General features: G+C 34.5%; 3 protein-coding genes across 3 annotated transcripts; 1 reads left to right on the top strand and 2 right to left on the bottom strand.

Moving 5' to 3' along the window:
- The first annotated feature begins 13,882 nt into the window (after positions 1 to 13,882).
- Positions 13,883 to 28,863, top strand: lms (lateral muscles scarcer). The gene is made up of 4 exons (XM_076401678.1): positions 13,883 to 14,197; positions 27,121 to 27,290; positions 28,328 to 28,464; positions 28,522 to 28,863. Exons 1-4 carry the CDS (start codon positions 13,888 to 13,890, stop codon positions 28,748 to 28,750), a joined length of 846 nt encoding a protein of 281 aa, XP_076257793.1. The 5' UTR covers positions 13,883 to 13,887; the 3' UTR covers positions 28,751 to 28,863.
- On the bottom strand, positions 28,836 to 30,166 carry CycH (Cyclin H). Its single transcript, XM_076401677.1, has 6 exons — positions 30,019 to 30,166; positions 29,760 to 29,956; positions 29,506 to 29,707; positions 29,223 to 29,454; positions 29,058 to 29,172; positions 28,836 to 29,004 (listed from the first exon to the last, which is right to left on the bottom strand). Exons 1-6 carry the CDS (start codon positions 30,133 to 30,135, stop codon positions 28,875 to 28,877), a joined length of 993 nt encoding a protein of 330 aa, XP_076257792.1. The 5' UTR covers positions 30,136 to 30,166; the 3' UTR covers positions 28,836 to 28,874.
- A 360-nt stretch (positions 30,167 to 30,526) lies between these two features.
- Positions 30,527 to 36,729, bottom strand: LOC143194898 (L-xylulose reductase). The gene is made up of 5 exons (XM_076401679.1): positions 36,494 to 36,729; positions 32,103 to 32,183; positions 31,876 to 32,047; positions 30,871 to 31,188; positions 30,527 to 30,817 (listed from the first exon to the last, which is right to left on the bottom strand). Exons 1-5 carry the CDS (start codon positions 36,543 to 36,545, stop codon positions 30,706 to 30,708), a joined length of 735 nt encoding a protein of 244 aa, XP_076257794.1. The 5' UTR covers positions 36,546 to 36,729; the 3' UTR covers positions 30,527 to 30,705.
- Between the last annotated feature and the right edge of the window lie 35,360 nt (positions 36,730 to 72,089).

Below are 72,089 nucleotides of genomic sequence, written 5' to 3'. Positions count from 1 at the left end.
GTAAACAGATTTTTTTAATATCGTTTTTAGAAGTTCTGTTTTAAATAAATCTCGATCCTTGTTTCGTCAGCAGGATATTGAATCATGCCCTTAGATGAAATTTATTAATTTTAATAGTTATTTATTTTACTACATTACTACTTTGACTGAGACTTAAACTATAGCCAAATCATTCATCATCATGTAACTTTTAATAAACCATACAATTCAGATTAGAATGACGTTTTTAAATATATGATGCAAAAGATAAGATCGATCTTGTCGCATGTAAGTAATACTTCCAGTTAAATGTAAATTAAAAATAGAAATATCTCAGTACCCCCGTATCTCAGTCACACGTTGCTTCTCCATTGATTAGAATTTAATGTTTACCCGTGATACTGTCATATTATTATACTATGTTTTAAAAAAATCGTAAGATCTGGAAATTCTAATATTGTTTGTTATGAATTTCTTCCTCTAAGTCAAACTAACGTAGTTCTAGCCCAATAACTCTTTTTAATTCGTTTTCTCACTCAGCATTAATTATTTGAAAGTTTTGCATCAAGAATTTATCGTAAATTCCTGGTTACTCCTTAAATTCTAAGAACCACTATCAGGACATTCTTTTGAATACATTCAAGAAGACTTTATAAACCATTCCACTAACCCAATTCAACAGATATTGATGACCGAAAGGAATTTGACCAAATGCATTGTATCTAAAGGGATATACTTTGAAGAATTTGATATAATAACCTATTAATGATTATTAATGATATGTATTTAAGAAAGTGAGAAGTTTTTGGAATCTGACGAAGAACAGATGTCATATATCATACAGCTATGACATGGCACCACTTGATTAATGAAGAATCATGAAGCTGTTAAATCCTTTCATAAAAAAGAGACGGTATTTTTTGAATTAAAGTGTGCTTTTTATTCTGTAGCCACCTTGGGGCATGTCGAATATTACATCGTGGAATAACGGTCTACAAAATACCCAGAAATATAATCCCAGATGTTGAACACGGGCAGGGTGCCAGCAGCGCCAACTAGATCCCGATCCAGCTATTCGTTAGCTGGCGGCAACCCCGATACGTTTATTTGGGATCTTATTGAAGGGTATTTCGATTTTCAGTGGTCAACCATCGTTTGGTTTAGACGTGCCACCATCGGCTGCCCAAGCCTCATCAACAGGTAACTCCGCTGCCATCCGTTTTATCATTTGTATTTTTCACATTTTTATATAGCCAATAAATAACGATCACATAATGTAAACACCACTGTTTGATTTCGCTTTACCTCCATTCACCGAGCCACATGATTTACCCTAAAATTCCTAAGAATACCGTGATGATCTGGTACCATTTGACTAATGAAAAATTGTAAAGCCGTTAAATATCTTTAAAAAGTTGTTTTTTCTTATACATAAAAAAAGTTTTACTCAATTTCAAACAAAAGACAATTTGTTGGGTATTTGCAGGCTTTCAGTGTTTTGTATTTTGTCCAATTAAAAGTAATAACGAAATAAGAACATTAGTGTATTAGCAAATATTATTATATGACTACAAATGTTTAGATTTCGATGAGCGTGTTATTGGTATAGATTAAGATTGATACATTAGAAGGATTACTTACATATTTTTCGGAACAACTGTATTATTTAATTTCTTGATTTGTCTGATTACTAATTCTATTAAATATTTTTTTGTCGATATCGTTTCTGGATCTGTGGCATACTCTTCTGGCTTTTTATCTTTCTTTTATAAATTCCCTACTTACAAGGGTGTAATTTACCTCATATTCTGATTTCTCTGTTTTGCAGCAGACCGATTTTGTTCAGTTATATTTCGGGTTTTTTGCTTAGGATCGTCTATACTCTTGAGTGTCACGTTAAAATTCCCTTCAATCACTACATAGTATAAAACAAAGTCGCCTTTTCTGTCCCTATATCCCTATGTGCGCTTAAATCTTTAAAACTACGCAACGGATTTTGATGCGGTTTTTTTCAATAGATAGAGTGATTCAAGAGGAAGGTTTATATGTATAATACATGCATAATATACTAAGGCAACATTGGTAATTTTAGAGGTTTCTAACGTGATGTCGTAAATTAACCTATTTTTTTAGGCTTATTTAGCAATTAGCAAAAACGCTGCCTAACCCTACGAGTTAGATCAAATTAATGTACTACAGTATTGTACACCATAAAAAGGTCTACAAAAAAGTCCGCGATGGTATATGTTTATCTTTTAGGGATAACCCACATTAACCATTTTTATTGTTTACTTTTTACGTGAGAAAATGGCTTATTTACGAAGCTATTTTAAGCAATACGGCATTAATCCTTATCGAATTAAGTACCTTAAATACAGTGTGCAATTAATATAGATCAATATGGTTCCTTACAGCATGTAAATTAAACAAATATTTTCGGAGATATTACAAATTTTAAATTTGCGTTTAAAAATGTGTAATGTAATAAAAATTGTATGAATTTAGATATTCCAAAGATAGCAGGAAATCTTCATAGTAAGTATAGGGGAAGAGGAATTGTTTTACTCCAAATTTAATGCGTGCAGGCCAAGGGCGGTAATGAATGAACCAAAAATACTGGATCGATTTTAATCATGTTTTCATTGAGTGACATAGGCATATATATTTTATGCCCGTGCAAAGTCGGAGCGGGCCGCTATGTTTTTATATACAACGTTCATATTTTTTCTGTAGTGTATTTAATTTAGTATCAACATTGCACCCGTGCGAAGCCGGGGCGGGTCACTAGTAATAAATAAAGCATTTACTTATCCACACTTACTATTCCATTCCTTTTTACAAATCCACAGAACATTCAAATATAAAAGTAATTCTATTTCGTTTAAAATGAAATAATTAGTTGCCTGTTAATAGAATTCAGGAAATTTTTTTCATTTGCTTTTTTAAACCTAGTACGTGCAGGAATATGTACTCCATTTCGTTTATACTACCGTTAGAAAATGCTCCAAGGGATTATCTCCGTTCTTTCCTTTCTCATAATTTATACAGGAAAGGGTTCGTACATTTTCGTCTGACATCGTGAATTGAAAAAAACAGTCGATCCGTGCATTTGACTGAAAATAGTAATTACGATTTTAGTCGCTAGTTTTTTGACTATCGACTATTTTGCGACTATCAACTGTTTCGACTGTTTTCAGTCGATAGTTCCTAACGCTAGTTTAAACGTGTCCCAGTTAGTAAATTTGTTAGTAAAGTTAGGGTCCTTTGATTTTTTTTTCACGATTGTCGCGTTTAGTGTTAATAATACTGGAGTGTGATCATATGATAGTTCGCACAAGCTTTCGATATGTATTTGATTTGGTGCTTTTCCAAATGTATAATCCAGTAGGTCTGGCCCTTTATTACTGTTGGAGGGCCAGTAAGTTGGTTCGCGCCCTGAATGATAATTACAATTTTTTATTTTGTAATTTTAATTTTGAGGAATTCGTTTCCTTTTTCATGTATGATTAATTATGAACCCCAAGTTGTGTGTTGAATATTAAAGCCTCTTTCAATAATAAGTCTTGTAGCGTGTATTTAGGTGTGGAAATTGAAAGTATTGGAAGCCGGAGGATGAATATGAACGCCGATTTGGATTAAACATAAATTGGTACTTCGCTATAATTAGCAAATTCTTTAACAGGTCAACCCAAACTTGCGAAACGTTGTTCATCATTGCATCAATTGAAGCAGTTGGTGGATGTTTTGGTACCAAACTATTGGAAACTATTCAGACACTCTATGAGTCAGTACAAACGGTGTTTTTTGATTATATTTATATTTACAGTTCCATTTCGAATCTTGACGAGAAGGCAATACTCTAAGCTCTCAACTCTTTCACCAAGGAGAACAACATCATTCTGACGAACAATTCGACTTTCGCGCTCATCTGACCGGCCGCACACAGCCATCTCTCGACCAACGTAAACAGCTTGGAGGATCCTTCTAGACCTAATCAAAGCTTTTGACAAGGTCTGGCACGACGGTTTGATCGCAAAATACCTGCGGTTCGGCCTACCAGAATACCTAACCGCTCTCATCCAATCCTACATATCGGACAATCTTTCCAGGCCAAGATCAGGAAAACACTTTCCAATCAAAAACAAATCGACGCTGGTATAACTCAAGGTTCCCCGCTGGCACCAGCCTTATTTAACCTTTTATTTCAGATCTGCCGAGAAAAGAGCCCATTGATGTCGTCGCGTTTTACGCTGACGACACTGCTTTCTTCACGGCCGCCAGGTTCGAAGATACAATTCATGAACGTTTACAGAAACAGCTCGATCATGCAGTCAAGTGGTTCAAATTCTGGAGGTTGCAAATCAACCACCTGAAAACCCATGCCATCATTTTTACTAAGAAGGGTTACGCACTGCGCGTCTCGCAACTTAAGATCGACACTGCAATAATTCCATGGCTGGATAACGTCACGTACCTAGGTCTCCACTTCGATCGACGGTTCAGTTGGCATTCCTAAATCCAGAAAGCAAACCTGAAAGGTTCGGGAACAGCAAACCTGCTATCTTCTCTGATCTACCCATCTCCATCAAATGCTTATTTTACAATATGTTAATTCGGCCCTTACTCCTCTACGGATCTAATGTTTACTTCAAGTTTGTTATACCTAACCAGGTAAAACGGTTTCAAGTTTTCCAAAATAAGCTTCTCAGAAGAATCTTAAACGCTCCATGGTTTGTCAGAGATAATCAAATTCATAGGGAAACTGACACTCCAGAAATCAAGCACTTCATATCTCAATCCTTCCGCAAACAACAACTCAGCTCAAGTTCTTCTGAAAACGCGCTTGTTCGAGAGCTGGTCGACATGATGGGAGCTTAGCACCGCGTCACCGCTAACGACCTCATCCGTCACTGCAGTCGTAACTTTTGCCCTCATACGACAGCATCCAGTCGTGTGCTAACTCAAGTTCACGAATCTATAGTTAGTTTCACTGTCTGTTTTTTCGCCGGGTCCTTGTATACAATAACGGCTACCCTGTTGGCAGGTTCCATATCCCCACATTTAATGCAGGAGCAGTAGCGACAGAGGCAGTCCCACATAACCCGGTTCAACGTGTCACTCCAGGGCAAGTCTCCGCAACCCGGTATGCGTCACGCACCGCCTGGTTTTAGACCAGAACAAAAAAAATTGTATATACAAACTTTTTTGAAGAAACTGGGAGTATTTATTACATTCTACAAACATTTAGTAGCGATATCAATTAGAAAAAACCGTTCACTAAACACCGACAGGGAACATCTCCATCCCGCGTCCAAAAATACCCGGCCGACGCCAGTAAATCAAGCCGAACGGCATCGATATAACATTCTGGATAATATCTCCCATCGAAAAACATATATTAGAGATTTCAAAGGCCTCCACATGTGTCGTAACTGGAATCTCCGCCTTTCCAGTTTCCTAATTACCGCGGCCATCTACGATAATTGTATCCGAAACGGCTCTGCTCGACGACAGCACGGATTTAAATTTAACCTCTCTCTTCTCCGCGATCTCTACCCGGTTTTTTTTCTCGGTTTATCGTTTTCGGGACATTCATTTATTTCTTTTGCCCGCTTCCAGTTACACCGACCAGTGATGGGTCTACTAATTAGTCACCGAGGAGAAATGATTGTAGTATTAACGGGGCAGTTATTAGGATACGTTTCTTAGAAGAATGTTGAAATGAAAAAGTTTTGAAATATCTATTAATATTATAGTACATATCACTACATAGTATAAAACAAAGTCGCCTTTTCTGTCCCTATATCCCTATGTGCGCTTAAATCTTTAAAACTACGCAACGGATTTTGATGCGGTTTTTTTCAATAGATAGAGTGATTCAAGAGGAAGGTTTATATGTATAATACATGCATAATATACTAAGGCAACATTGCTAATTTTAGAGGTTTCTAACGTGATGTCGTAAATTAACCTATTTTTTTAGGCTTATTTAGCAATTAGCAAAAATGCTGCCTAACCCTACGAGTTAGATCAAATTAATGTACTACAGTATTGTACACCATAAAAAGGTCTACAAAAAAGTCCGCGATGGTATATGTTTATCTTTAGGGATAACCCACATTAACCATTTTTATTGTTTACTTTTTACGTGAGAAAATGGCTTATTTACGAAGCTATTTTAAGCAATACGGTATTAATCCTTATCGAATTAAGTACCTTAAATACAGTGTGCAATTAATATAGATCAATATGGTTCCTTACAGCATGTAAATTAAACAAATATTTTCGGAGATATTACAAATTTAAAATTTGCGTTTAAAAATGTGTAATGTAATAAAAATTGTATGAATTTAGATATTCCAAAGATAGCAGGAAATCTTCATAGTAAGTATAGGGGAAGAGGAATTGTTTTACTCCAAATTTAATGCGTGCAGGCCAAGGGCAGTAATGAATGAACCAAAAATACTGGATCGATTTTAATCATGTTTTCATTGAGTGACATAGGCATATATATTTTATGCCCGTGCAAAGTCGGAGCGGGCCGCTATGTTTTTATATACAACGTTCATATTTTTTCTGTAGTGTATTTAATTTAGTATCAGCATTGCACCCGTGCGAAGCCGGGGCGGGTCGCTAGTATTGTATATATTATAGAAGGACTTAAACTACAATTAATTATACAGTTATAATAGTTTGTAGGTTAGAGTTGTGTTTTATTATATTTCCCTTCAGTTGTTTTCAATACCACCTACGAGATAGAGTTCTAGACATATTTTTTTATGTAGTGGTATTCTCGGAAATCGTAATCCGTCTCATTAGCAATTGTATATCCAAGTAATGTATTTTACTTCAGTCAGAGAGCATATTTACCTTTTACATTTAATTATTGTTTCCCCCGGTGTAGCGTTTCCTTGTAAAATTATTTTAATATAACTGTATTTCACCTTAGTTTATTCCATTACTACCTGTATACATCTTTCTTGACAAAACTAGATTTAATCACTGCATTCTCCCTATTGCATTTTACAAAACAGGTATTATTCAATCTTCTCTCCTACAATTCAACCAAATGTTCATGTTTATTCTGATCAATTACACATACGTTGACATTTGACTTTTACAGAGTAAAAATGTGTCCGGAGAGACGGTGAAACGAAACAAAAGTCCAAAAAAGTCTAACAATAACATTTAAAAGACTGGATTTAAAATAAAAAGTGAAGGTGCTATCGAAAAAAAGGTCAGTACAGTAGAAAATAAATGCAAAATACCATTAAACATAGTATGGTAGTATAAAAACAACAGTATTATTTCAACAATACGTAAAAAAATATGGAGAATAACACTGCACAAAAAAAACACATTAAATGGAAATATCGACATCAGGCGTATCTCATATTGCAGTTTTGAATCTAGAGAACACAACTAGAACCCAGAACGAACAGGCACTCTACAATGCCTAGGTGAACGAAAAGTAGCCGCGGGGGAGTCTTGAAATAGCATTAGCCAATATGCAAAACAAATAAATGCCCTCCAACTACCACCAAATTAAACAAAGCTCTGAGGGCAAGGACAAAACAACCATAAACCATCAAGCCAAGAAAAACAGTCCAATTCTAACATATGAAACAGATGAAGAAGAATTTCAGAAAGAAGTAGGCTGCATAACGGTTATAAATAAAAAAAGGAAAGCCAATAATACCTCAGGATCTTCACCACAGCAGTTAAAAATAAATCAAAACAATGAACAAAATAAAGAAATTAGAATGCCCAGGCTACCCCCAATTATCGTAAGTAATGTTACCGACTTTAACTTGCTTTACGAAACAATGAGGTTCCACTATATAGTATTCAAAATAACGGTACTAAACAATAGGCAAAACACCTGAAAATAAAAATAGTTATATATATATAACCCAGAGAATTCGAATTCTGGAGAAATTTAAGAGATGATAAAGAAACTGATTATTCACTCTAGAAAGCCACAAAATATTTAAAGCGCCTATCTCTACACAGTCCACCTATAAGAAACCTATGTGGGAATTGGACACGAGACAATCACCAAAAAGCAGAAGCATTTGCTGAATATCTAGTAAAAACTTTCAAACCAAACGAAACTAATATTGAATATAATTTGCCGGACATAGAAGCTGAACATTCGATGATTGAATTAGTCACTTAGTTATTAAAACTGACATTAACTCCAGGTAATCACCAGGCTACGATTTAATAACAGGATAATTACTGCAAAAACTATCAAGAAAGGGAATTATAAAACTCACCCACAACCATCAATACAGCATTTAGATTAAAACATGTCCCAGGTATTTGGAAGTTTCTTTATCTGTTAAATTTCTGTGATAGTCATTTATGGTATTGTTTTTTATTTCCAGTATTTCCCTTTTCAGTCTTTGGGTTATATTGTTTAAACTAATTTTATTTTCAGAAGTTCTGTTTTGTTGCCATTTTTTTCGTAATTTACGTTTTTCAGCTACCATTTCCTTCACTTCATTTGGATAATTATTTCCTTTAGTTGCGCTCTTAATTTCTGGAGTATTATTCCCAGCAGCTTGTTGAATATCTCTGTCTGAATTTTTCTGCTTCAAGATTTAATTGTTCAGTTGTCTTGAGGGGTACATTTCGTTGAATTGGTTTGTTCAGTTCTTCAGCAAATCCTTCCCAGTCTGTTCTCTTGTTTGTTAACGTTGGGTTTCTTTCTTTTCTTATTATATTTTCGCTCAACGTCAGAATCACTGGCGTATGATCTGACTTTAGCTCAAAATTTTCTTCGACTTTTATATAGTTGGATGTTATGTTTCTTACTATGAAGAAATCTAACAGGTCTGAGGTGTTCTCTTGATCAGTCGACCAATAAGTTGGTTTTCCTGTTGACATGTAACTACATCTTAGTTCAGTAGCTGCTTTATGCAGTTCATTGCCTTTAGTTGTTTTCATTCTGGATCCCCATCTGGTATTTTTTGCATTAAAATCACCTCCACTTATAAATTTTTCTCCCAGGTTGCTTAGGACATTCAAATAATTTTCCTTTTTTTAATTGTATCTTGGAGGACAATAAATTGCGGCTATTGTAACCTTGTATCTGCTTGATTTAATAGTTACTGCTGTTACCTGGTTTTCTGCTGTACTGAGCCCGGGTTCTTGATGGTGGGAAATGTTCTTTTTTATTATTATTGCACTTCCTCCCCTTGCGGTGTTAGCTGGATGTATGGTATGATAGAATGTATGTCCTCTAAATTTTATATAGGATTCTTTTGTTAAATGGGTTTCGGATATTAGGCAAATATCTATTTTTTGCATATCTAGGAATACTTGTAGGGTAGCGTGATGTTACTGGAAATTATAATGATTCCAAAACCTGGGAAGTCACCAAGCGAAATAAAAACCTATAGACCTATATCACTGCTGCCAGTAATATCTAAGGTTTTTGAAAAACTCCTCTCGAAAAGAATAAAACCCATCATAGAACGAAAAAACCTAACACACCAGTTTGGGTTTATTAACAAACATTCAACAATTGATCAGGTCCACAGAATAACAGATGTTATTGAAAAAGCCTACGAAAGTAAAAATGTATGCTCAGTTATAATTCTTAGATGTAGCACAAGCCTTCGATAAGGTTTAGCATGATGGCCTTGTTCATAAACTATAGAAAATGTTACCAAAACAACACACCGAACTATTAAAATCGTACATTACATCCAGAATGTTTAGTGTCAAACAAGAAGAAGCTTACTCTACAATAAAAGAAGCTAAAGCAGGTGGAACACAAGGAAGTGTACTGGGACCAATGCTTTATCTACTCTACACATGTGATATATCACAAATGGAGAATATCACGATGGCTACATTTGCAGTCAACAGACTGTACGAGCACCAATATTGGTGCTAAACTTCGCTTGAAGGGACATATAAAGTAGAAAAGAAAAGAACTGGAATTAAAATATAGGAAAACGTACTGGCTAATTGGAAGAAAATCACAATTATCAGTACATAATAATTAATATACTATGCTATGCTATGTTATACTATGCTATGCTATTATATAAGCAAATACTGAAACCTATATGGACATACGGAGTTCAATTATGGGGATGTTCTGCAAAGAGTAACATAAATAAAATACCATTTTTTCAGGACAAAGTTCTGAGAGGTATTGTGGGCGCACCCAAATACTACAGGACTGATTACCTGTAGGTTGTTGATGTAGATACCCACAATCAGTCAAAAAATCAAGAGAATTGCAAGGGGGCATGAGGAAAGACTCCATTCTCATACTAATATTGAAATATTGCAACTTTTAGATACCACCAGAACAGGACACAGACTTAAAAGAAACAAGCCATCTGATCTTGTGTAGTGTTGTGTAGTGAGTAATAATATAATAAAAAATACAGCAGTGACATGTATAAACATTATTTCACCAGATACTGAGATAGAGCCGATGGGTCCTCCTAGTTATATACCTAGATTTAAGTTTTCATAAAGACAAATTGTAGGTTAGTCGGAAACGACTAGTAACAATGTAATAATTAAATAATAAAAAAATTACACACACATCTATAAACATAAATCTTTCACACTTTAAAATATTATTTCATACAGTTATCATATATTAATTATATATTCATCTTTAGTTGTTTCCACTCTCATTACGCAGTCTTGGAAATTTTCAGCATTTACTTATAATCCCACATTCAGAAAACTTAATTAAAGTAACTAACTAACCTGTTAATTTACAATCTCTCTAACAAAATCATTTACAAAATCTAACACTCATGATTCCACCATTTGCTAATATCTTCTTCAATTTGTTCGATCGAGTTCATCCAAACCGAAGGTTTTATTAACCATTGTGTTTCCAGCATGGAAAACTATATATCTGCAATTAATTATGAATAAATGTTATGACCAATAAAAGCTAATTAATTGTTATCCAACGTTTACCTGTTTCCATCAACTTTTGTTGTCTTAACATAATATTTATTATCATCTTCCATGAGTGATCGTTCGGTATATTTGCTCCATTCTGAAATATCCATATCTCATCCAAATACACAAATTGAGATAATTCTTTTAAAAACAATGTCTAAAAGTTCCATTGCACTTCTTTGTCGGTTATCTTCAAACCATTTGTGACATATATTACCCAATAGGGGTAATATAGTTACTTTCACGACTAACAGTTTCCTCTGAAATGTATTATATTATGTTTATATTGAAAAACTACTCACTATTTTTATGCATTTCATATATTTGATCTCTCATAGAGCTAACATCAAGCTGATCTTGATTTGCCACGCGCTTGATATGAGGACGGTTTCTTTTCGGTGAATCCAATATTATATTTTTCACTTTTTAAGATTTTTTACTGACCAGGCTCATACTAATATTCAGTGCAGCTGCAAGAGGCAAATTAATATTTAACAGTAAAAATGCTTACTTCTCTAACGAATTTTACTGACAAAAGATGACCTCCATTAATTCGTTTCTGTTCGAAGTAATTAATTAGAAACCCAATCTGTTTTGTGTAGTTATTTGGAGTTGGATAAAACAAGCAAAGCGTTAAAACAATGTTCGCCGGTTTATAACCTGTATTTATTATAATTAATAATTCGAGGAATTATGAAGACGTTTGACAACTGGACAGGTTTTGCAAGTCTAATGTATGGTCTGTCGCAATTTGTAAATTCGTTTACAGAACGATATACAAGAGCGAGATACAATGCTGAAAAAGTCGCTCGGTTGTCAAATGTCTACAATATTCTTCAAAAAATTGGCGATAACAAGTTATAAAAAGGCAAACGTTGTGTTGGCGCCTAGCTTGTTTTAATGAATTTTGAACAGATACGAGGTAATGGGGACCCTTCTTTACCAGTAAAATGCGTTGGAGAGGTAACTATTGATACTATTAAATATTAGCTGCTAGGGTTTTTATTGGAAATATTTTTATTGTGTTGCAACTGAACTGGATATTAGTATAATCACTATCAATAGAATCTCCTAAATTAAAGAGAAACGATATAATTTTGGATTCATCTAAAAGAAAGTATCGATCTCTATCTTTAGTTGTTAATTTAATTGTGTTGTGTTACATTGGAAATTAACTGCTTAGGCTTCGCTAATGGCCGTGAAAAAACTTTCTGGATGTGGGATTATGGTTCAATACTAACAATACCAAGACAGAGATATGTGTGCAATTGTACATAATATACATGAGCATTTGGTTGAATTTTACTAGTAGAAAAATGAGTATTAACTGTTTTCTAGATATGGTAAATGCATTAGAGAGAGTGCAGTGATTAAAATTAATTTTATCAAGAAAAATATTCACTGGTAATAACAGAAGAATCTAAGGAGAAATACAGTGGTATCAGAATGACTTGGCAAGAGAACACAACAACGAAGGAAAGAGGAACTAAACATAAAATATGTTCTCTAATGAAAATAAAACACATTACTTGGGTGTATAATTTTAATAAGGTGGATACCACAAATAGAATAAAATAACTCTAACCTACGAACTATTGTGGCTGTTTTATTAACTGTGGTTAAGTTCTTCTGTACTGTAAGTAAAATGCGTAAAATGTCGTCGTTGATTACCACAACATTGCACCTTGAAATTTTTTCAAATTTAAACAACACGAATAATTGTCTTCCCTACTTGTTGTAGCTATTTCGGGGTGAAATATTGATTCCGATTTGATGTCGTTGGAAGTGTGATTTCACAGTTAACATCCTTACTATAAACAAACGTACGTATGTTAAACTACCAAGAATATTAGAACAATTTTATTATCACAGTATACAATTTAAACATCCTAGAGTCGAAAAGAACGTACTATCATTAGAAAAGGAAGAATATATAGTATACTAGCCACCCGCACCGGCTTCGCCCTGGTGCAATGCTGATACTAAATTAAATACACTACAGAAAAAATATGAACGTTGTATATAAAAACATAGCGGCCCGCTCAATCAAAATCAATCCAGTATTTTTGGTTCATTCATTACTGCCCTTGGCCTACACGCATTAAATTTGGAGTAAAACAATTCCTCTTCCCCTATACTTACTATGAAGATTTCCTGCTATCTTTGGAATATCTAAATTCATACAATTTTTATTACATTACACATTTTTAAACGCAAATTTTAAATTTCTAATATCTCCGAAAATATTTGTTTAATTTACATGCTGTAAGGAACCATATTGATCTATATTAATTGCACACTGTATTTAAGGTACTTAATTCGATAAGGATTAATGCCGTATTGCTTAAAATAGCTTCGTAAATAAGCCATTTTCTCACGTAAAAAGTAAACAATAAAAATGGTTAATGTGGGTTATCCCTAAAGATAAACATATACCATCGCGGACTTTTTTGTAGACCTTTTTATGGTGTACAATACTGTAGTACATTAATTTGATCTAACTCGTAGGGTTAGGCAGCATTTTTGCTAATTGCTAAATAAGCCTAAAAAAATAAGTTAATTTACGACATCACGTTAGAAACCTCTAAAATTAGCAATGTTGCCTTAGTATATTATGCATGTATTATACATATAAACCTTCCTCTTGAATCACTCTATCTATTGAAAAAAACCGCATCAAAATCCGTTGCGTAGTTTTAAAGATTTAAGCGCACATAGGGATATAGGGACAGAAAAGGCGACTTTGTTTTATACTATGTAGTGATTCCATGCATATTGTGCGTAGATATCAAAACCATTTTCCTAAATAGCCTATCGTGCATCTATTAATGTTGATTGTCCGGAGGAAAAGAAGGAGAGATATGTGGGTAGTAGGCCACGCCCCGGCTCTGTCCCGATTGGCGGGCGTCCGTTTCGGCAACGGTCGTCGTCTTAAGTCGCCTTAATCTTGTTTACATAAACATGTCTTTAGTGTCGTCGAATGTGCTGCGGATCGTCGATGAAAAAATGGCGGACAGCACCGAGCAGGCTGACGTTTGTGGTGATCTGGCGAAGAAACGCACGAACAATTCCAAGAATTTCCTCATCGATTCGTTGCTGGCCAGCGATTGTTGTAAAGTGGTCGATGATGATGATGATGCGGTGATGGACGGAAAGGATGATGGTGCTGACGTACGGGATATCGGCGCGTTAACGGAGGAGGATCTGGAGAAGAAGGACACGGAAGTTGGATCGACTACCGATGGATTTTTTAACAAAAATGTTTTAGAAGGTAAGTCGAGCTTCGCGAAGATTTCTACAGAAATTTGAGGTCATTTTTATACATTTTGCTTGCATTTTTACAAGTATTCGAGCTCTGTAACATTTGCATTGCAAATATAGCTTCTTTGTGGTCAAATATACTTTGAACTCTGCGGCTACTACTCGCATTAGTCTGGAAGAAACCTAACCTTTGAGGTAAAATCGTTCTGAATCCGTCGGAACAACCAGTAATTAAATAACAGCAATAATCAAAACAACTAAAGTTCTACGACGGATACGGTAATATCCCATCTCAGTGTTTTCAAATAATTCTTACGACATTTATTTTTATATTACAATGTGTTATGTCATCTGTTTAACAATAATATAATCACATTTATTACAAAAACTTTTACGCGTTTGCTACTGACGTTGATGATCAACAATATCAAGTTAACAGGTTAATTTAAAAGTTCCCGGCAGGGAAAATTAGTTTTTTTATTCAACATAATTCCCTTCAAGGGTGACACACTGATTATAGCGACCCTCCAACTTTTCGATACCATTTATATAGTACGATTTGTCCTTTGCTTAAAATAGGCCTCAGTTTTGGTGATCACCTCTTCTTTCGACGAAAATTTCTTCCCAGCGGGCATTCTTTTGTGATCTGAATATGGGAAATAGTCGCTGGTGGCCAGATCTGGAGAATACGGTGGATGAGGAAGCAATTCGAAGCTCAATTCATGGATTTTTGACATCGTTTTCACTGACTTGTAACACGGTGCATTGGCTTGGTGAAGCAGCACTGTCTTTTTCTGCCGCCGTTTTTCGGCGATTTCGTCCTTCAAACGGTCCAATAACGCTATGTAATAGTCGCTGTTAATGCTCCTGCCTTTTTCAAGGTAGTCAATGAAAATTATTCGATGCGCATCCCAAACTGCAGACGCCATAACTTTGCCAGCCGACTATTGCGTTTTCCACGCTTTGGAGAGGGTTTATCGTGTGCAGTCCACTCGGATGACTGTCGATTGGACTTCGGAGTGAAATGATGGAGCAATGTTTAAGCCATTGTCACATATCGACGCAAAAACTCGGGTTTATTACGCTTGATCATCTTCAAACACTGCTCCAAATCATCAACTCGTCGTTGTTTTTGGCCAAAAGAGAGTTCGCGCGGTACCCGCTTTACACAGAGCTTTCTCATACCCAAATATTCGTGAATGATATGATGCACATGTTCAATTGATATCTTTAGAGTGTTTGCTATTTCATTCAATGTCAATTTACGGTCTTTCAAAATCATTTTGTAGATTTTTTAAATATTTTCGTAGATAACAACCTCTTTTGGGCGTCAACTGCGTTCACCGTCTTCGGTGCTCATTTCACCACGTCTAAACTTAGCATACCAATCCTTGATGGTTGATTTTCCTGGGACAGTGTCCGGAAACTCGGCATCAAGTCAAGTTTTTGCAAACTAATGCTCCGACAGCTGTATTATACAAGCATCTTTTGAAGGTTAGGGCTAAGTGTCAGGCCGGAGACTTTTCAATTGACCTGTTATTAGCGAATTGAATATAAAAAGCAATTCTTTCAAAAACTCGAAAATTTCCATTTATAACTAGAGCAACACTAATTATTGAGAATTAGAGGCAAAACTTCTGCCTTTAACTAAAGCTGTATTTGTTTTTTTTTTTCAAGAGCAAATTATTTTATTTAATACACGTTATTTTTAAACACATTTTATTTAATGATGTTTGCAGTACCACACACCTTTGGCTGAATAGACAACATAGCCAGATTGATTGGTCTTAAAGTATTAATGATATTGAATCATTTGTGATCAATTTCTATTTTGAAAAAAATCTCTCACAGTTGGTATTGCTCATGGTAATTGTGAAGAATATTGGGTGTATTATTATTATATTGGTCTTGGAGTATCTTCCAGCTGCTCTTCAGTTTCATAGCCATAATATTAGATAACCAAACTTACCAGTTCAAATTCGTAAATCTATTTAACGAAGAAAACAGTTACCCTCTCAAATAATTTTCAGAAAAGAAGTTAGCATCTCTGATTCTGACATGTTTCTGCTTAGATATCAAGTTCTTTCCCCATATTTCAGATGACTGCTTAGTTAACACAAATGTTATTGTACTCAACAGGAAAGGAAGAAAGGATTTGCATCTATGGTGTCTAGTCTAACCTCTTTGAAATCATTAAAATCTCTATAAATTATACACACAGTCAGAGTCAGCCTGAACGAAGACCGAACTAATTTATATATCCAATATTTAACCCAAGGAATTATGGAATTGTGCTTGAATAAGCAAACCGCAATTCGCCATACGGTTTAACAAATATTTTTCTACCTAAAGATCACAACTCAAAAGAACCATTTTTTGCTATACATTAATATACAGTCTATTCTAAGCTCTTTTAGTAATGCGTCATGGATATTTGTGACGTCAAAGCATTACAATGTTGTCGCATCAACTCTGAGTTTTAGTTCAGTTTGGCTTTGACATACAATAAAATTCTAATCTAAATAAGATAATTGAAACACAAATGTTATCAAATATAATTTATTTTAACATTATAATACATCTAATACATATATTATCAAAGGACTTAAAACTACAATTCAGAACACAGGTATAATAGTTTGTAGGTTATATTTGTTTTGTTTACATTGAACTTTTTTCCACATCACCCATGAGATAGAGTTTCTAGGTGCGTTTTTTTATGTAGTGGTATCCCCCTGGAGGGCTAATCCACCTAATTAACAACTGTATATCTGAGAAACGTATTTTAATTTCATTCTAGAGCATATTTACCTTTTTACGTTTAGTTCTTTTTTCCTTCGATGATGTGTTTACTTGTCAAGTCATCTTGGTATCACTGTATATTTTATTTCTTCTGCTACTATCTGTATACACCATTCTTCATTAAATTAATCACTGAATTCTGTCTAATGCATTTACCACATCTACAAAACAGTTAGTATTCATTCTCTCATCATACGTTCTAACCTAATGCTCATGTTTAATTTTGAACAATTACAATCATATCTGTGCACACAAATCTTTCACGCCCTACAATACTATTTTCTACAGTTACATTCAATTAATTATGTGCATGCCTTTAGTTATTTTCACTCTCATCGCTATGTCTCAGGAACTTCCAGTATAGCACAGCATTATCACATATCCTGAAAGTTTCCTTCAGTCACTTTCACTTTCCGATTCACTGTCCAATTCAATAACTAAACTGTTAATTTCTAATCTATCTAAAACATGTTCATAATTCCGCCATTTATCAATTACTTCCTCTGTATGTCTTATCGAGTTCATCGAAACCGAAGGTATTATGGTTGACAATGCTTCCTTCCACATATCCAAACAATTGTTGATGGAATATTCTTCTTGATCAGCAATATATCTGCAATTAATTATTAATAAAAATATTGGTCAACAAAACCGAATTGAATGCTATTGTAACTTTTACTTTTTCCATCAATTTTTGTTGTCTTTACACTTTTTTTGTTGCCCTCTTGCCAAGAGTGTCACAATGAACCATTTTGAAATATTTATCGAATAGTTTCACTTCCTTGGTCTTATTATTTTATGCCTTTAAAAATTGAATTAATTTTAAGGCAATGTCTGGAAGTTCCATTAAGATTCTCCGAGGGTTATCTTATACCATTTAAACTCTATGCTCTGTAAGAGTGTATGAAAGGATGTGTTACATCCTTCAAAAAGCTGCATGTCCTTAACTCTTTTATGTATACTTTTAAGACAGACAATTTTCTCTAAAATAATTTTATTAAATTACGTTTATATCGATAGAATTGTTTGTGTACTTACTTTTCTTATACATTTCGTATATTAGGTCTCGAATAGAGCTATTATCAATATGGCCAAGATTCGTCACCCACTTTGTATGTAGACGGGTTTTCTTGGGTGAATCTAATGTATTATTCTTCATTTTGTAAGCTATATTATTAACAGTACCTATACTAATATTTAGCGCAGCAGCAACCCACTAAAAACATTTACAATAAAATTGTAGGGAGTTATATTATTTAATATCATCAATAATTACCTCTCTAATGGAAATTATAGGCGAAAGGGGGCCTCCATTATCTCGTTCCTTCTCGAAATAACCTATTAAAACCGCAATCAATTGGTGACCCTGACTATCTATTGTTTTCGGCATTTTCAAACGAAATCACATCATATATTACGGAGCGGACTTTGATGCTGATGAAACGTTAGAAAATATTCATTCAGCAATCATCGAGCAAATAAGTCTCCATAACGTTGGAAGAACTTTTTTTATTACTCTTAGTAACTCCACAATCTGCCCAGAGGGCGATAAATAACAGGTCAAATGAAAAGTCCCCGGCCTACCATAGTAAAGCACATTTTTTTGGCAAAATTAGTTTTTTTTATTCAACATAATTCCTTTAAATGGTGATACACATATTATAGCGACACTACAACTTTTCGATACCATTTTTGGTGTTTTACTCAGTTTCGGCGATGACCTCTTCATTCGACGAAAATTTCTTCCCAGCGAGCATTCTTTTGAGATCTGAGAACAGGAAATAGTCGCTGGGGGCCAGATCGGAAGAATGCGGTGGATGAGGAAGTATTTCGAAGCCCAATTCTTGGGTTTTTGACATCGTTTTCACTGACTTGTGGCACGGTGCATTGTCTTGGTGTGGCAGCACTTTCTTGTTCTTCAAATGTGGCCGTTTTTTCGGCTATTTCGTCCTTCAAACCGTCCAATAACGCTTTGTAATGCTCCTTCCTTTTCCGATGTAGTCAATGAAAATTATTCAATGCGCATCCCAAAACACAGACTATTGCGTTTTTCACTCGGATGACTGTCGATTGGACTTCGTAGTGAAATGATGGAGGCATGTTTCATCCATTGTCACATTACGATGAAAAAACTCTGCTCCGAATCATCAACTCGTCGTTGTTTTTGGTCAAAAGTGAGCTTTGCAGAGAGCTTTCTTATACCCAAATATTCCTGAATGATATGATGTACACGTTCAGTTGATATCTTTAGAGCATGTGCTATTTCATTCAATTTCAATTTACGGTCATTCAAAATCATTTCGTGGATTTTTTAAATGTTTTCTTTGGTATCAAACCAAGCTTTTGCTTCAACTGTGTTTTTTCCCTTCAAAAGCAATCTTTTATCAACAAGTGAAATCATTTAATATTTTTATCGATTTTTTCTCAATAACAAAAGTTGCTTCACTCAAAATGCTATAATTCACAAACTAATGCTCCGACAGCTGTCAAAATTTATACACGCATCTTTTGAGGGTTAGGGCTAACTAAAAAACATAATTATTTAATTCTAGTAGCGCCATCTATGTGTCAAGCTGAAGACATTTCAATTGATCTGTTATTTGTTTATTATATATATTTGTATATTATTATCGCATATTTAGCTGTATTTAGCTGAGTACATTGGGATGCACTGACACTCTTTCGAAGTACTTCACACAAACGCGTTGAATTACACTAGTTATAGGTTCTAGAGGAATATCACTTTATTTGAAATATAGTACGGAGCATCAACACTTTATTTTAGAACCGTTGAATGATGGATATGTTAGATTTGCTGGCGGTATCCGATAGTTGAATTCCATATGACCAAATAGGCTTGAGTATAGACTCTTACAGCAATACCTTGTTGTCTAATAATCACTTGGATTTGCGCCAATATTTGGTAGGGTTTAAGACCAAGTTGTTTCCATTTGGCGAGTATGTGTTTCTTCCAAGTTAGGCGTCGATCTAGGTGCATACCAAGATATTTAGGTCTGCTTGCGGGAGTTGACACTTATTGATATATGTTAGACTGTTATATATGTTAAAAGTTATTACAAAAAAAGTTATGACTTTTAGAAGAGAGAATGAAAAAATAAATTTTCACCAAGTGACCACTTGTACCTCTTTGATCTGCATGCGTTAGAAAATAATTTTGATACCCATAGCTCGAGGGTGTTTACAACATAAAAACAAAATTATTGCAAATATACATCTTTGAGAGTATTTGTAATCGTTTTTCCATATTTGCTGAGCACATAACACCCACAAACTTAGCAAAAATACGTTGAAACGACCTTGCAACGTTGTCAATTGATAGTAGTTATAAGAGCATGGCACGAAACTATAACCAATCTTGACATACGGATAGAAGATCTAAGTTCAGGACATCTAATAACATACAGGACATAAACTTATAGATATATTTTGCATTAAAGGTATACAATTTATATAAGTTCGTATGGTTTGGTTCGCTTCAACCTCCTGACATCCTGCGCGCTATGCGGCAGTTGTATTGCTTCCACGTTAGTATGATTTAATAATCTTATGTCGTGTTTCAGAGCGAAATCTTTGATAACTTCGCAAATAAACTTGATTTCCAGGTCCTAGTGCAATTCTTCGTTGATTACGTAGCGATTGGCATTGGTAATCAATCGAAGAACTTTGTTTTAACAGCGTTTGATGACTAGTAGATTTGAATTTTTAGTGTAGGACCATATTTGCACCCTATAAGTCCAAATTGGCTTTATGATTGTCTGATAAACCAATCTCTTTGATTCTAGATCAAGTTGAAAGTATCTTCCGACTAACCAGTATGGTTGTTTTATTTTGGTTTTAATGTGTTTTGTTTTTTGTCTAACGGTATTTAGCTGATTCTGCTTGAGGAATCGAACATTCATTGAGTGATATAATTAAGTTTTTATTATTTCACCGCAATGCAAAATTAACGTGGACAGATTTGGAGCTATTAAGTTGAATTTTCCAATCTTTCGTTCATTTATGGATTTTGTTGACTTCCACTTGTACTTTTTCTACTGCCCTAGACAGAGATATATTGTTTGCCATAATAATTGTGTCGTTAGCAAAGGTTCCAAGTAGTGTTTCTTTTGTTGTTGGAATGTCAGCAGTGTAGACCAGATATAGAAAAGGTCCTAAGACGCTACCTTGTGGAACACAAGCCGAAATAGTTTTAAATGTCGAGAACGCGATTTCGTGCGATACTCTAAATTTTCTTCTGAAAAGATACGACTCCAGCAGTTGACAATAGTTACGCGGTAACAATTTGCTCATCTTACGGATTAATCCCAAATACCAAACCCGATCAAAAACTTGTCGGATATCCAGGAATATTGCAGGGCAGTATTTCTTTTCCTCGAACGCTTTTTCAATAGCCACAGTTACTCTGTGCACTTGATCGATTGTCGAATGGTGATTTCGAAAACCAAACTGGAAATCTGGTATTATTACAAAATTTTTAACACGTTTAAAAATTAGTTTCTCGAATAGTTTTGATATTGCAGGTAGCAGCGAAATAGGCCTCTAAGATTCGACTTTCTGCAGGTTTGTAAGGTTAATTATATAGTAACTATTATGTTAAAAGAAACGAATTTTCTTTGAACGGCAAGGATTTTTTTAATCCAATTAACTCGTCTCCATAAAATTTGACGCCGATAGTGAGCGGGGAAAAAAAGATTTCTCTCTCGCATATACACACGTTCCCATATGAACAAAAAAGAAAAAAAGACGAGGCGGCGAAATGGATATTTTCGCGAAGTGTCGACGAAGTCTGACGTCGCGCGTCTCCGTCCCCCCGAAACAATTGCAAATCGGTTTTAAATAGCAGCTGCGCGCGGGCAGGGGGGAGCGGCCGGTAATTAGGCAGCGTTTAGTGTCACTTTGTCTCCCCGAACGTTTCCTGTCAATTAGGCGTTGATGTATGGCCGCGCGGTAACATGTGTTGCGTGCCGGAGACGGGCCCGGCCGTTATTTTCGGCGAGGAATTCGCCTGGAAAATTGCCTTTTCCCCAACTCGACCGTGCGCTTTCCAGCGTTGCGCTCATCCCGAGAAAATCTCGGTTCTCGGCCGGGTTTCATGGAAAGGCTCGAATGGGCTTCGCTCCATTTATTCCATGATGACTGGCGCTGCAAGATGACAAAAAATATGAGAAATTGGAAACTTATTAAATTTAGATTGTGCTTGAGCTTACTTTTGACCAAAAACAACGACGAGCTGATGATTCGGTGCAGTGTTTGAAGATGATCAAGCGTAATAAGCCCGAGTTTTTGCGTCGATATATGACAATGGATGAAACATGGCTCCATCACTTCACTCCGAAGTCCAATCTACAGTTATCCGAGTGGACTGCACCCAATGAACCCGCTCCAAAGTGTGGGAAACAGTCGACTGGCAACGTTATGGCGTCTGTATTTTGGGATGCGGAATAATTTTCATTCACTACCTTGAAGAACCTACAACAGCGATTATTATATAGCGCTATTGAACCGTTTGAAGGACGAAATCGCCGAAAAACGGTCGCATTTGAAGAAAAGCACTAAACTGAAGAAGTGCTGCTTCACCAAGACAAAACACAGTGTCATAAGTCAGTCAAAACGATGGCAAAAATCCATGAACCGGGCTTCGAATTGCTTCCTCATCCACCGTATTCTCCAGTACTGGCCATTAGCGACCATTTCCTGTTCTCAGATCTCAAAAGAATGCTCGCTGAGATGAAATTTTCGTCGACTAAAGAGGTGATCGCCGAAAATGAGTCATATTTTGAAACAAAAGACAAATCGTACTACAAAAATGGTATCGAAAAGTTGGAGGGTCGCTATAAGCAGTGTATCGCCCTTGAAGGGAATTATGTCGAAAAAAAAACTAATTTTGGCAAAAAAATGTGTTTTACTATGGTAGGTCTGGGACTTTTTAATTTATCTGTATAAAATAATACCCCCAAATGTTTTATCAAATTTTAATATGTTAGTTGATATTTTTAAATAATATATTATAATATATATAGACAATAAAATAGAACTTAAACAAAACCTAAAAACTAAAGATGTACAATAACCATAAATATTAAATAAAAATTAAACATATATTCTCTTAATCATAAAAAAAAACTAATACATGACAATTAAAATTGATCGCACAATAACTACTAGAACTTTTTGTAGATAAAGTAAATGCTTTATTTATTATTGAACGGCAATATTTTTTAAATCAAAAATCGAGAGAGTAATCGAAATATCACCTAATGTTGATATCACCATAAAAACAGTAAAAAGTATTTTACTATTTTTCATTTACAATTTTAATCTTTTTACCCTACTACATTAACAATCTACAAAAGTATCGTTTCCAAATGCTGCTGTATTAATATACAATATATTGTTATTTGCGAGGAAACTACCAAAAAATTATTAAACTATATATACTACGTATAAATCTATGTAACTATAAATTGGGTACGTTTTTGTCAAGGTCGCGGCTAGGACGACAGAGCCAGAACGTTAAAAATTAGTCTAATGAAATTAGTAGAACAGAAAATAGTAACTAAAAGTACACGACTGAAACAGTTGATAATAAATAGTAACAAACAAAAACTGCAATATATATGTATATATTCACTCCATGTACTCTAACACAAGTACAATGTATTGTTTTGGTTACATAGTCTAAATATGGATATTAGGTTAGGTCACGGATATATGAAAGTGATACGGAAGTGAATATATAGAGAGGGAAGATAGAGAGAGTTAGAGAGAGGCGTCGTCGTGCCAATTTTTTATATCCGGAAACAGCACCTTACCAGTTTTCTAGCGTTGCCAATATTAGAATGTGACATGGATTTATTTGTGAGTCTAAAGCGTTGTAGCGACCGCGAATGTCCTATGCATCCTCTCATCGACCACATGTAGTCTTTAATATCGAAATTAACAAGTTTTATTCAATCAATGTTTTCTGTTCCCGTGCAAATGCCTTCCACAAAAAATAGAAGTGGGTGTACAAACAAACAAACGAGTCAATACACAGATCCTGACAAACGAACATTCCTACAGATCTGCCAACAATGGCGCCATCTATGTGCCAGACTGAAGACTAATCGAATGACGCGTTATTAATAGAAAATTAAGAGCGACAACCTAATGCGCCCCATTAATCGGCATTAATCCGGCGAACGCCAAAAGAACCGCCGAAAAAAATCGATAATTATCGCGACCGTAACCATCTCTCAGCGCTAATTGGCCACCGGATACCGTATATTAAGACGGAGACGCCGTGCGTCGCCGTTAAAGTCTTTATCGTCGCGATCCCGACGCCCAGTTGTTTTTAATTTGCCGTGGCGAAATTTACGAGCACCGAAAGAAAGGCCCCGGCCATACGGGGGGGAGACGCGACAACGGGAAAGAATCCGAACGTACCACGTCGACTCCCACGCGCACGACACACTAAACCTGGAGTTGTCTAATTGGTGTTGATATCCGAGGCCGAAAATTGTTCATAAATTACGCTCTTAATTGGCTGTCGAGACCGAGGAGGAATCACGGACGCGTCTAATAACTGTCACATGTCCGTACTAGACTAATTAAAACCGAATCTCCAGTAATTAATCGACAATGTTTCGGGCTCCAGGAAAGATCGCTTAGTGAACGTGATTTTTACTTCTACACGAACTACATTCTTCCAAAAGCATCGGAAAATAATACATATTGACTTTACAGTGTCAACAAATATTTAATATTAATTATAACAGAATTAGAAATATTAGAAAATGTTTATTTTAATAAGACCAAGAACTCTCAACGCCATCTATTGGTTGTAATTTTAATGTTAATTGATACAATTATAGGTTATAGGAATCTACGCTGTCAAACTCAATCGTTTTGACATTTGGCAATCACGGTACAATTTTCACAACCGTTTATACACACTAAAGAACTAATATAACAGTTTTCAACAAAAACGTTATTGAAATGGGGTGAAACAAACTGTGTGTGTTTACACTACTATTATATTATTGCCTTTACAATACTTTGCCTTTTATTCATAAGAGATATTCATACTCTAAAATCAATCATGAAGAATGTGCATCCTACTGATAGTTAGAATATACTTTAAAGTGTTAAAATATTTAACATTATAAATAATATTTCGAATAAGATAAACATAAATACCTTTTAATTACTTTTACTGCGTTTTTTTGAATATCACAAGATATCACATTAGTCTAAGTTGTCAAATTCGACAGATTTGCAATTTTTCAACATAATTTTCGCAAGAATGGACGTTGAAATGGAATGAAAGAAGCTCTGTCTGAGACATTAATGAAATTGTTTGTAATTTTAAAGGTCATCAGTAACAGTAATTGTTAACCACTTTCATTTCTGATTCAATGGTGACAGGTTCTGTTTGAATTTGTTTATTTTGACAGTAACATGCGAGCCCTGACAATTATTTTCATCGCGTAGGTTATAAAATTATAATCAGTTTGAAAGTTGTGTGAAGGTCCTTTGGGAGTTTGAGCCGGACTTTCGTTCAACAAACCTTAGAATTCAGCATTTTCAAATCCTTAAAATCAAAACTGATAATTGGGATAGGACGGAGCAGCATTACTATAATTTTATTCTTCAGCATGACAACTCTCGTTCCTCAATTGCAAAACTGGTGAAAACATAGTTATGAACATTAAAATGGGAGGTGCTACTCCACCCGTTGTATTCTCCTGGCCTTGCTCCTTCTAATTTCACTTTGCTCCGGTATATGGGTCTTGACCAGCTTGAGTAGGTCCAGCTCAAAAGATACATCTCTCTTTCGTATCATGAAAAACGTAAACTGTCTGAAAAATGAGTAAAAGCATCGGCAATGCTTTGAATAAAATACGTTATACGGATTTTTCGCAATAAAGCTGCAACTTGCTCTAAAATATCATTCACACCCCTAATATATTTATAATAAGATGTCGACATCCCCATATCCTCTCGGTATAATGCCAATCCAATCCCGAATGCCCCCCAATCAACATTCCCCGCAGATTGGGAAATTGTCCACAAGTTGGCAACGCTGGTCGTGTTAAAAAAATAACAGTTGTATCTCCCAAAGTAATTTTAATTCTGAAAAATGCTTTTAAATGAATATTCTCAAAGGATTAAGTTTCAGTCCTAATATATTTACTATGAGATGTCAAAATCTCCACATTTTCACCGCATAATGCCAATTCAATCCCTAATGCCCCCCAATAAACATTCCCCGCAGATTAGGGAATTGTCCACAAGTTGGCAACGCTGACCGTGTTAAAAGAATAACAGCTCTATCTCTGAAAGTAATTTTAATTCTGAAAAATGCTTTTAAATGAATATTCTCAAAGGGTAAAGTTTCAGTCCTAATATATTTTCGATGAAATGTCGAAATTCCCACATTTTTACCGCATAATGCCAATCCAATCCCTAATGCCCCTCAATCAACATTCCCCGCAGATTGGGAAATTGTCCACAAGTTGGCAATGCTGACCGTGTCACCAAAAAAAAAACAGCTTATCTCCGAAAGTAATTTTAATTCTGCAAAATATTTTTAAATAAATGTTCTTAAAAAACATTAAGTTTTCAAAATATGAAAATAAAATCATTGTTTTCAAATTTCTAGGCTGGAAAATGCCCTTAAATACACTACACTTTTATTTTGACACTCCTTCACCTTTTATACTACTGTTTACAGTGTACGCGTCCGTATTCTGTCACACATAATTAAACCGAATTAATTCATATATCTATAAACGCGTAAAACGCCGTTAATGATCCTGGGTGCTCGCGATCTTCGGTTCGACGGCTAGCGACGCCGGCATCAGAGGCGTGCCGACGCCGACCGTTAATCCCGGCCGTAAACGCTTTCCCGACAGCCCGACATAAATCTCGCCCGTTTCAACTCGAACAGATTTACGAGCGCCGCTAAGCTATTTACGGCCCCTTAATTGGGGCCTCCGGAGCGGGAGAGGGCATCCGAACCGCCGCCTCATTTATGTCCTCCTTTTGCCGCGGATAATTCTGGCGTCGTCGCCTTTCCAGCCACCGGGAGATTCTTTGATTTTCTCAAGCGATTGTCATTTGTTGCAGATCTGGCATACGCGGCATGCAAGTCGGACGAGGAGCGGAAGAAACGACCCAGAACGGCGTTCACGGCCTCGCAGATCAAGTCGCTCGAGGCGGAATTCGAAAAGAATAAATACTTGTCGGTGGCGAAGAGGCTGCAGCTGTCTAAGACCTTGAAGTTGACGGAAACGCAGGTAAACTCAGTTCAAAATCATTAATAACCTTTAAGGCACAAAATATTGTTAAAATTAATATTTTTTAATATTAGGACATCTGATGTCAATTGTTTTTACGTTTGCTGACAAACAAGTCAAAAGAAATAGTTATTATCTTTTTTGGAGCTGTCATTGTTGACTGTAATAGTACTGTACTAGTCTTCTTTTATTTCGATATAATATAAATATCAAATATTATAATGAAATAATAACTTAGCTAAATATTATAATCAAAACGCCGATGCTTCTTCTTTTTTAACTGTTGGTTTAGTAGGTTTTACTACAATTATCGTCAATTACAATATGGAATGAGATAAAAACTAATATGCAATAAAAAATTTTTTAATATATTCGGCCAACTCACAATGATTAAAAAAAATCCGTTTTAAAAATATGGGAATTACAAACTAATAAGTTAACAATTAAATCAAATATATAAATATACTTGTCATATTATTTTGACGTTAGGTATCGGTTATATTGACATTAGATTGTAATTTAATAAATGTTTTATTGTATTTTCCTTTATATTCATGAAGAAACTAAGAAGCTTGTTGCGTAGATGCATGAAAGTTTATTTAAAGAAACGTTTTAGAAATTTTAAAGTTAAATGATTTAAACTTTTAAAAAAAACCAGAAGTTAGCTGTCACTTCCAAATACTTGTATAACTTTTGACATTTGAAGTTTATTACATTTAAGCTGAGAGAGCGTAGAAGGAAAATGTATATGTTTTATACAAAACATTTGAAAACTATTTCAGGTAACTTGGATCTAGCAAGAAGTAGCGTCAGCGTGCTATAACCTCTATTCACGTGTAAAATGTTTGTCGCTTGCAACAATTACAACTATACGAATTTTATATGACAGCGTACATATGCAACGTATACTTTACTTATTATTTTAATGCCCTGCTTATGATTTGAACTAGACATAGAATAGAAATAGAAGTGCAATTGCATTGAATAAAAATAAAACATATTTCAATTTACTAAAAAAAGTAATTTGTGTATTTCAGATTAAAATATGGTTCCAAAATCGACGAACAAAATGGAAACGAAAATATACCAACGACATCGAACTCCTAGCTCAACAGTACTATTCCTCAATGGGTATCATGACACCCAGGCCAATATTTCTTGGAGATAGGTTATGGTAATAATATTAATCCCGTTGGCAAAACAAAAATAACACGTTCTTATTAATTTTTAGGTTCTTCAATTATCCAGGCCAGCCAGGATTGTCAAGTGTTCCTCCAGTGATTCCTTCCTCGTTACCGTTACCGCCCAACAATCCCATACCCAGCCAGATCAGAATGGCACCACAAGCACCTTGCACCGAAGATTATATCAAGTATCACCATCATCCACCAGAGATTCCTCCAGAATGCTCCCCCATAGCACAATTACAGAATTTTGGAAGGCATTTCGATAATTCTTAATTATATAGTTGTAATATATAACTTGTATATATTTTTTTATCAATACTTTTTTCTATGTATAATATTAAAAAACAAAAACAAAAAATATTCGCAAATATATATTTTTTAATTAACATGACCAAGTCTAAGGTACCTCTGGAGATGCTGAAACACTCATGTTTAATGTTGAATTGTCCCTAATTTGGTTCTGTTGAGATATTGCATAATACAGATCATCGTCTTCATCCAGCATGGCTTGCATTTTCTTCTTATATCTAGAAATAATCTTTATGTTACCCACAAATCTTAATAGATATTTCAGACTCACATATCACTATCAGGATTGTTTTCAGGATTCCTGCATTTCTCCAACTTTTTATCTAATAGTTTAATTAGATTTTTATCAGTTGCAGCATCAGCCATCTTCTCCATAGATCTTATGGCTAGAAAATTTTTATATTAATCCATACTGGTGTTTCATAAAACTATTTACCTCTGACTGCATCAATTAAGATTTCTAACTTATCTCTGCCACCTTCACCAAATAAAATTTCTGTAACATAAGAATCAAGATTTTCTTGAAGCTTTGAAGCTGCATGTAGGACTGCAGCTAAAGCTACCTGGCTAGGTGAATAAAGTAATATTGCATCTGTTAGGAGCACTCTTTCCAAAAACTGTTCAGTACCTGGTCTTAAACGTTCTGGATCATGTAGGGAACCACGAGTCTAAAAGAGAGTTACTTTTAATACTTTTCTTAATACAATGGAAGATCCTACTTTAATATCAATTAAAAGTCCTTCCACTGGTCTGTAAGGATTATGTATGGCCAAATGGAAATTAAGCTGCTCCATTAATAGCAATTCATTGTTTAAAATTATATCACTAGCTTTTTCTCTATCACCTTTAATATTGGCTACAAATTGTTGTATAGACACATTAAATTCTTCAACTTTGGAAGCTAAATATATACAGGTAACCCTGAAATGAAACATGATGTACACTGGAAATTTGATACAAAATTATTATTTACATTATTTCCTTTGGATGATAATTCATAACAGAATTATAAATATAGAATCGTTTGAAGTAATGAAATGCTGTACCAATAACACATCTAGGCATGGGTGGTTGAAATCTCTTGCAAAAATCTCTCAAATGAAGCTCATATCGCTTAACCATAATCTTTTCTTCTTCCGGTGTAAGGAAGACTTCATATTTCGATGATTCCTACAAAAGAAAAGAGAATGATGTAAATAATAATAAAAAAATTACCCAAATATATTGATTACACTAACGTTTCTACCGTAGAGTTGAATATGTGTAGCGTTGGTAGCGTCTCTGAGATTGTTTAATTCATCTTCGCTGCTAAACATCCAATATTTACACTGTGAACTTGTAGGAAACATTTTCGAAAAGCCACCGATGTTTTTGTTGATAATCAAGGTTAAAAAGTAAGGTTAATATTATACAGATTCCATTACAGTTTTCTGTAGCACCCAAGTGTTGAAAAAGGAATCTGTGAAATAATTTGCTCTAATTTCCAAGTTCCTACGCTCTGTCGACAGATGGCAAAACCAACATTATACCGAAATTTTCTTTATAGAGTGTACCAAATAAAGCTTTTCAAATATTCAGTTATTTATTGGGTGAGTGTAAAATAAAACTAGTATTTCATTATTGGTTATATAATTGAAATATTCTTCAATTATATATAATAGATACTGAGGTAATGTTATAGTCGCGTTTGTGTCAATATGTCACTTGCTCTTATGGGTAATATCTTTTAAAAAATTTAAGTCATTATTGAAATATCTTTATTTCATTATTGCCTTTAAATAAATGAACAAATACATTTCTAAAGATAATTGTGGTTTATTTTAAAGTGGAAAAGAGAAATATATAACGAAATGAAACGTAAAAAATATACAGCATGAAGATTGGTTAGTGTAAGTCCATATCAACATATAAAGGTAGTTTTAAGCGGCCAAATAACCTCCGTCAACTGCTAGACAATGCCCGGTGACCATAGAGGATTTGTCACTCAACAGATACAAAACAACATCGGCTACTTCGTCGACTTCAGCGAATCTGTAACGTCAAAATAAACTATTTTATTCAACAACAAATTCAACTGATCTCACCTTTGTAAAGGAATTCTATCAAGCACAGCCTTCTTTCTAATTGGGTCGCTCCAGGCTCTGATTCCTAGCTCGGTCAGCACCACGGTGGGATTAACACAGTTAATACGAATGTTCTTGGGGCCCAGTTCCGCGGCAACTGATCGTGTGAAGGCATCAACCGCACCTTTCGAGGCACAGTAAAGGCTCTGGTATAACAAACCGCTGGTGGAAGCTTTTGACGAGATGTTCACAATAGAACCGGGTTTGTTCCTTTCAAGCAGATCGTTGACGACCACTTGAGTGATTGCGATCATGCCTTTGATGTTTACGTTGAATATTCTACGATAAAATGGGGTAATTAATTTTCAGTGTAAGTAATTAACAGTGTAATCTTAATTAATTAGTCTTATTCTAAAGTCTACATATATCCAGTAATCAGATCAGGTGGTAATAAACGTTTTAGTCTACGCTTCACTTCACTATGAAGTCGCATATTTAGCTGATTAGCGGGTACATTGGGATGCACTTCTTCCAGGTTAGGCGTCGATCTAAGTACATACCAAGATATTTTACATGCTCTGCTTGGGGGAGTTGATGATGATTGATATTCACTGGTGGACATGTTCTTCTACGCAGGGTAAACGTTACACGCGTGGATTTAGTTTCATTGGCTTTAACGCGCCATGAATTTGACTTTGACATTGACACATACAATAAAAATTAACAATTTGCCACAAAATCGAGTTGGGGTATATAGTAATAGGGTCCTGTTTATGTATTTAAAAATAATTAGAGGTGTACTTTTAAAACAGGCCAATAGATGGCCCGCTCAATATTAGTTCTGATATGTTTTAATAGATGGCGCCATTCGGGATTTAGTGAATACATTTTGAAAATGACACTTCTAATGACTTCCAACTATTTAATATATTATTTTATCAATTTTTGAATTTTATGGTTTGATATATCAAGTTCTGAGACAAAGAATATTTATATGAATTAAAAAATGTTAATGTAATTACGTACGCTTGGAATGCATCTTCTGTGATTTCAGGAACACTAAGGACCTTGTCCAAACCAGCGCAGTTCACCAAAAGATCAACAGGTAGCGCGGCTTTGATACTTTCCTGTGTGTTTTTCCAGTCTCCAATATCAGCGACCACGATTTCTATCGATGGATAGGCTTCTTTGAATTTTTCTATAAGGAATAAATGACTTAGATACCGTTGTTTTGGTAGTACCTTAGGACAAACCTAAATTTTCTTTAGATCTGTCGACAGCAATCACTGTACCACCCGCCTTGATCAAGCGTGTTGCTATACCATTTCCGATTCCTATAATGTGGAAAATATATTCATTTATGAAAAAATACAAATATTTAGGTTTAGTTTATAGATAAAAATAATATAATATTGTTATTTTAACTTGCTAACAATTAATTTTGCCGTGTTTTAAAACAATTCTTTGGCAAAAAACTCTACAGGTTGTATTAATATTTTTGTTCATTTACTAAAAACAACATTGAGAGATTTTCTGCATTCTGAATGTAATCTTTTATATTCATGAGTAATTGATTCTTATCAGCGTCATCTGTTGGTCGTAATTTTAATGTTTCCTGTCAGATCAGATGTTCCTGACATTTGTCTGTCACGACTGTCATTTTATATGTCATTATTAGTGCTTCAATTAATGTTTACATAAGTAAAAACGATATATTATATATTTTCTGATTAATTTGAGAAATTTATTATATACTAATTGTCAAGTTTGGCTTCAATGTTTTAAAAGTGCTGTTTTTAATGTTATAACAAAAAAGGAATTAAAAAACTGCAAGAATTATCAGACAAAAACGTTTATGTTGCCACGAAAAGGTGCCAGAGGACATAAAATTACTATCACACAAATTAAACTGTGTATCATCTCGATTTTTTTCTCAACAGACAAAGTAGAAGACTTCTGAAGAACTTGGAATAAGAAGTGAATCTATTATGACAATATAAAATGACATATATATAAATTCGGTGATCGAACATCTGTTTATATTCCATTATTAATTTATTGCTGTCATATAAGGTCAGCTTATTTATTACTATTATATTTTTAAGAAAAAAATGTTTTATCTTATCATTTTAATAAGAATTAATTAGAATTACGTAATTGTTGTTTTCATTTTTCGTATTTTTGTTATCCACGTTTTGAAAATGTGCTTTGTTATTTATTATACAATATTGGAGAAGATAGGAATTGATCGTAAATAACTCTAATAAATTGTTTCGTTGGAATTGTAAGAAAATGTACATTATTTCTCACCAAGTATCTTCACAATATCGTGTTTATTATAATCTAGTATTCCGGGCTTTATTGACAGTTTGTAAATTATTTTTTGCTTCACAGTTATAAACAAGCGTGTTAAAAATTATTTGACTTTCATCACATTGTTTGTTAATAAAAATTACTTGTTATGTTTTGTATAGCTAGTTTACATATTATCAGGTTTATGTGAAAGCACTTTCGGTTTTGTTTTAATTTGACACAAGCCTACGTTTTTTTTCATCTATGTTGCTCTGATCACTCGCATTTAGATTAGTTTAAAGTCATTTTTAATATAATAAATTCATTGTAATTGAAAATGTTTGTGACGCATAAACACACTTAATAGAATATAGTGTATGATTTAGCAAAGTTATATGATATTGATAAAGTCACATTAAATTAATATATGTGTTAAGGTATGAAAGATATAAAATATGATAATGGTTTTGGAATAAACTTTAAAAATAATCAAATAGTATTTATATATTGCAGGATTTTGGATGCAGGATTCTGACAATTATTTTTGCACAAATGTTGAAATAAAAGGACAATTTGATAAATCAGTGACACCTTGAATAAAATATTTTTTTTATGGCGTTTTATTTCTCAATATAATCTGACTTTTATCTTAATACATTATCATTCCTTCTCATAATTCTTTCTAAATCATAGTTTTTCTCGATGCCATCAAAATAAGCATTTGTTTCAGTGATGACCTTTTCATTCGACTGAAATATTTTATCACACAGCCTTTTTTTAAGGTTTACAAGCAGCAAACAGCCTCTGGGAGCTAAATCTGGAATATACGCTGAATGGGGCAGCAGTTCGTAGTCATGTTGGCCATGTATCTCAAGAAACACTATTGTTGCAACATATGCTGGCGATACAGCGGTTTTATCATCACACGAGGATCCAATATCAGCCACAAGAAACCTCAAACTTTATCTTAAAAAAGTGGTCAAAGCAAATGAGACAAAATCTACCCATGTGATATTCACCCTTTGTAGATTGATATTGTCCCTCAGTAAAATGGAATAATTATGAACTTACGCAAGCAGAAAACGTTAAATAACTGGGAATGCAATTCGATAGACGTTTGACATTGAAAAAACATATAGTGACAAAACGCAAAAAGCTTAGGGTTAAACTAAACCAAATAAATTAGCTGATAGGGCGTAAATCTAAATTATCATTAGATAACAAGGTTTTCCTGTATAAGTCAATACTTAGGCCCATTTGGACCTATAGTATTGAACTGTGGGATACAACTAGCAATTCTAACATAAATATCCTCCAGAGGTTCCAGAATAAAGTGTTGCGAGTCATTGTCGATGCTCCATATTACGTGTCCAACAAACTGATTCAGTGCGATATCTCCATAGAACCCATAACGAGTGTGATTCGGAGTGTTAGTGCCGAAGTACTCTGAAAGACTATTAGTGCATCCCAATGCACTCGCCAAACAGTTAAATGTGCGCGAACACAGTGTAGTGCGTAGGCTCAAACGCAAACTACCATAAGAACTGATTAATAGACACATAGAGTGAGATTTAATAACCTCTAGAATAAGCTAGAATAGTTTTTAGGATAAGTTATTATATACTTTAAAATTAGCTAGAATGGTATCTGGAATAAGATGTAGATTATAAGTTGTACTGTAGATTACTTACTGGAGTGATCTGCTACATGTCAGGATAGTTATATTATATAACTGAAATCATATTATAATACTTATTCCCACGGGCAGATTCTTGACGCTCTACGAGATTATTTTAAAAAATGTTGACTATATACGAGTACATCTGTGTATTGTCTTGATGGAAAAACACATTTTTATGCACCAAAAACTACTTCGTAACCGTTGAAATTGATGATGCAGAGTCTCTATAGTATTTATCAAGTCCTTTCTTGTTTTCGGTGATATTTTTTTCGTAAAAAATAGTCCTAAATTAGCACACGAAAATAACTTTTATCTATTAAATTTTCAGTCATGTGTTTATTTCGTATTGATTTTCTAAAATATTAAAATAATATTCCACACAAAGTGAAAGTCTTTTAAGCACTCACTTGCATATATATTATTTGACTAGCGACCCGCCCCGGCTTCGCACGGGTGCAATGCTGATACTAAATTAAATACACTACAGAAAAAATATGAACGTTGTATATAAAAACATAGCGGCCCGCTCCGACTTTGCACGGGCATAAAATATATATGCCTATGTCACTCAATGAAAACATGATTAAAATCGATCCAGTATTTTTGGTTCATTCATTACTGCCCTTGGCCTGCACGCATTAAATTTGGAGTAAAACAATTCCTCTTCCCCTATACTTACTATGAAGATTTCCTGCTATCTTTGGAATATCTAAATTCATACAATTTTTATTACGTTACACATTTTTAAACGCAAATTTTAAATTTGTAATATCTCCGATAATATTTGTTTAAATTACATGCTGTAAGGAACCATATTGATCTATATTAATTGCACACTGTATTTAAGGTACTTAATTCGATAAGGATTAATGCCGTATTGCTTAAAATAGCTTCGTAATTAAACCATTTTCTCACGCAAAAAGTAAACAATAAAAATGGTTAATGTGGGTTATCCCTAAAAGATAAACATATACCATCGCGGACTTTTTTGTAGACCTTTTTATGGTGTACAATACTGTAGTACATTAATTTGATCTAACTCGTAGGGTTAGGCAGCGTTTTTGCTAATTGCTAAATAAGCCTAAAAAATAGGTTAATTTACGACATCACGTTAGAAACCTCTAAAATTAGCAATGTTGCCTTAGTATATTATGCATGTATTATACATATAAACCTTCCTCTTGAATCACTCTATCTATTGAAAAAAACCGCATCAAAATCCGTTGCGTAGTTTTAAAGATTTAAGCGCACATAGGGATATAGGGACAGAAAAGGCGACTTTGTTTTATACTATGTAGTGATGATTAGCTTAACTCTGAGTTATGTCAAGTTGTATGGTGAATAAAGTCATTTGAATATCTCAAAATAAATTTTAATATTTCAAAACTTATCTAAATAAATGTGGGCTAATTTATAAAGGGTTATAAAACTGTATGGGAATGATTATTTATTAGTTGAGTTAAACACCCAGAGTCATTGATAGATGTTGTTTGGTTAGAAACAGCAAGAGATTTTGAAAATGGTGATGGAATATTAATCGATTTCAACAATCTGAGTAATAGGAAGTGATATGGTGAAGCTGACGGACCATCATCATCAGCTAAATACCAAAGAAATTATTTTTTCATTTAAAAAATGATCGCGGAAATCAATTAACAAAATATAACTTACCAGAACCGGCTCCGGTGACCAAGATTCTCTTGTTTTCGAAACTGATGTTCATTTTCTCGACGATCGCCAATCGACGAACTCTGCTCGACTGTATGTATCGTCCCGAAACCGTTGTCTTTGATAATATTACATCAGATATCCCGATATATTATTTTTTGTTCCGTAAATATCGTCGGAATGGGGTATTAATAGCTTTTCCGCATAAACAACTCGCGATCAAAATATTTTTAACGCTTGGCACTGGCCGAAAACGCTAATATGTTTTAAAACTAGAACAACGATGATAAATACTGGTGGCGCTACACTGTACGATGTGTCGGTTGAATATTCATTGTTTGGATAAAAGTCCTCATATTTATATATAAACATGGATGATTTTCATCCAAACAATGAATATTGTATATATATATATATATATATATATATATATATATATATATATATATATAGTCAATTCAAAATAGCAATGACACGGGAGAACTGTCAAAATGTCGCAAGGTTGCTGCAGCAACTTTGTTCAGTTTGGCCTTGACATATAACAAACGATGAACATTATATGAATAAAATAATTGAACAAATATTTTATTAATAATAACAATAACACACATGCTCATAAAGCTTTCACACTCTATAATACAATTCCCTACAACTAAAGTACATTAATTGTATACTGACCTTTAGTGGTTTCCTCTTTCATCAGCCTGTCTTGGTAATCGTCAGCATTGAATCATAAACCAACATTCATAAGATTTTATTCAATCACTTGCACTTTCAGAAACACTAATCAAGTGAATAACTAAACTGTTTATTTCCAATATATCAAAAATTTGCTCAAGTTTCTACCATTTGTCAATTTCTTCTTGAATGTGTCTGATTGAGCTCACACAAACCGAAGGTGCTATTTTCAACAATGCCTCTTCCCATAAATCCAGAGAGTTCTGGTTTGAATATCCTCCTCGACCTGAATATCTTGCAATAATTCTTTGCAATACCCCATATCAACTCAGTTGGATTAAAAATGCAGTGATAGGGACGAAGACGTAATACTCTGTGGCCATAACATTCAGTAATCTGATCTACTATGTATCTTTTCTCAGGCTTATTTCTAAAAAAATAAATTACATAAAATGCAATTAAATATTTCATTACCAAGTACCAATTTGAAATAGTTCAAATAGTTCTTTAACATGATTCCCTCGAAACTTATTTTATGTACTTTAAGCCATTCCTTAATTGCAGCCTTTGTTGATGCACTTCTTGGGATTTTTTCCACCAGTGTACTATATATATGCTAGATATGGTGCATTGTACATAACAATAACTGATGGTTCCTCCAAGTTCTTAAAAAGCTGATTTTCAAACTACTGCAAAGACAATTTATGGTTCATTTCTTCATGGTAGTCACCCTTGGACTTAGAGAAACACTAATTCTGCACCAGGAATAAAACAATTCCTGTTTCTAGCATGAAGAACTATATGTTTGCAATGAATAAATGTTATGACTAACAAAACCTAATCGATAGTTATTCCAAGATTTACCATCTTCCATCAACTTTTGTTGATCAATCCCATGTACCATTTTGAAATATTCATGTATTATTCAAATATATAAATTAATATACTTCTTCCTTGATTTTGTTATATGTTTTTAAAAATTGTGTTCTTTTAAAAGCAATCTCTAGAAGTTCCATTAAACCCCTTCGAGGGTTGTCTTTACACCACTTAAATCCAACAATGTATGAACGGATGTTCTACATCTCTCAAATAGCTGTATATCTTTTGTATTTTTATGGATACTTTCCAGACTAACAATTTTCGCTGAAAAATTGTATTAAATTGTGTTTCGATTGAAAAAACTAATTACTGTTTTATACATTTCGTATATTTGATCTCTGAAACACCAAGATTGATCTTGATTCGTTTCTTTTTGGCGAATTTAAGGTTAGATTGTTTTATATCTTTTGAAATATGTTAGAGACTGTGTCCGTAGCTGCAAGGGCAAAAAATATTTTTAATAAGAACTGGAGCGATTTCAAATTTATTAAAACAAAGTTTGCTGGATTATAACTGGTAATTATAGTATTTTGAAGAATTTTCAGACGTTTGGCTCATTCCGTTACATGTTCGAACTTCTCTAACAGCATTCTATCTCTTTTTAAATAGAATAAAATGACAAGGATAATATTGTCTGACTATAAAACGAATTTACAACTTTAGACAGACATATATTGACACTCGTGTCACTGCTATTTTGAATTGACTATATATTCAAAAGTCTCTACAAAATACCAGTGAATTCACGTCATCAATATGTATAATGTATTGCCTATTGCAGAAACTAAAGGAAACAAGAACTAAACATAAAAAGGTAATAATATTCTCTAATAAACATAAAACACATTACTTAGGTGTACAATTATTTATTAGGTGGATTAAGGTGGCCTCTAGGGTCTACCATAGGTGGTTTAGAGAATGAACGAATGTGAATATAATAAAATGACTTTAACCTACAAACTATTGTGGCTGTTTAATTAACTATAGTTTAAGTACTTCAATGAATATGAATTAGATGTACTGTAAAGTTAAAATAAATTATATTTTATAACGTTATTTTTGCTTCATTATTTTATTTACATTAGAATTAGCGTTCTGAACTATTGACTGAAAACAGTCGAAACAGTCAGACTGAAAATATTATATGAGAAAGCTTTTTCTGTGCAAAGTGCGTGCAGTGTTTGAAGATATTCAAGCGTAATAAAACTGAGCTTTTGCGTCTATAGGTGACAATGGATGAAACATGGTTACATTATTTCACTCCGAAGTCCAATCGATAGTCATCCGAGTGGACAGCACACGATGAATCCGCTCCAAAGCGTGGAAAAACGCAACAGTCGGCTGGCAAGGTTATGGCGTCTGTATTTTGGGATGCGCATGGAATAATTTTTCAACAGTGACTATTACATAGCGTTTTTGGACCGTTTGAAGGACAAAATCGTCAAGAAACGGCCGCATTTGAAGAAAAAGAAAGTGCTGCTTCACGAGGACAATGAACACTAGAACAAGTCAGTGAATATGATGGCAAAAATCCACGAATTGGGCTTCAAATTGCTTCCTCATCGACCGTATTCTCCAGATCTAGCTCTCAGCGACTATTTCCTGTTCTCACATCTCAAAAGAATGAATGGGCTGGGAAGAAATATTCGTCGATCGCCGAAAATGATACCTATTTTGAAGCAAAGGGCAAATCGTACTAGAAAAATGGTATCGAAAAGTTGGAGGGTCGCTGTAAGCAGTGTATCACCCTTGAAGGGTATTATGTTGATTAAAAAAAACTAATTTTGCCAAAAAAATGTGTTTTACTATGGATCAGGATAATAGTTTTAAACTAAGGTATATATTCGCCCGTATTAAAACAACGGATATATCATTTACGTGTAGTACAATCCTTATTTTACTACACTCAGGATATGACACTAGTTCACCGACTCTCCCCTCAAATTGATTAGGACAACGTTGCCAGCTCTCGTCCGATATAAGAAGTTTTCCCGCACAACTAAAACAATTTCCCCGCACTGAATAATTCTTTTTCTTTTTTCTTGGTTTTAAAATATTAATACCCGTCTTGGGAAAAAAGTATGGCTTAATAGTTTAATTCGGTGTCATTACGACAGTACAAAATGGCGGTTATGTGGACGGTAATAGCGTGTCTTTACCGCAGCATTATCAATAATAAAACGATCCGTAAAATAGTACGGCACTTGTTTCTGGCCCCCGTGGTGTTAAATTACATCTACCGTTCTAGATACAATATATATTTTAGTCTCGTTTTATTAGTAAAACATTATGGTATTGAATAATTCGTAAATCCCGATTAACTTTATGGTTCTACGGACTGTCATTTCGTTTTTTTTTATCCCAGGAACGTATTAAAATTTTACGATAATATTTGACATACTAAGGAAATATAATATTTAAGGATGTTAAAATATTATATTAGGTACATAAAGAAGTAATCTAACTTTATTAAATTGTATTTTAATAAATTAACTAGCGACCCGCCCCGGTTTCGCATGGGTGCAATGCTGATACTAAATTAAATACACTACAGAAAAAATATGAACGTTGTATATAAAAACATAGCGGCCCGCTCCGACTTTGCACAGGCATAAAATATATATGCCTATGTCACTCAATGAAAACATGATTAAAATCGATCCAGTATTTTTGGTTCATTCATTACTGCCCTTGGCCTGCCCGCATTAAATTTGGAGTAAAACAATTCCTCTTCCCCTATACTTACTATGAAGATTTCCTGCTATCTTTGGAATATCTAAATTCATACAATTTTTATTACATTACACATTTTTAAACGCAAATTTTAAATTTGTAATATCTCCGAAAATATTTGTTTAATTTATATGCTGTAAGGAACTATATTGATCTATATTAATTGCACACTGTATTTAAGGTACGTAATTCGATAAGGATTAATGCCGTATTGCTTAAAATAGCTTCGTAAATAAGCCATTTTCTCACGTAAAAAGTAAACAATAAAAATGGTTAATGTGGGTTATCCCTAAAAGATAAACATATACCATCGCGGACTTTTTTGTAGACCTTTTTATGGTGTGCAATACTGCAGTACATTAATTTGATCTAACTCGTAGGGTTAGGCAGCGTTTTTGCTAATTGCTAAATAAGCCTAAAAAAATAGGTTAATTTACGACATCACGTTAGAAACCTCTAAAATTAGCAATGTTGCCTAGTATATTATGCATGTATTATACATATAAACCTTCCTCTTGAATCACTCTATCTATTGAAAAAAACCGCATCAAAATCCGTTGCGTAGTTTTAAAGATTTAAGCGCACATAGGGATATAGGGACAGAAAAGGCGACTTTGTTTTATACTATGTAGTGATTTTTCTTTTTACCCAATATTTTTCTTAAATTTTAAATAAGATGACATATATAATGACTATAATATATTTATAATAAGTAGGAATATAGATATATCGAAAAGGAAGAGATAAGAAAGAAAATGAAATAGGCCTGGAATAGGTTATTTAGTGACTGATAACAATTTGTTTAAAATTAATTACATCTTACATTTGACATGCTTTGTACAATCTTAATTTATAAAATGAATTTATTACTACTGTTCTGTTGTACTTGCATTAATATATAGTCAATTCAAAGTTTTTTTGTACATACGTCATCAAGATGTTTAATGTGTTGTCTATCGCAATTTGTAAATTTGTTTTAGAATCATACAGTGTTTTCTTTTTCATTTTATTCCAGTTAAAAAGAGATACAATGCTGTCTGATTAGTTCGAACACATAAGCTAATGCGCCTGTTAAAGTCATCCAGTTGTCAGACGTACGCAAAATTCGTGAAGGCAATAGTGATAAGAGGTTATAACCCTAACCTATAAACTATTGTGGCTGTATAGTTAACTGTAGTTTTTAGATGTGCTATGATGTTAAAATAAATTATATTTGATAAAATATTTATTCAATTTTTTTATTTAGATTAGAATTTGGTCGCAAGTCGAAGCCAAACCGAACTAAAACTCAGAGTTGATGTGGCAATATTGCGGATGTTTTGAGGTCACAAATTTAGATGACGTATATCACTACATAGTATAAAACAAAGTCGCCTTTTCTGTCCCTATATCCCTATGTGCGCTTAAATCTTTAAAACTACGCAACGGATTTTGATGCGGTTTTTTTCAATAGATAGAGTGATTCAAGAGGAAGGTTTATATGTATAATACATGCATAATATACTAAAGCAACATTGCTAATTTTAGAGGTTTCTAACGTGATGTCGTAAATTAACCTATTTTTTTAGGCTTATTTAGCAATTAGCAAAAACGCTGCCTAACCCTACGAGTTAGATCAAATTAATGTACTACAGTATTGTACACCATAAAAAGGTCTACAAAAAAGTCCGCGATGGTATATGTTTATCTTTTAGGGATAACCCACATTAACCATTTTTATTGTTTACTTTTTACGTGAGAAAATGGCATATTTACGAAGCTATTTTAAGCAATACGGCATTAATCCTTATCGAATTAAGTACCTTAAATACAGTGTGCAATTAATATAGATCAATATGGTTCCTTACAGCATGTAAATTAAACAAATATTTTCGGAGATATTACAAATTTAAAATTTGCGTTTAAAAATGTGTAATGTAATAAAAATTGTATGAATTTAGATATTCCAAAGATAGCAGGAAATCTTCATAGTAAGTATAGGGGAAGAGGAATTGTTTTACTCCAAATTTAATGCGTGCAGGCCAAGGGCAGTAATGAATGAACCAAAAATACTGGATCGATTTTAATCATGTTTTCATTGAGTGACATAGGCATATATATTTTATGCCCGTGCAAAGTCGGAGCGGGCCGCTATGTTTTTATATACAACGTTCATATTTTTTCTGTAGTGTATTTAATTTAGTATCAGCATTGCACCCGTGCGAAGCCGGGGCGGGTCGCTAGTACACAATAACTTTGAACAGACTATACAAGCAAGGCAAGTACGGAATTAATATATTAGCATGTATTTTAAATTAAAATAAAACAATCTACTTAAGCTAAAGTTGAAAATACACTTAAACACTAAACAAGTTCTATTTTCTATTCGATTTATAGAACTTGTTGACCACTACTTGTACATTTTCTGTAGCCTTAGACAACGAGACATCTTTTGCCATTATAATTATGTCGTCGGCATATGTTTGAAGTAGTTTTTTTTTGTTGTTGGAATATTAGCGGTATGGAGCAGATATAGAAGTGATCTCAAGAACCTATCCTGTGGAACTCCAGCCGAAATAAGATTAAGTGTTGAGAATGCCACTTCATGCTGGACTCATGCATCAAGCATATTTAATGTAGGTTGTAATTAAAACGCATGAAGGGCATAACTTAATCAGTCATCTGTTGGTGTCTTCTTTTGTTGAAAGGAAGATAATTCTTTATTCATCTAATTGTCTTTTCTTCAGTTATAACAGGTCGATTGAAAAGTCAATTTGACGAAACAATTCGAAGCCCAATTTATGTATTTTTGCCATCATTTTCACTAACTTGTGACACGGTGCATTGTCTTGGTAAAGCAGCACTTTCTTTCTCTTCAAATGCGGCCGTTTTTCGATGATTTCGTCCTTCAAATGGTCAAATGACGCTATGTAATAGTCGCTGTTGAGGGTCATTCCTTTTTCAAGGTAGTCAATGAAAATTATTCCATGCGCATCTCAAAATACAGACGCCATAACCTTGCCAGCCGACAGTTGCGTTTTCCCACGTTTTGGAGCGGGTTCATCATGTTTAGTCCACTTAGATAACTATCGATTGGACTTCGGAGTGAAATGATGGACCCATGTTTCATCCATTGTCACATATCGACGCAAAAACTCGGTTTTATTACGCTTGAACATCTTCAAACACTGTTCCGAATCATCAACTCGTCGTTGTGTTTGGTCAAAAGTGAGCTCGCGCGGCACCCACTTTGCACAGAGCTTTCTCATACCCTAATATTCGTGAATGATGCGATGTACACGTTTAGTTGACATCTTTAGAGTGTCTACTATTTCATTTAATTTCAATTTACGGTCATTCAAAATCATTTTGAGACTTTTATTAACGTTTTCGTCGGTAACAACCTCTTTTGGGCGTCGACTGCGTTCACCGTCATCGGTGCTAATTTCACCACGTCTAAACTTAGCATACCAATCCTTGATGGTTGATTTCTCTGCGGCAGTGTCCGCAAACTCGGCATTTTTTTACAATAACGAAAGTTGTTTCACTCATAATGCTATAATTCACAAACTAATGATCCGACAGCTGTCAAATTTATATGACCCTTAAAAGATGGTCGGGGCTAACTAAAAAACATATGGATTTAATTCTAATAGTGCCATCTATGTGTCAAGCCGGGGATTTTTCAGTTGATCTGTTATTTATGGGATATATCAGTTTGGGGATAATGTTTTCTGTCTTAAATATAGATAAACCCGTCGAAGATCTTGTACCGGATAAAATCCACTATAAGTCATTCATAAACCTCTTCGCTGTGGCTTCGCCTCACCGTCGTCGTCTTATTGCCCCCGTCTCCATCTTAATCATAATGTTTCGCGACGTATAATTAAAAGATCGAAGAATTATTTTTTGCATTATAGATGCTACTGTACCGTCCATGTATATATTAAAATAAATTAAGATTTTCATCAGAGGAGAGGTGGGCTACGCGGTCGAGATTCTACCCCGGAGCAGCCGGGCTCATTTTTATTCTTCTTCTTCTTCTTCTTCTTGTTGTTGGTGTTGTTGGTCGGACGCGCGGGTATCTTCGATTCGCCAAAGAGGATCCGCCGCCACAGCCGCGGTCGCGGTGGCCCGAGGAAACTGTTTTCCATATTGTGGAATATTCAATGGTCTACTAGTGTTCCACGGTGTATAATTAACGAGTCTGATGCCGGAGTGGTACGGATTTTGTATATTTAATATGAAAATTATGTGGGTTAGGTCGCGTTACACGTTTATTATGGTTTCTTGTTCGTTTTAATGACGGATTCTCTGAATCGGATCGTGATTGTTCTCTTTTTCCATTTCGACGGGTTCGGCGGTCGGGAATTTCGTCGAATATCTTTCGGGTGACGTCTTTTGATCTAACGTTATACCTATATCTACGAATAGAGCCAATCTAATAAAACAATGAATTCACGTCATCTAAATATATTCTTAGAGAGAAAAAACCTAATACCAACACACCAGTTTGGGTTTATTAACAAGCATACTTGTATAGTTTCACGAACATATTTATTATTAAAATTATCCTTGGAAATCAGACTGACAACTAGTAACATCAGACAAAAGAATCACTCATAATATTGCGAAAAGTAAGAAAAGGCATATCGTTCAGATGATTCTAAATAAAGACTTCCACAATACAATACAATCATCACTTTTTTTCAGGGGAAGAACTTTTTGTACGTTTCCTAACATTCGTCCCTTTAATCTAAGCAGGTGCCTGGATCTGGAGTTTGTTACGGTGAATTTCTTTTAAAACAGTCTTCTTTACCTCTCAACTTTCTGTCCTTTTCTATTTTGATTTCTCTGTGTTCTACTTGTGTATTACCACGCCTCCAACTCACGTTTAAAAGGTGAAGAAGTTCTTGTGAAGAAGGCAAATAACTATTTTACTACTCTTTTTAGTTAACATTGTTATTGTTTTTTTTTTGGAGAGGTGACAACTATTTCGGACTGATCAAAATAAACTTCGATGTATCTTGAGCTGGATCCAGGAAAATCCAGTAAGATATTTCTTGTTAATCCGCCTGTCTGTGCCCTCATGACTGTATTTGTAGAAGAAGCTGCCAGAATAACATCAATGTGGTCACTGCCAGGACATTCGTGTTTCATCGCAGTGAAAACTTCGGGGGAAGGGAGTCAAATTGTGCTCGTCATAAATGTTCCTCAAAAAAAAAATAATTTAAACTTTTCAACGATTACGCTGTTCAAACATGCAGCCAAAAACGTTGTGATCCAATATCGGAAAGCTACATATTTATCAGAGTTGATAGGGTTAGGTTTATAATTCTTATGGCCAACTGGTAAGCCGGACCTTTCAAATCTTTGATCGTGATGTGGTATAGCCTATTCTTTATGTTGAATAAATAGTTTACTAGCTCTACTTCTTCTTTGGGTGAATACACTAGTGCTTGTAGAACCAACGGCATCTTCATCTTTCCTATTTTATTCATGTTTTCGAGACATATATTTACTTTTCTCTCTAATGTAGTTAAGAGGTTAATTGAAAAGTCCCCGGCCTACTATAGTAAAATAATTTTTTTTAAAAATTAGTTTCTTTTATTCAAACAATTCCCTTCAAGGGTAATACACTGATTATAGCACCACTCATATTACCCTCCAACTTTTCGACACCCTTTTTGTAGTACGATTTGTCCTTTGCTTCAAAACAGGCCTTAGTTTCGGCGATCATCTCTTCATTCCACGAAAATTTCTTCTCAGCGGGCATTCTTTTGAGATCTGGGAACAGGAAATAGTCTCTGGGGACCAGATCTGGAGAATACCATTCTTTTCACAATAACAGAAGTTGCTTCACTCAAAATGCTATGATTCACAAACTAATGATCCGACTTAAACTTATACACGCATCTTTTGAGGGCTAGGGCTAACTAAAAAACATATCGATTTTATTCTAGTAGCGCCATCTATGTGTTAGTCCGGGGACTTTTCAATTGTTAATATTTCAGCCGAACAACAACACAGCGAGATCGCTAGAAGGCACCCGAACGATGGAAAAAACGAAGAAAACATCATTGTGAAACCGTAGCCGCAAATGATTCTCCAATTTTCTAATAATAACAGCGGTCTAGATAGTCCTTTCGTCCCGATTACATCCATTACATTGCCCAACCACCCGTCCATTACCCGAAATCCTTCGCCCCTCCAAGCGGGCGGCCCCTCGCCCCCCCCCTTCCACGCTTCGGCATCCCATTCAATAAAGACGGCAATTCCGACGAGCGCAACGTAATTTTGTAATTTGATAATTTTCCCCTTATTTCTTCACAAATTACGTCCGAGGCATGCTAAGCAGTCGGCGTTATGTTAGTCTTTTCGCGGCGAGGGCAGGGTCCAGAATGGCGCCGCGGCGGCCGGGAAAGCGGGATGTCGCGCGGGAAAAGTCGCGGGGCGCGCCCCCTGGCGGCGAGCGATCGAAAGGCGGTATTTAATTGTCGGTTGTCTATTTTACTACCGAATAACGAGCGGGCGCGGCGAGTGCCGTCAAGTAATCGGAATAATCGATGGTGCGGCTGCATATTGTCCAGTTTTAGTGCAGTGTGGTTTCCTTTCCTTTTTTGGTTTTGGAGTATCGAGATTAATATCCATCGGAGGAACAAATGATTACTTGAAATATAAAGAAAAATGTTAAGAGTGGCAAAAAATATTACATTTCTAAAGGGCGTACTCTACTTAAGAATTTTGAAATAATTGTGTTTTCTTTACTTTAACTTCATAAGAACTGGAGAATGATTTTTGAAAATTTAAGTTAGTTAATTTTTTTTTGTATATATATTAAAGTATAATTTTTATCAACGAGAGTTTATCTGGACTTGATCTACTGTTTAACGTGAGCTCCGAGCCGCGGCCCTCGGCATTAAGCCTATCGAGTGACGAATGGTCAGCTTAGAAATCATCCCAGAACACATCCAGGCTTACCCAGCCTGGTTACTGGTGTGACTGAGATAATTTTCCTTGTCGGATTATGCACTGTTCTCTAGGACTATCACAAATATCAAACAATCATAAACATAAATTTACAACCATGCCCCAGTAGGATTCTAAAAAGTAAAACTAAACTTAATGGATTTTTACTATTTAGCGAAAAGTGTCTAAAAAAGTAACTTTTTCTTGAACTGCTATAATTTGACAAATTTATTTTGATATAGCAGAAGAATATATACATATATTATATAGCATATAGTATATAGCATATAATATATAGCATATAGTATATAGCATATAGTATATAGTATAGAGCACATCTTTCATTAGATACCTTTTATGCTTTGTTCTTTTGTTCTTCAGTACAACGTTTTCTTGCAAAAACATTCTGATATCACTCTATTTCTCTTTTGATTATTATGTATAATATGTAATTAGTCATGTAATATGTAATTCATCATAATGTATGTAATTAGTCTGTATACATCTTTCTTGACAACTTTCTTTTTAACCAAATGTTCATATACATTCTGAACAATTACACACATATCTATACACATAAATCTTTTACACTCTACAATTACATTTCCTACAGTTCTCATATATTAATTATATAGTCACCTTAACTAATTTCCACTCTCATCACCCTGTCTTGGAAATTGATAGCATTGGCTCATATTATATTCAGAAAATTTCATTCAAGTGAATAAAGCTGTTGAAATCTATCTAACATTTGTTCACAATTCAATCCTTTGTTAATTTCTTCTTCAATGTATCTGATCAAGTTCATCCAAACCGAAGGTGTTATTAACCATTACTGTTTTCAAGATACAAGTACAATATATCTGCAATGAATTATTAATAAATATTATAACAAATAAAACCTTTCTAGTGATAATTTAGATTTATGCCCTATTAGCCAATGCATTTGGTTTAGTTTAAACCCAAGCTTTTTGCGTTTTGTCACTATATGTTTTTTCCATGTCAAACGTCGATCGTAATGCAGTCCCAGATATTTAACGTTGTCTGGCGGAAGTTTATGATTATTCAATTTTACGAAGGGACATATTCTTCTACAAAAGGTGAATGTCACATGGGCAATTTTGTCTCATTTGCTTTGATACGCCACGTTTTCAACCACAATTCGACTTTGTTAAGATGAAGGTGGAGGGTTCTTGTTACTGATATTGGATCCCCGTGTGATGATAAAACCGCTGTATCATCGCTGTTTCTTGAGTTCGGTAGATCAGCTGTATACAGTAGATATAACAATGAACCAAGAACACTGCCATGTGGAACACCCGAATTTGTTGGATGTAGGTTAGTGTATTCGTCACCCTGTTCGACAATAAAATGTCTGTCTGTGAGGTATGATTTCCGCAGTTGAAAGTATCCTCGCCTGTCTCTTTTTAACTAGAATAAAATGAGGGGGAAAATATTGTCTGTTTATAAAACGAATTTACAAATTGCGGTAGGCAATAGATTAAACATCTTGACGACGTACATACAAAACTACTTTGGATAGACTATATGTAGATTTTTATGGATTTTGCAACATGTAACAGAATATTACAGACGTACTTGTTTCTATAGTTGTCTTTCTTTTAATATTTGATATAAATATATTAGGACTTAACACATACATTTTAGGTACAATACATTACAAGAAAGCGTTAAAAGTACTCGGATGGGACCCACCGTACTGTTCAGACCTTGCCCCGTCCGACTATCAATTTTTCGCATCAATAGGACACGTGCTTGCAGAGCGGCACTCGATGAGTGATTTTGCTCAAAGGACCAACAGTTTTTTTGGGATGGTATCCATAAATTGCCTAAAAAATGGGTAAGAACTATACAATCAAATCGCTAAAATTATGTAGTTTTTCCGAAAAAAAAAACCGGTAATGAATTTTCGGTACATCTGGTAGTAAATTATGATGAATAATGAGAAAAAAACTGATTCAATGAGTTACAATATGACAACGTTACAATATCGCTGACAAAAAAATATATGGTGAACTAGTGCATTATGTTGTAGAGGTCAAGCAGCGGCGGGAAATTCGAATTTGATTCCAAGACAAGCGAACTGAATCGGAAATCATAAGGTGGTACTACACCAAAATAAAAAAACAGCTCTTCGGTATTTAAAACGTCCCAGGGCCTAATCTAGACATTTTCGACGTTCCGACCGGACATTTCTGCGTCAATCATTATATTACAGAACGAGAAACGTCCGCAGCTGCAGCCTCCACGGCACCCACCACCTGAACACTCGTCGTCTGCGTTTCCGGCACCGATCTAAAACAAAACGCAGAAACGGAGTGAGAGAGGGAAAAAACGAGAAATAATAATAACAGAAAATAATAACGGGCGACTAGATAATAACACGGGTCCGGTACCGAAAAAACGCTGTAATTAGATGGCGCAGACCCTCGGGCGAGGACGCCGGATCGCCCTCTATCATTTGACGGTGGGATCCGCGTCCCGGTTGGCGCCTGGGTCCGTCTGAGCCCTCGGCAGCGGTGGAGGTACCGCCGTCAAAAGACCACGGGATTTCGGAAGCTCGAAAGATGTACCGATAGTGGCTTGTTAAAAAGCGTCTAGATCATTAGAGATGCGTCGGTAACTAATATCACAAAATAAAGAGACATAAAAGATAAGTTTTATTCATCTGAATCACCAAATTATCTAAATTTAGGTCTATAAATCAGTTATTGTAAAAAGTCTACACAAATCGATCAATTTTTTGGTGTCTTCATAAGAAGTGAAGCCCTGCTCAGATAGGTCGCGACTCATATGTCGGAACAAGCCGTGATCTGAATGGAAAAAGTCTGGATAATACGGAAGGTGGAGCACTTCCTATTTTTTCGTACTAAAGAATAACTTGCTGTATCCTTGCTCGTAACGCATTAATTGTATTCTATATCAATCTCCATTCTTAGTTTCATCGATAAACGCCTTCAAATTCTCATCCTGATTTTTTTTGCCTGTCAAGAACGTTTTTTGTCTTCGATGTTAAAATTAAAAAGTTTGCGGGGTCAGTTCTTGCTTTTGTACTTTTGGTCCTTTGATAACGCACAGTGAGATATAGTTCCGATTAGCTAATTTAAGTCCCCATTATTTTGTTCTATATTATACAATGATAGTGATAGTATCGGTTATAAATAAAGAACTTTCAGATAATATATTTCTATATGAACAATATTGTTTAGACTCCCAAGCATAATTATTAGGGTGTAGAATAATTAAAGTAATACAAATAGCAATAATTTTTCAATAATCATACAATACTGTCTAATGGGAATGTTTGAACTTCAAAGTGTTATAAACAAAACAAAAATAAATGTTGAACAGTATGTATTTATCAAATTATTTATATTTTTAAAGCGTTTTAGTGGAACCACTACCTTAGATACTGGTGATTGCATTAGTCTTTAGTCACAAGAGACAAAGGCAACTATCTGTTAATAGTATATAATTCTGATGAAGAATAATATTTTGGAATAAAGAATAAGAATAGAATATATAGTCCATCTAAAGTTATTTTGTACCTAGGTCATCTAAACTTGCGGCGTTAAAACGTGGCAATGTTGTCGTATCAACTCTGGGGTTTAGTTCAGTTTGGCTTTGGCATACAACGAAATTCTAATCTGAATAAACAACATTATAATTAACATTATAATAAATCTAGTGCATATATTATAAAAGGACTTAAAACTTCAATTAAGAACACAGGTATAATAGTTTGTAGGTTAGGTTTGTGTTTGATTATATTTACATTGAACTCTTTTCCATACCACCTATGTGTTAGAGTTCTAGGCGCGTTTGTTATTGTATCCCCTGGAGGCCCAATCTAGAATTGACAATTCTATATCCAAGTAATATATTTTACATTAATTAGAAACATATTTACCGTTTACGCTTAGTTCTTGTTTCCTTCGATGCAATGTTTCATTGTAAAGTCATTATGATATTACTATATTTCTCCGTATTTTATCTTGTTGCTATCTGTATATATCTTTTTTGATAAAACTATTTAATCTCTGCATTCTCTTTAATGCATTTGCCATATCTGCAAGACAGTTACTATTTTATCTCTCCTGATACATTTTAACCAAATGCTCATGCATATTCCGAACAATTACACTCATATCTCTGCACATAGGTCTTTTACACTCTACTATTACATTTCTTACAGTTATTATATATTAATTATATACTCGCCTTTACTTATCAACAATTATTCACAATTCCATCATTTGTCAATTTCTTCTTCGATGTGTCGAGTGTGATCGAGTTCATACAAATCGAATATAATAACAATATAATAATATAATACAATAATAAATGTTATGACTAAAAAAACTACATTAATTTCTTTTTTCTATCAACTTTAGTTGTCTTAACGCTATTTTTTTTATTATCTTGCCATGAGTGATCGTTGGTATATTGATCCCATTCTGAAAGATCCAAGTCTCATCTAAATACATAAATTGAAATACTAAGTCTTCCTTCATTTTATTATATGCTTCTGAAAATTTTATTCTTTTAAAAGCAATATCCTAAAGTCCCATTTAACCTCTTCGATACTTTTCATACTAACATTTTCCAACTTCATCTTAACAAAGTTAAATTGTGGTTGAAAACGTGGCGTATCAAATCAAACTAGACAAAATCTACCCATGTGACATTCACCATTTGCAGAAAGACATGTCCCTCAGCAAAACTGAATAATCATGAATTTCCGCAAGCAGACAACGTTGAATATCTGGGAATGCATGTCGATCGACGTTTTACATGGAAAAAACATATAGTTACAAAACGCATACAGCTGGGGCTTAAACTAAACCAAATATATTGGCTGATACAAAGTACTCTGAAAGACTATTAGTGCATCCCAATGCACAGTTAAATGTGCGCGATGATTGTGAAGTGCGTAGGTTCAAACGCAAACTACCATACGAACTGATTAATAGACACAGAGTGAGATTTAATAACCTCTAGAATAAGCTAGAATAGTTTTTGGGATAAGCTATTATATTCTTTAAAATAAGTTAGAATAGTCACTTACTGAAGTGATCTACTACATGTCAGGACAGTTATATTATATAACTGATATCATATAATAATACTTATTGCCCCTGGGCAGATTGTTGACGTTCTAGGAGATTAATAAAAAAATAACCTCTTATCACAATTGTTTTGAAGGAATCTTTCATACGCTTGATAACCGGACAACTTTGACAGGTTAAATCGGTTATACGATCGACGGCATTTTATAACTAGACTGAAATGAGAATGAAAATATTGTCCGATTCTAAAACGAATTTATAAATTGGGAAAGGCAATACATTAAACATCTTGATGCCCTTTGTGCAAAAAAACTTTGGATAGACTATATATGTCGATTGAATTCGGAACCACGCCCTCAACGAAAATCCAGTTCCCCGTCGATCTTTCGGTCGTTCATTTGTTCCGACGCCTACTCGAATTTCGTATGTTAATTGACGAGCTAAGCTACCGAAATCCCGTATGCAAATCGGCCCGAAGCGGTGGCGGCGACGTTGGCATCTCCGTGGCTCAGACGGTGCTCGGCGCCGCCCGGAACGCGATTCCCGCCGCCAAATGATAGAGGGCGACGGCGACCTGATGCTGTCCTCGCCTCGGGACTCGAACGCCGACTAATTACCCCCTCGGTTTGTTTTTTTCGTACGTTCTGATGCCGATCATGGATTCATCGGTATTTGGAGTCGTATTAAGAGTGACGGCTTGACCTGTTTTGTATAACATATATATTTTCTGGTTAGTTTTGATCGGTATTTTTGGCAGAGCTGGGTAAAATACGTGTTTTGCTTTATTAATTAAACTACAAAATTCTGTCTCGCATGTATTTATTAGTTTTAAAGGTACAGTGTAAGAAATAGCTACCATCTATGTTATTTAAAGTCTTGCTTATTTTTTTTTATTAATTAATTGTTACATTGTTACCAGTCGTTTCCGGCTAACCTAAAATTTGTGTTTATGATATCTTAAATCTAGGTATATAACTAGGAGCACACATCGGCCCTATCTCAGTCTCTGGTAAAATAATGTTTATACATGTCACTGCTGTATTTTTTATTATATGCACCAAGGTCAGATGGTTTGATTCTTTTGAGTCTGTGTCCTGTTCTGGTGGTATCCAAAAACTGCAATACTTCCATATTCTCATGAGAGTGGAGTCTTTCCTCATGCCTCCATGCAATTCTCTCGATTCTTGTGGGCATCTGAAGGTCTCGATGAAGGTCTCAAGACTCTCTTCTGAAAAATTTGTATTTTATTTATGTTACTCTTTGCAGAACATCCACATAAGTGAACTCGGTATATCCATATAGGTTTCAGTATTTGCTTATATAATAGCAATTTATTATGTACTGATAATTGTGATTTTCTTCCAATTAGCCTGTACATTTTCCTATATTTCAGTTCCAGTTCTTCTCTTTTCTTCTTTATATATTCCTTCCAGCGAAGTTTTGCATCATTATTCATTCCGAGATATTTAGAGTTGTTGCTATATAGAATGATTGTACTGTCTGTTTATAGGTGAACTGTACATGTACAGATTTACTTTCATTAATTCTGATTTTCGAAGCTTGTGTCCAATTATTTATATTGTCACTCTTGCCTGTTGTAATTTTCGTGAGGCTTCTTCACTATTGTCTCTGACAGCTATAATCGCAGTATTATCAGCATATGTAGCCATCGTAATATTATCCATTTGTGGTATATAACAAGTGTAAAGTAAATAAAGCATTGGTCACAGTAGACTTCCTTGTGCTTTAGCTTCTCTTATTGTAGAGTAAGCTTCTTATTGTTTGACTCTAAACATTCTAATTGTAATGTACGATTTTAATAGTTCGGTTTGTTGTTTTGATATCATTTTCTGTAGATTATGAACAAGGCCTTCATGCCAAACCTTATCAAAGGCTTGTGCTACATCTAAAAATATAGCTGAGCATACTTTTTTACTTTCGTAGGCCTTTTCAATAACACCTGTTATTCTGTGGGTTTGGTTGTTGACTGCTTGTTAATAAACCCAAAGTAGTGTGTTGGTATTAGGTTTTTTCTCTCTATGATCGGTTTTATTCTTTTCAACAGGGGTTTTTCAAAAACCTTAGATAATTAAAAAAAATCTTATGTTTTAATTTTACACTGCTTCTTGATGGGAAAAATACCGTTCAAGCGAAGCAATAGCTTGAAAAGTATTATAAGGATTCCGCTTCTTCAGAAACAACAATAAAACGTTGGTTTGCTGACTTTAAACGTGGTCATAGGGACACCGATGATGTAGAACGTAGTGGACGTCCAAATGAGGTGGTAACACCAGAAAACATAAAAAAATCCACAAAATCGTTTTGAATGATCGATAAGTGAAGTTACGTGAGTTAGCTAACATCGTAAAGATATCAAAAGAACGTATTGGTTTTATATTGCATGAGCATTTGGCTATGGGAAAGCTCTGTTCAAAATGGGTGCTGCGTTTGCTCATTGTTGACTAAGAAAAAGGTGTTGATGATTCTAAGCAGTGTTGGGCTATGTTTAAACATATCTAATCGGAATTTTCAACGATATGTGACAATAGATGAAACATGGATCCATTACTTCACGCCGGAATCAAAACGATGATCATCTGAGTGGACAGCAACTGGTGAAAGACATATTTTGAGGCAAAAGATAAATCGATGTGCAAAAGTGTTATTGAAATGTTAGAGTGGCGCTGGAATGATTGTATGGCTCTTGATAGAGATTACGTTGATGAATAAAGCTCATTTTGAACAAATAATTTTTTACGCCCGGGACTTTTCACCTATATGTTATGTTGCCACAGTAGTGTACCAATTCATGACCATAATATATAAACTAGATAAAAAACTGAATAAAACATTTGTAATTTGTGAGTCTCAACGTTATCTAATGTCAAAAAGGGATAAACATAAGGCTTGACACAATTCCTTCTCAAGGCTGCCCATGTGCTGATCCAATAGTAAGTTTCTAGAACCAAACATCAATCATCCCGCCGAAAATCATAATTAAACATCCACCGTCGATGGCAGAACCTAATAAAACCAAAAAAAAAAACAACAAACAAATAAAGAAAAACAACCTCGATAAAAGTTCTCGAGACGGAACGAAATTGTGTTTAATTATAAAGCGAGAACCGCAATTTGGTCACCGAATTATGCGCTTTTTCGAATAATCCGGACCAGATCCCACTGACGGTCCCCTAATAAATCTCGCCCCGTCCAGGTGTCCAAGCGACGGTACCACCTCGTCGATAGTACCGATCGATGCGATCGATCGACGGCCGCGTTCTGGTCGATTGGAGTGATACCGGGGGCGGGCTGGGTGGCGATAAATCAAGAAAATTTACGATGCCGTCGTTGGGGGGAGAAGGGGTTCGGTGGTAACGCGGTACCGCCATAGACCCGGACCGAGAACCACCGGGCTTCGATGGAGGAAAAAAAAACGACGACGATGAAAAGTGAAGCTGATTTGGGGAAGGTAAAAAATCCAATAAAGCCATAATAAAAAGGTTGGAAAATATACTGCAAATAACATGTTTTATCATATTATCAAGGCTTAAGCATAGCAATTTATACTTAGTTTATAAAATAATTAAGCTACTGCCGTAAAAGAGTGACGTTTTTTTGTATCAACGGTGAAAATGGTTAATAAACAATGTCTCAATATGTTTTTTAGTTAATTAGTAACTACAGTAACATAATATTACCACAGCCAATGTTATTGTTAATAACTTATTAGCGATAAAAAGGAGTAAGTGATAAGAGTAATCCAAGAAATACACAAAATAAACAGAAATGCTCTAATTACTGCCGTAAAGGAGTGACGGTTTTTTTGTATCAACGATGAAAATGGTTAATAAACAATGTCTGAATACATTTTTAATGAATTAGTAACTATAATAACAGAATATTACCATAACCAATGTTATTATTTAATTAGTTATTAGCGATAAAAAAGAGGAAGTGATAAGAGTCATCCGAGAAATACACAAAATAAACATAAATGCTCTAATTGCAAATAATAATAAAACAAACATCTTCAGAACCCAAGTAGGACAAAGATAATGAGGGAGTCTAAGTCTGAATAAAAATAATAGAAAATATACATGTTTTATCATATTATCAAGGCTTAAATATATCAATTTATACTTAGTTTATAAAATAATTATGCTATTGCCATAAAAGAGTAACAGTTTTTTTGTATCAATGGTGAAAATCGTTAATAAACAATGTCTCAATATATTTTTATTGAATTAGTAACTATAATAACACAATATTACCATAACCAATGTTATTATTAATTACTTATTAGCGATAAAAAGGAGGAAGTGATAAGAGTCATCCGAGAAATACACAAAATAAACATAAATGCTCTAGTTGCAAATAATAATAAAATAAACACCTTCAGAACCGAAGTAGGACAAAGATAATGAGGGAGTCTAAGTCTGAATAAAAATAATAGAAAATATACATGTTTTATCAAATTATCAAGGCTTAAATATATCAATTTATACTTAGTTTATAAAATAATTATGCTATTGCCATAAAAGAGTAACAGTTTTTTTGTATCAATGGTGAAAATCGTTAATAAACAATGTCTCAATATATTTTTATTGAATTAGTAACTATAATAACACAATATTACCATAACCAATGTTATTATTAATTACTTATTAGCGATAAAAAGGAGGAAGTGATAAGAGTCATCCGAGAAATACACAAAATAAACATAAATGCTCTAGTTGCAAATAATAATAAAATAAACACCTTCAGAACCGAAGTAGGACAAAGATAATGAGGGAGTCTAAGTCTAAATAAAAATAATAGAAAATATACATGTTTTATCATATTATCAAGGCTTAAGCATAGGATTTTATACTTAGTTTATAATAATTAAGCTACTGTCGTAAAGGGGTGCCGAAAGAGAATAATGATCAATAAACAATGTCTTAACACACTCTTTATTTAATTATAAACAACAGTAACATAATATTACAAGAGCCAATGTTATTATCAATATTACACCGTCAGACTCGAATAGGATTAAGACAAGGAAGCTCAATATTTTTGATCCTCTGGTTCTTTGATTAGTTAGACTAGAAGTTAGAAATATCTTCAAACCAACAAGTATAGTTATTTTTGAATTTTTATTTGCATTGTTTGATTAGCATTTTGTCTAAAAGACCTGCCGGTAGATTTACCATCGTTTCTTAGTTTCTAATCGTTAATTAATTCTCTAGTCTCTTTAGTCTGTAGTTCATTTGCGGATCTTTTTATCCACATGTGATTTTTCTATAGCTGATCCTCTAGCTTTTCATTCTAAGATTCTAAAAGTGCTTGATAGGCTTCGGTGGCAAGTTTCTTCAAATCAAACAATTAAAATAACGATATGTTTATATAACTAAGAGTAACACATAAATCAATAATGCTAGAAACGTTTATTATCTTTATTTAGCAAGTAAGATCGATAATAAATACCGGTAATAATAAGTACATATTATTTCAGTTGGTACACATCAACTAAACAAAACAGTACACATCAAGATCAATTATCAACAGGTATAACCACAAATAGTCGTTGCCTAGAAGATTACATAAATCTACATCACTTATTACACACAATTAAACATACTATTACGCAGATTAAATCGGTTAATAGCAGTAGTGACTATATTAAGTTATTAAATCATTAGATACCAACCATTGTTCTATTTTTATTACTGTTGGTAGTATTGGACATAAATCTCCGATAGACTAATACCGAAACTCGTACTGTATTACCATTCAGGAATTTTAAACATGTGTTGTGAGTGGTACTTAATTAAATAGGATCTAGTTACGTTAAATTATCAATAATTAAACAAAAAAGGTTAATAGATAAAATAATTTTCGATGGGGAAGGTGTTATGTTGATGATTATCCTCTGGCGACTTTTTAAGTGCCCTTTTCTTGGTGTTTTTAAACATATTAAATCATTTTGTTTCTCATTACATGACTGATATTCAGTATTATTACTTGATCTGAAACTTTTCATTGAAAACTGTGATTTTTGACAGAATAGAACGCCTTTTCTGACAGCTTTGGTCTTTTGAAAACCTTTCGTTTGAAATTCAAAATATCGCTTTTTTGTTTTATTTTTTAAAATTCCACAGTATGACTTATAATTTCAATTGTACGTTAGTGTGTAAATAATATTATGCCAGAGATTTACTATTGCTTATATATAAATAGACATGTATACTGTAGACATTCGTTAATGTGAACTAATTCAAATCAAGTAACAGGGCGGTAAAAGTCACGCTACCGTTTTGATTGCGCGCCATATTGTTTGTGTGGCGTTTTGCTCAGTTTCCCTTTAACCACTGTGTTGTGTAGACGTTCAAATTTTATTGAATTGGGCAGAAATTGGGTCAGAAATATCCTAATCACCCAGTCCCTCACAACACCACAACTGGTCGTTCACATGCGAATTATTGACAGTACGGTACGACAGCAGACAGATCTCGTTCTGGAAGACAACGGATGTCTCGTAACGCTGAAGATGTGGCTCTGGTGCGCGATAGTGTTGCAGAGTCTCCAGAAACATGAATTCAGAGACGTGGTTCCCAGTTACACATTTCTGCGCGCAGTTTAAGGCGAATTTTGAAAACTGTTTTGAAAATGTTCCCGTAAAAAATTCAATTAGTCCCAAAATTGCTACTTATAGATCCTGATCAATGAGTTGCATACAGTAATGCAATACGAAGGCTGTGTGGTGAAAATGAATATTTTTTGTTTAAAGCCCATTTTCTTCTCAGTGACCACGTCAATAGAAAAAACAGTCGGTTTTGGGGAACACAGAATCCTCAATTAATTCATGAAACATCATTGCATTCACTAGAAACAACTGTATGGTGTGGTATTCATGCTGGAAACATCACTGGTGCCTATTTTTTTTGAAAATGCCGAAGTTGTTGCCGTTACTGTTAAACCGTACCAAGGTATGATTCGAAATTTTCTTGTGCCTGAATTGGAAGAGCAAGGACTAGAAGACATGTGGTTTCAGCAAGATGGCAAGATATTATAGGACGTTTTTCCACAAAGACTAATTTCGCGAAGTAGCGATTTAGCGTGGCCAGCCGGATCTCCGGATTTAACAGCACCAGACTTTTTCTAATGGGGGTCATTAAAATCAAAAGTTTATGTGAATAAGCCCCAAACGATTCAACATCTTAAAGACAATATTCGCCACGAAATTGAAGAAATTCAGTCTCAGATGTTGCAGGATATCATGAAAAATGCCTTAAAAAGAGTCGAAAGTTAATAGCGAATAGCGGTTACCATTTAGCCGATATCATTTTTTAGTCATAACGAAAAAAAAAAGATATATTTATGATATATGTATATATATATACGAAAAATAAAAAATAATCATTATTACATGACCTGTAAACGACAAAGATGAAACAAAATGAGCAAACCGACGCAAAAGTATAATTAATATGCTGATAGGAGAGGTAATTTTTCTTTTTTTCCTGATAAATTAGTGAGAAGGTGGCAAAACTATCCGCTTTTCCTATTTAAACTGCTGCTTGTCACGCTAATACGCCTCATACACATAATTAAATACTTAATAGACATTAAAAATAAACCTATTCACGATATTACATTTGTTTTTTACCCGGTACTTTTACCGATGCATATCGCGGGTAAATTTAATTGACTTTTGGATAAACAGTGTGTCGATATACTTAGGGAAGAAAATTAATGAAGAAAACGAAAGAAATCAGGATGCTGCTAGATAGAGGACGTGGACAATATGAACAAGTGACATATACAGAGTATTTATTTATTAATAGGGTTTGGTGTCACCATTTGATCTTAAAACAGCTGCAATTTTCATGAGTTTTTGAATAGTTTCCAGAACAGAATATTGCTTCATTCTTGTACCAAAACATCCAACAATTGCTTCACTAAAATGGGGGATGGCCAGCAAATGCTCTCGCTTTTTCTTGATTGCTGAGTGTCCAATGTCCACCTAAGTCTCTTATCGGTGGACTGTGTAGACATGACTATTGTTGTAGGTATTTGGTGGCTTTCTAGAGCTGTTTCCTTGTTATCTGTTATCTGTTTGATTTCTCAGATAGTTACTTATGAATTCCTTTATAATTTCCAGTATCTTCCTTTTCAACCTTTAGGCGTTCTATTTCGCTGTAATTTTTCGTAGCTTTACTTTTTTAGTTACCATTTTCTCGATTTTTTTCGAGAAATTAATTTTTTTAATTGTACTCTTAATTTCTCTATGATGAATTTTTCTGCTTCAAAATTTAATTCCCAGTCCCAGTGTTGTCTTGTTTGTTATCGTTGCTCTTTTTGTTCTTTCCTTATTACGTTCATCATTGCAGATTCCATCTTCTATTATCAGCATGAAAATCATCACCAATTATAAGTGTTTAACCTACGTTATTTTGAACATTGAAATAATTTTCCTTCTTTTGATTTTGTCTTGGGAGGGTAATAAATTGATTCCGGATTCTTGAAATGCTCTTTTTATTATCATACTTCATCCTCTAGCGGTGTTAGATGGATGTATGGCGTAATAAAAATTGTATGTTCTAAATTTTATAAAAGATTTCTTATTCAAGAATTAGGCAAATATCTATTTTTCTCAATTCTTGTACCAAAACATCCAACAATTGCTTCACTAAAATGGGGGATGGCCAGCAAATGCTCTCGATTTTTCTTGATTGTTGAGTGTCCAATGTCCACTTAAGTCTCTTATCGGTGGACTGTGTAGACATGACTATTGTTGTAGGTGTGGTTAGGTGGCTTTCTAGAGCTGTTTCCTTGTTATCTGTTATCTGTTTGATTTCTCAGATAGTTACTTATGAATTTCTTTATAATTTCCAGTATTTTCCTTTTCAACCTTTAGGCGTTCTATTTCGTTGTAATTTTTTTCGTAGCTTTACTTTTTTAGTTACCATCTTCTTGATATCTTTCGAGAAATTAATTTCTTTAATTGTACTCTTAATTTCTCTATGATGAATTTTTCTGCTTAAAATTTAAATCCCAGTCTCAGTCCCAGTGTTGTCTTGTTTGTTATCGTTGCTCTTTTTGTTCTTTCCTTATTATGTTCATTATTGCAGATCCCATCTTCTATTATTAGCATGAAAATCATCACCAATTATAAGTGTTTAACCTACGTTATTTAGAACATTGAAATAATTTTCCTTCTTTTGATTTTGTCTTGGGAGGGTAATAAATTGATTCCGGATTCTTGAAATGCTCTTTTTATTATCATACTTCATCCTCTAGCGGTGTTAGATGGATGTATGGTGTAATAAAAATTGTATGCTCTAAATTTTATAAGAGATTTCTTTTTTTCTCGACTAATATCTATTTTTCTCAATTCTATTAATCCCTGTAGGTCAGCATGTTATTGCTGGATTAAATTAGTATTCAAAATTGCAATTCGAATGTCTTTTGTCTCAATTCACTGGCTATTGTTTTCTAAATTTTGAATTCTTTCGGGGAAAGATTCAATAATGTTTCCAACTTTGCTATGACTTTTAATGGCATTCGTTGGTGGTTGCTTCTTCTTCCTTTGTTTCTTTTTGTTTAGGCTTTGGGCCTAAATTGGCTTATTTCTTTTCGGTTATTTTTTTTTCACCGTTTTTTAAGTTTAGAATGATTAAATGGAATAGAATTTGAATAAATCAGCTGGCGCAGCACATCAACGGCCTTTGGAAACTTATGATGATGCTGTTTTGTCGTATATTAATTGTAGGGTTTAGTTCTTAGTCAATGACAAAGAACGATCTGAAGAACCAACAACGTTCAGCTCAGACTTTCACTGAAGCAAAAAGAAGATTTTTTTTGTGGCGTGTTGTAACGTACGATAATTACTACTATGAGAAGCTCTAGAGCAAAATTTATGAAGAGGAGAATTTTCGTAGACATAAATTCTTGCTGTGCACATCAATGGAGGCTGGCACATGGTTTCGAAGATGATTGGTATCGCCTGTGTTACCAGAAAGATGAGAAAAAGTTGTAGAAAATGGAAAATATTTTTGTTATGAAAATATATCGTATAATTTTTTTCAATAAATGATTTTTTAAAGTAGGAAAATGATTAAAATACTTGCAGGCCCCTAATAAAAATGCTTTTTATTAATAATAAGTAGTTGAAGTTGAACTACTAAAGGAGATAAGGATAAACTTAATATTTATGAGCGTGATGTGCAGAAAACTTATTGCCTACTCAAAGTTAAATTGTTCATACGTCATCTAAATTTGTGACGTCGAAACGTCGCAATGTTACTGCATCAACTCTGATTTTTAGTTCAGTTTGGTTTTGCCGTACAACAAAATTCTAATCTAAATAAAACAATTGAACAAAAATCTTATCAAATACGATTTATTTTAACATTATAGAGCATCTAAAAACTACAGTAAATTATACAGCCACAAGATCCAAAATTACACGAAATCGACCACCTGAAAACGTATGAATCAAGGTAGGCAGTTGTGACACCATAACAAATGAATAACTAATTCAATTTCGTATCCCATTCCCGTTTGGCTCTGTCTCCGACTCACCTCCTACCCCTGCCCCACAAAAAAAACAGTCACAGCTCCGGGGGTGCGGGCTGAGGGCGCGGAGGGTGTGATGGACGAATGTCGTGCTTCAGGTTACTTAACCCCCGGCGATAGGGGCGCGCCCCGCCGTACTCCGGAAGCTTCGTACCCAGGAAAAGAGGGTGGAATGCGAAGGTGGAACGAAAATGTCCGCTTTATTCTGCCCGTTCATTCATTAGTATCGGCATTAAGGTTAGATTTGGTGACGTTTTCGGACGGTTACGATTTTTTTCCTTCGATCAAGTGCTAAAAATAAAAGCGAGCTCTTGTGGCTCACGAAATGTGTCTGTTAATGATCTTGAATAGATGTTGCAAAATTATTTTATTAAAACTTAACGACTTCTTTTATTATACTATAATACAATCGGTTTAGCGAAAATTAATTTTTTGAGGCAATAAAACCCTACGGTATTCCGAATATAAAGGTAGCAAATCGGTTATGCCATAGAAAGTGCCCCATTAGCCCCAGCATTATTCAACCTGTTCATGTCAGACATCCCAATGAAGAAAGATGTTGATGAATACACTGACGACACAGCCTCACCAGTTCTCGTTCTGTAGAAGAGAAAACTTCAAATTCAATTAAATGCCACAGTCCGATGGTTAAATTTCTCGAGGTTGCAAATCAACCCCCAAAAACTCAGGCCTCATCTTTGACCGTAGATTCCTATGGTCAACACAGATAAATAAAGAATCTCCAAAGGCCAGTCACCACAGTGCTTTACCCTCTCATCTGCAGACAAAGTATGTTGTCTTCAGTGATTAAAGTTTTGCTATACAAACTGCTTATCAGACCCGTCATGTTATGTGGATCTAACACTTGGTATCGGTTTATCAGGCCGGAACTAGTGGAAAAGCTTCAGGTAATGCGAAATAAACTTCTCAGGCAAACTCTGAACGCGCCATGGTTTGTCAGAAATACCCAAATTCATCGGGAAACTGACACACCAGAAATAAGACGGTTCGTTTTCCCCTAATACAAGAAATTCACATCAGAGGTGTCAGAGGTGTTCCCAATCAGGTAACCTCGAAGACTATCTCCCCAAAAAGCAATTCTTCAAGCCGCCAAAGCAGGATTACAAAAGAATTGTTCATCATACTTGAGTATTTGAGTTATCGTACTTGCTTTAGTTGGATCCCGTTGTGATTTACAATAGCAGGCAATCGGTCGGTTTTTTTTGCATCTGCTACAATTTTGAAAACCACTGGAGAGGCGTATCATTTTGAACACGCACAATAACAAATTGAATCATCGTAATAGGTCAATTGAAAAGTCCCCGGTCTACCATAGTAAAACATATTTTTTGTCAAAATTAGTTTTATTTATTCAACAGGATTCCCTTCAAGGGTGATACACAGATTATAGCGACCCTCCAACTTTTCGATACCATTTCTGTAGTACGATTTGTTCTTCGTTTCAAAATAGCCCTCAGTATTGGCGATTACCTTCATTCATTCGACGAAAATTTCTTCCCAGCGAGCATACTTTTTAGATCTGAGAACAGGAAATAGTGGCTGGAGGCCAGATCTGGAGAATACAGCGGAGGAGGAAGCAATTCGAGGCCCAATTCATGGATTTTTGCCATCGTTTTCACTGACTTGTGACACGGTGCATTGTCTTGGTGATGCAGTACTTTCTTTTTCTTCAAATAGGGCTATTTTCCGGCGATTTTGTCCTTCAGACGGTCCAATAACGCTATGTAATAGTCGCTCGTGATAGTCCTTCCTATTTCAAGGTAGTCCATGAAAATCTTTCCATGCCTATCCCAAAATACAGACGCTATAACCTTGCTAGCCGACTGTTGCTTTTTCCCACGCTTTGGAACGGGCTCATCATGTGCAGTCCACTCTGATGACTGTCGATTGGATTTCGAAGTGAAATGAGCCATGTTTCATCCATTGTCACATATCGACGCAAACATTTGGGTTTATTACGCTTGATTATCTTCAAACACTGCTCCGAATCATTAACTCGTCGTTGTTTTGGTCAAAAATGAGTTCGCGCGGCACCCCCTTTGCACAGAGCTTTCTCATACTTTCTCATACCAAATATTCCTGAATGATATGATGTACACGTTCAGTTGATATCTTTGGAGTATCTGCTATTTCATTCAATTTCAATTTACGGTCATCTAAAAACATTTCGTGTTTTTTTAAAATGTTTTCGCCGGCAACAACCTCTTTTGGGCGGCCACTGCGTTCACCGTCTTCGGTGCTCATTTCACCACATCTAAACTTAGCATACCAATCCTTGATGGTTGATTTTCCTGGGGCAGTATCGGGAAACTCGGCATCAAGCCAAGTTTTTGCTTCAACTGTATTTTTTCCCTTCAAAAAGCAATATTTTATCAACACGCGAAATTCCTTTTTATCCATTTTTTTACAATAACAAAAGTTGCTTCACTCAAAATACTATAATTTACAAACTAATAATTCGACAGCTGTCAAATTTATACCCCATATTTTGAGGGTTAGGGCTAACTAAAAACATATGGATTTAATTCTAGTAGCTCCATCTATGTGGCAGGCCGGGGACTTTTCAATTGACATGGTACTCAAATTAATAATAGACTTTAAAATGGTACGTGCTACAAAAATCCGTTTAAGTTTTTGTGTTCAGTATGTACAATTTGACAAAAAAAGCTGTTTTATTTAATGTTATACAACAAAAGATGATTGTCAAACATAGTGTAATTTCTTTCCTTTTCCTTTTTATATGTTTATTCCAGCGAAGTTTTGCATCAAGAAGTCTGAATGGTGTGATAAGTGAGACGTCTAGACATGGGATGTGCGTTATGTTAGAATATATTTAAACCCTCAGTATCACTTTTGATGATCGCCGTTCAACAGTCGCCACTTCTTCCGTAAAATAATATAGTTTTCAGAGGGAAATAAGAATATTTATTATTTCCATCCTGTTTTAAAACTTATACATATATATACACACATACCGATTCCTGCGGCACTATAATCAACGATTTACCTGCCAAAAACTGTTCAATAACGGATGGCGTTTTATTATAGCGCTCAATATAAATCACTCGTTAGTGGGCCCCCGATCAAAATTATACGTCAGTCCTCGGTTGACGTGGATCTTAATGGTTCGGACATAAATCACCACACGCCCCGATTTCGTCCACATACCCCCTAGTTAGACCATCACACATGATGTAGTGTCCAGATCGAATTGCTAGGTCGGTTCGGTTCGTTCCTGCAGCCAGGCTACGTGCCAATTTTCCTGCGGCGAAGCGGGGATCGAACGGCGAGCGAGAGAAGGAAAAAGGAGCAAAAAAACAAACAGAAAGAAACGAAACGAAATTCCCTAGAAGGTATGAAATATGCGCGATGTGGCGGCGGTGGATCGGAATCGATACGAAACCACCTTAAACCATGAGAAAGTTTCGTGGTTATGATTGATATCCGATGCTCCGCATCACAACAAAAAATAATAATCAAAATTGGTTTTGTTCTTTTGGAAAATATGACGATGTGAAAAAATATAGACTCGTAAGGGAAGGTCGAGAAATAATAGGCATTTTTTTATTATAATTTAATTATTACATTGTTACTAGTCGTTTCCGACTTACCTACAATTTGTCTTTATGATAACTTAAATCCAGGTATATGACTAGGAGGACCCATCGGCCCTATCTCAGTTTCTGGTGAAATAATGTTTATACATGTCACTGCTGTATTTTTTATTATATGCACCAAGATGAGATGGTTTCATTCTTTTGAGTCTGTGTCCTGTTCTGGTGGTATCCAAAAGTTGCAATACATCAATATTCTCATGAGAATAGAGTCTTTCAGCATGTCCCCTTGCAATTCTCTTGATTTCTTGACTGACTGTGGGTATCTGAAGGCCTCGATGTAGGTAATCAGTCTATAGTATTTGAGTGCGCCCACAATGCCTCTCAGGACTTTGTTCTCAAAAATTTTGTATTTTATTTATGTTACTCTTTGCCGAACATCCATATAAGTGAACTCTGTATGTCCATATAGATTTCAGTATTTGCTTATATAATAGCGATTTATTATGTACTGATAATTGTGATTTTCTTCCAATTAGCCAGTACATTTTCTTATATTTCAATTCCAGCTCTTTTTTTCTTCTTTATATGTTCCTTCCAGCGAAGTTTTGCATCAAGATTCATTCCGAGACTTAGCGTTGTTGCTATACGAAATGATAGTATGTTTAACGTTATTGGTACTTGTACGGTCTGTTTGTAGGTGAACTGCACATGCATAGATTTACTTTCATTAATTTTTATTTTCCAAGCTTGTGTCCAATTATTTATATTGTCACTTGCCTGTTGTAATTTTCGTGAGGCTGCTTCACTATTGCCTCCAACTGCTATAATCGCAGTATCATCAGCAAATGTAGCCATCCTAATATTCCCCATTTGTGGTATATCACAAGTGTAGAGTAGATAAAGCATTGGTCCCAGTGCACTTCCTTGTGGTACACCTGCTTTAGTTTATTTTATTGTAGAGTAAGCCTCTTCTTGTTTGACTCTAAATATTCTGATTGTAATGTACGATTTTTATAGTTTGTGGTGTTGTTTTGGTAACATTTTCTGTAGTTTACGAACAACGACTTCATGCCAAACCATATCAAAGGCTTATGCTACATCTAAGAATACAGCTGAGCATACTTTTTACTTTCGTAGGCTTTTTCAATAACATCTGTTATTCTATGGACGTGGTCAATTATTGAGTGCTTGTTAATAAACCCAAACTGGTGTGTTGGTATTAGGTTTTTTTCTCTCTATGACCGGTTTTATTCTTTTCAACAGGAGTTTTTCAAAAACCTTAGATATTACTGGCAGCAGTGATATAGGTCTATATGCTTTTACTTCTTTCGGTCTGGGACATGTTTTAATCTAAATGCTGTATTTATCAAGTTGGTGAGTTCTATAATTCCTTTTCTTGGTAGTTTTTGCAGTAACTCTCGTATTATTAAATCATAGTCTGGTTATTTCCTCGGATTAATGTCAGTTTAAATAACTTTGATTAGCTCTTTCGGCGTGAATAATTCAATCATTGAATTTTCAGCTTTTATGTCCGGCAAACTATATTCAATATTAGTTTCGTTTGGTTTGAAAATAATAGGCATGATGGCTAATTTTTAACCGACTTCAAATAAGGAGGAGGTTCTATGTTCGGCCCAGATGATTGTTTTGATTCGGGAGTAAAGCGATGGATTCATGTTTCACCCATTGCCACATATCGACGCTCACAAACTTATGAGGAGAATATCATGATATTTTAAAAGCTTTCTTTTGAAGGTTGGTACTGACTGAAAAAGCGATGAATGCAATAAAATTAGCTGGCTTGCTAATTTGCTCGGAAAAAGAAGCTTCGAGAGGGGCTAGGAGAGCTTTTATCGGAAAAGCATAAAGGAATGATATCCAAAATAGATCGGATGATATTATGGATAATACACACTTGTTGTATATTGAAATTTTATTATATATTCTTTTATTAGTGAATTATTAATTGTCCTCGGAACAGTTTATCCATCAGAAATACTACCGAAATGAGACGTAACACTAATATAATTTTCTATTTCTTCCTTTCTAGAATTTCTGTCTGGAATTGTTGTAATTATAAGAAATGGTCCAAATTTGCAAGATCTAACGAATAACTATAATTTTGTTAAGAGCAACATACTAAAAAAGTATAGCTGCTGTAGAACAGAACGTAGTAGGAAAGTAATGTCTGTAAATATCCTTTCAAGAAAAGGTTAAAAGGAGAAAAAAGGATATGTACGTTATTAAGTTCCTAATATAAATAAGGTTATGTTGATACTTGCAGAAGTTTATTGTATTTTCAAATTCACTCAACATTAATGTACACTCTGTTAAATTTAAAATGACCTATAAATAACCTATAAATACGAACTCCGAATATTTTTAAAATGGTATTCTCTTTCTTTAAGTCTGTTGAAATTATTCACATCTTAACGAAAGTCTTTTAGACGCTATATCCCCCGAATCATCGGTACCTTCCCCAATTTCAGTCACGAATTCTCCAACCGTAATATTTCATCAAGATATCGAAACGGCGCTCAATTGTTTCGTATAAACGAACGGCTGAATAATACATAAGATTTTGTTTGTCGAGCAATTGTTTCGTACGTCTTTTGTTTGCGCTTGTTATTAAAATAAATACCGTGCGATTGGCGTCGCGGTGGAGAGGGGGGAGTAAGAGCGTATGGGGTTTCGGTGGGTAAGTTGGCGTTGGCGATTGTCGTTGTCATTTGACACGTTAGGCATTTCGAAAGCCCGTAATAAAAAGGAAAAGGCAAACACAGGTGACATGATTATTTTGGGAATATTCGACTTTTTTTTAATTATTTTTGATGGATAATGTAAATAGAATTGGGCGCAAGATTATTATATTAATAAGACTTTAGAGAAATCAATTTAAATAATTTAAATATTTATCTATTATATATTACTAATTAGATCATTAAGTATTTATAATCAAATGTTTCTGAGACTTTACAGTAAATTTAATTACAATAAAATTAAATTTACGCTTATATCTAGGAGAACTCATCGGTCTCTACTTAGTATCTATACTTACAATATTCATTTATTGATGTACACTGTTGTTTTTTCTATTAAGAGTACACTTCTACATTTCCATAAATGGATTCGGTTTTAGAAGTTGTTTATATTAGGCCTATCCCAGACCTGTTAGATTTCTTCATAGTAAGAAACATAACATCCAACTATATACAAGTCGAAGAAAATTTTAAGCTAAGTTCAGATCATAGGTCAGTGGTTCTGATGTTGAGCAAAAATATAATAAGAAAAGAAAGAAACCCAACGTTAACAAACAAAAGAACAGACTGGGATTGGCTGAAGAATTGTACAAACGAATTCAACTAAATGTGGTTCTCAAGTTTCGACTGTTTTGCGACTATCGACTGTTTCAACTATTTTTAGTCGTTAGCTCCCAACGCTATCTGTATACAAACAGTCTACTTACAACTAAAATAACTACTGTGGCAACATACGTAGACGACATAACAGTCTTAGCCTCTCATCAAGATCCAGTCATAGCATCAATGAACCTACAAATACACCTGAATCAAATACAAAAGTGGCTGAAGACATGGCGTATTAAAGCCAAAAAATCGGGTCATATACCGTTTACGCTCCGTAGAAGAACATGCCCACCAGTCTATATCAATAATTGTTAACTTTCGCAAGCAGAGGATGTTAAAGATCTTGGTATGTACCTAGATCGACGCCTAACTGGGAAGATGTACATGCTCACCAAACGGAGACAACTTGGACTTAAACTCTACAAAATGTATTGGCTTGCCGGGCGCAAATCCAAGTTATCATTAGATAACAAGATATGATTGTATAAATCTATACTCAAGCCTATTTGGTCATATGAAATCTAACTATGGGGAACCGCTAGCAAGTCTAATAGATCGATCATACAATGATTCCAAAATAAAGTGTTGCGTGCCATTGTCGATGCTCCGTAATATGTTTCAAATGAAGCGATACAACGCGATATCTCTCTAGAACCAATAAGGTGTGTAATGCAACGTGTTAGTACTGAAAATAGTGTCATTGCAACCCAATGTACTCGCTAATCAGCTTAATATGCGAAGTGACAGTGAAGTGCTTAGACCAAAACGTTTAAACCCATCCAATATGATTATTGGGCATATATAGACTAATATGGACATAACAAATACTTCTTGCCCTCTGGGCAGATTGTGGAACTAATAATAGAAATAGAACTAAAAACCTTTTCCTTGGACTCATAAAAATATGTTAAAACCAATGTTAGTCAAATAGGTACGGCTGTTTTCGAGTTTTAGCGAAAGTAACGAGCATCTATTAATTTTTATTAGGGCTGGGAAATATCGACTGACATCGACTATCGACTGTTAATAGTAAGTAATTCCTTTTAGTACTATCGACTTTTTCAGTCGCTATTTTTGGTTTGACTGATTTTACTACTTTTTACCAGTGACTGTTTCAGTGGACTGTTTTCAGTCGCTATTATTTTTAGTACACTATTTACTATCGACTCTTTCAGTCATGCACTTTTATTTACTTTTTTTAGTTCTACTAGTTTCATTCGACTGATTTTTAACGTTCTGGCTCTGTCGTCCTAGCCGCGACCTTAACAAAAATATACCCAATTTACGCTTATATAGATTTATACGTAATATATATAGTTTTATGATTTTTTTTGGTAGTTTTCTTGTAAATAACAATATATTGTATATTAATATAACAGTATTTTGGAAGCGTTCAAGATTGTTAATGTAATAGGGTAAAAAGATTAAAATTGTGAATGAAAATAATAAAATACGTTTGACTGTTTTTATGGTAATATTTCGATTACTTTCTCGATTTTGGTTAAAACGTATTTCTGTTCAATAATAAATAAAGCATTTATTTTATTTAAAAAAGCTCTATATATGGTTATGGTGCGATAATTTTTAATTATGCCATGAATTACTTTTTGTTTCTATGATTATGTATATATTTAATTTTTATTTAGTATTTATGGTTATTGAACATCTTTAGTTTTTAGGTTTTGTTTAAGTTCTATTGTATTGTCTATTTTAATTATAGTATATTTTTGGAAAATGACAATTAATATATTAAAATACGTTGAAA

The sequence above is a fragment of the Rhynchophorus ferrugineus genome, unplaced genomic scaffold (assembly GCF_030347505.1).
Source record: "Rhynchophorus ferrugineus isolate W39M unplaced genomic scaffold, kcgeb_rfMv2 rfM4, whole genome shotgun sequence".
Classification (NCBI taxonomy): Eukaryota; Metazoa; Arthropoda; class Insecta; order Coleoptera; family Curculionidae; genus Rhynchophorus; species Rhynchophorus ferrugineus.
This window is presented reverse-complemented; position numbering and strand designations above follow the sequence as displayed.

What these genes read in the sequence shown, in the direction of transcription:
- lms (XM_076401678.1), top strand. Translation starts at nt 13,888, where the DNA reads ATGTCTTTAGTGTCGTCGAATGTGCTGCGGATCGTCGATGAAAAAATG. An exon ending in TGAAGTTGACGGAAACGCAG is followed by an intron (nt 27,291 to 28,327) that starts GTAAACTCAGTT and finishes TGTGTATTTCAG; the next exon opens with ATTAAAATATGGTTCCAAAA. An exon ending in TTTCTTGGAGATAGGTTATG is followed by an intron (nt 28,465 to 28,521) that starts GTAATAATATTA and finishes ATTAATTTTTAG; the next exon opens with GTTCTTCAATTATCCAGGCC.
- LOC143194898 (XM_076401679.1), bottom strand. Translation starts at nt 36,545, where the DNA reads ATGAACATCAGTTTCGAAAACAAGAGAATCTTGGTCACCGGAGCCGGT. An exon ending in GGTCACCGGAGCCGGTTCTG is followed by an intron (nt 32,184 to 36,493) that starts GTAAGTTATATT and finishes TCCACATTATAG; the next exon opens with GAATCGGAAATGGTATAGCA. An exon ending in ACAGAAGATGCATTCCAAGC is followed by an intron (nt 31,189 to 31,875) that starts GTACGTAATTAC and finishes ATTTTATCGTAG; the next exon opens with AATATTCAACGTAAACATCA.
- CycH (XM_076401677.1), bottom strand. Translation starts at nt 30,135, where the DNA reads ATGTTTCCTACAAGTTCACAGTGTAAATATTGGATGTTTAGCAGCGAA. An exon ending in TCTACGGTAGAAACGTTAGT is followed by an intron (nt 29,957 to 30,018) that starts GTAATCAATATA and finishes TTTCTTTTGTAG; the next exon opens with GAATCATCGAAATATGAAGT. An exon ending in CTTAATTGATGCAGTCAGAG is followed by an intron (nt 29,173 to 29,222) that starts GTAAATAGTTTT and finishes AAAATTTTCTAG; the next exon opens with CCATAAGATCTATGGAGAAG.